This window comes from Vigna unguiculata, chromosome 5 (assembly GCF_004118075.2).
Source record: "Vigna unguiculata cultivar IT97K-499-35 chromosome 5, ASM411807v1, whole genome shotgun sequence".
Taxonomy (NCBI): domain Eukaryota; kingdom Viridiplantae; phylum Streptophyta; class Magnoliopsida; order Fabales; family Fabaceae; genus Vigna; species Vigna unguiculata.
Window position 1 is genome coordinate 7975453 of NC_040283.1, and position 55952 is coordinate 8031404.

The 55952-nt window shown below is 31.8% G+C and overlaps 5 protein-coding genes and 1 long non-coding RNA gene across 8 annotated transcripts; 4 read left to right on the plus strand and 2 right to left on the minus strand.

Annotated features, from left to right (window-relative positions):
• Positions 1-7427: 7427 nt before the first annotated feature.
• LOC114184081 lies at positions 7428-8995 on the plus strand. Its single transcript, XR_003604545.1, has 3 exons — positions 7428-7820; positions 7885-8034; positions 8612-8995. It is a non-coding gene; the product is annotated as an uncharacterized LOC114184081 (long non-coding RNA).
• A 2624-nt stretch (positions 8996-11619) lies between these two features.
• On the minus strand, positions 11620-13344 carry LOC114186096 (protein RICE FLOWERING LOCUS T 1-like). The gene is made up of 4 exons (XM_028074116.1): positions 13127-13344; positions 12979-13040; positions 12780-12820; positions 11620-12210 (listed from the first exon to the last, which is right to left on the minus strand). Exons 1-4 carry the CDS (start codon positions 13319-13321, stop codon positions 11990-11992), a joined length of 519 nt encoding a protein of 172 aa, XP_027929917.1. The 5' UTR covers positions 13322-13344; the 3' UTR covers positions 11620-11989.
• An 11393-nt stretch (positions 13345-24737) lies between these two features.
• On the plus strand, positions 24738-27795 carry LOC114184216 (probable inactive receptor kinase At5g58300). Of its 2 annotated transcripts, none has more exons than XM_028071497.1 (3): positions 24738-24816; positions 25508-26846; positions 26943-27795. In XM_028071497.1, the coding sequence occupies exons 2-3, from the start codon at positions 25592-25594 to the stop codon at positions 27509-27511; spliced, it is 1824 nt and encodes a 607-aa protein (XP_027927298.1). In that variant the 5' UTR covers positions 24738-24816; positions 25508-25591; the 3' UTR covers positions 27512-27795. The 2 variants fall into 2 exon arrangements, with proteins under 2 accessions (XP_027927298.1, XP_027927296.1); XM_028071495.1 differs by lacking the exon at positions 24738-24816 and adding an exon at positions 24829-25145.
• Positions 27796-27994: 199 nt separating this feature from the next.
• On the minus strand, positions 27995-35804 carry LOC114184953 (WEB family protein At4g27595, chloroplastic). Its single transcript, XM_028072377.1, has 18 exons — positions 35560-35804; positions 34766-35222; positions 34027-34089; positions 33880-33942; positions 33582-33644; positions 33438-33500; positions 33282-33344; positions 32899-32961; positions 32729-32791; positions 32598-32639; positions 32402-32464; positions 32106-32168; positions 31957-32019; positions 31750-31812; positions 30975-31031; positions 29348-29488; positions 28934-29032; positions 27995-28777 (listed from the first exon to the last, which is right to left on the minus strand). The coding sequence occupies exons 2-18, from the start codon at positions 35180-35182 to the stop codon at positions 28313-28315; spliced, it is 1914 nt and encodes a 637-aa protein (XP_027928178.1). The 5' UTR covers positions 35183-35222; positions 35560-35804; the 3' UTR covers positions 27995-28312.
• Positions 35805-40276: 4472 nt separating this feature from the next.
• LOC114184105 (ubiquitin-conjugating enzyme E2 28) lies at positions 40277-43668 on the plus strand. The gene is made up of 5 exons (XM_028071348.1): positions 40277-40464; positions 40555-40648; positions 41075-41202; positions 41287-41391; positions 43245-43668. The coding sequence occupies exons 2-5, from the start codon at positions 40579-40581 to the stop codon at positions 43386-43388; spliced, it is 447 nt and encodes a 148-aa protein (XP_027927149.1). The 5' UTR covers positions 40277-40464; positions 40555-40578; the 3' UTR covers positions 43389-43668.
• Positions 43669-48067: 4399 nt separating this feature from the next.
• LOC114183691 (thioredoxin H9) lies at positions 48068-52062 on the plus strand. 2 transcript variants are annotated; one of them, XM_028070803.1, is made up of 5 exons: positions 48068-48412; positions 49179-49246; positions 49815-49937; positions 50820-50942; positions 51627-52062. In XM_028070803.1, exons 2-5 carry the CDS (start codon positions 49226-49228, stop codon positions 51777-51779), a joined length of 420 nt encoding a protein of 139 aa, XP_027926604.1. In that variant the 5' UTR covers positions 48068-48412; positions 49179-49225; the 3' UTR covers positions 51780-52062. The 2 variants fall into 2 exon arrangements, with proteins under 2 accessions (XP_027926604.1, XP_027926605.1); XM_028070804.1 differs by lacking the exon at positions 48068-48412 and adding an exon at positions 48515-48915.
• Positions 52063-55952: the final 3890 nt, after the last annotated feature.

Here is a 55952-nt window from a genome sequence, read left to right on the forward strand (position 1 = left end):
GCTGAAAGGGGCCAAAAGGTGGATATCAAAGAACAATTTGTCCATTTTGATCATTTCTTTCTACACTACAATAATCTTGTCTGCATCCTTTTAAATCTTAAATTTCAGATTTATCTTTATCTTGTGTTTGGACGAGGGATTTTAATAATTTTAAGAAATTGAATATCTAATAATTGAATTACTTGCAATAGATTCTCTTTATTTCTTAAATAACTAGTTTGGATGAAGTAATTGAAATATTTTAAATTTCAATTATTTTTGTTTTGGTAAAACAATTTAATTTTTATTTGACAGATAACTTAACTTTACCTTTCGGTCTAATTTAACTTGACCTTCGACTTGAATTGACTCGACTCAACCTTCGGTTTGGATTGGATCGGTTCGAATTTTGGCCCGGAACTGTCCAACTCGACTTTCGAAAAGGGATGGCGTTGGTCAACCTTTGGCCTAATTCGACTCGGCTCGACCTTCGGTTCAGGTTAGTTTGGGCCAGCTTGGCTCGACCTTCGACCTGACCTAGGTTGGCCCGAGACAACTAGGCTTAACCTTCAGCTCGGGTTGGCCTTGCTCAACTTTCTGCCAACCTTGCTCGACCTCCTGATCGATCCGGTTTGACCTTCAGCTCAGACCGAACTGCATTAACCTTCAATGGGTCGACCTGTCTCGACCTTTAGCCCCTCCAGGCCCGACTCGACCTGGCTTGACCTTTGACACAGATCGACCTAGCTCGACCTTCGGCCTAGTTCAACCTTCAACCTGGGTCGACCTTCGCGTTTTAGGTACTTAATATGATACGATTTCATTGACGTTACTATTGTACCACACGTTTTAGGTACTTAATATGAGTAATAAATAACATCCCTTTCAGTTAAATTAAGGGTTTAATTAGTCGGATGGTACCCACTTTCGATATATCAGTTTGGTACCCACTTTTAAAAATGTGTCAATTGCGTCCCAAATTTGAAAAAGTGACATAATTAGGTCCCTTTTAAAAAATATATTAACGTTGTTAACCGCATGCCACGTGTCAATATATGATTTTCTTAATTATTTTTATTTTTTAGAATTCTTTTTTATAGTTTTTTAAAAAAAATTATTTTTATTTTGAATTTTTTAGTTGTCACATGTTAGGTCCCTAGTGTGACACGTGGCACTGTCAATGCCACGTATTACCATGTGTCCATGTCATTACCAAATGTTATTATCTTGATTTCAATTTAGTCCCCATATATGTCTATTTGTTTCAATTTAATCCCCACATATGCCCTTTTGATTCAATTCAATCTCAATTTTTTTTTTCAAAATAGAGAAATATTGTTTCTCTTAAAACGAAATTTATTATTCATATAAAAGTTATATTGATATTTATATTAAAAAAATGACTTAAAAAATTAAGTATTGATATTTATATTAAAATTTAGTGGTAAAAGCCATGAATAACAAAACATAGGTTAACAATTAAAAAAATGTAATATGTTAAATTAAAAATATGAGCATTATTGCAAATGTTATACCATATATATTTTTTAGAATGACGTTATAACATATTACATTTTTTTAGTTGTTAATCCATGTTTTGTTATTCATTAATTTTACCACCAAATTTTAATATAAATATCAATAATTAATTTTGTAAGTTATTTTTAATAACAAATATCAATATAACATTTGTATAAATAATAAATTTATTCTTAAGGAAGAGAAATATTTCTCTATTTTGAAAAAAAAAATTGGGACTAAATTGAAACAAATAGACATATGTGGGGATTAAATTGAAACAAATATACATATGTGACGACTAAATTGATATCAAGACAATGGTACTTGGTAGTGACATTGACACGTGACAGCACCTTGCCACGTGGTATTGACAGTGCCACATGTCACCAGGGTCCTAACACGTGTAACAAAAAGAGTAAAAATAAAATTCAAAAAGAATAAAAAAATAAAAAAATGAAAAACACCATAGACTGACACGTGACACACCGTTAACTACATTAATAATTTTTTTTCTGAAAGGGACCTAATTGAGACACTTTTTCAAAAGTTGGGACACAATTGACATCTTTTTAAAAATGGTACCAAATTGACACATCTAAACGAAAGTGGGTACTATACAACTAAAAAAACCTAAATTAACAATAAATTGGAAAAGTTGGATAATTTTAGATTAAACAAGATGAAAAAGCTTAAGTTGCCCTTGGTTATCAAGAACAAGTAAATAAACTGGGGTAAATTAGATTGTGTAACTATAACTGAGGTAAGGGTCAATTCTTTGGAAAATGGGAAATGGAAGGAAATCCATTCCTTTTCATCGAGATCTACAAGTTAAAATAGTATCATAAGTTCCATTCAATAGTTCAAATATTAATTTAAACTCTATAAAAATAGTCTTTGATCCTGTGTATTGAGTTTCTGCAACAAAAATAACAACGAATAATACTTTTTAGATATCGTGGTTATCCTGTGTTCATAATTGGAAAAAGGATTGAGTAGTGGTTGTTAGTATTATGGTGCTTAATTTAATCCCACATTGCTTAGTATTGTGAGATGTGGTTCTCTATTTTGCTATATAAGCAACCCTATGTAAAGCTTGAGATATACACGAAAATAAAATACTTCCTAGTGTAGTTGTGAATGTAAGCGTATACATTGTATGCTAAACCACATTAAATTCTTTTGTTGTTTATCTTTCTCTCATTTATTCTTTCTTTTATTGTCTTGTTCCTAACAATTGTTATCAATAGCCACTTTTTCTTAGTATGCTCTGTGGTTGCAGCATTGTTTGATCTTCCACGTTAGAAAGAATTTTGTTTCTTTTTATTCTTAGGAATCTCAGTCTAGAGAAGTAGTGGGAGCTTTCTTTAAAAGCTGCAGAAACAATGACATTGAAAGAAGGAAAGGTGAGGATTGAGAAGTTTGATGGTAGTGACTTCGGGTTCCGGATTTTGGAAGATGCAGATAGAGGACTACCTATATTAGAAGAAGTTGTATCTACCTTTAACATGACATAAGCCAAAAGACATGGAGCAGTCAACATGGTAGTTGTTAGATCGATAAACACTCGGTGTGATTCAATTGACATTAGCAAAAAATGTTGCATTTAACACATGAACGAGAAAACAATCGTAGATTTGATGTAGGCGTTGTCAAATTTGTATGAGAAGCCATTTGTACCCAATAAACTGTATTTGATTCTTAGGCTAGTAAACCTTAAAATAGGTGAAGATAACTCGGTTACTAATCATATTAGTGAATTTAATACAATTATTGCGCAATTGACATTAGTGCAGATAATATTTGATGATGAGGTGAAAACATTAATTTTATTATCATCTCTTCCAGAAAGTTGGAGTGCAACTATTACTGCAGTTAGTAATTTTACAAGTAATTGCAAGTTGAAGCTTGATAACATCCGCGACTTGATCTTAAGCAAAGATGTTCGCAAGAAAAGTTTAGGGGAATCTTCCAGTTCTAATTATAATTCAACATTAAGTACTGAAACTAGAGGAAGAAGTAGCCAAAAATGTCATAATCAATGCCGAGGCAGATCAATGTCTAGAGGAAGATCACAAACAAAAGTCCGGAATGATATCACTTGTTGGAATTGTCAAAAAAAGGGTCACTTTACAAGTTAATGTAAGGCTCCAAGGAAGCACAATAACAAAAGAAGCAAGATGATGATGATCAATTAACAAATGCAACAATTGATGAAATTGAAGATGAACTATTATGTAGTTTAGATAGTTCTATTGACTAATGGATTATGGAATCAGGTCCCGTCATTTCATACTACACCTTCCTTAGAATTATTATCTAACTATGTTTCGGGAAAGTTTGAGAATATCTACCTTGCAAATGAAAAATCTCTTGATATTATAGGAAGAGGTGATATTAATATCAAAACCTCTAATGGAAGCATGTGGACTTTGAATAATGTCAGACATATTTCTGCCTTAAAGAGAAACTTAATATCTATAAGGCAATTGGATGATGAGGGACATCACACCAGTTTTGGAGATGGACATTGGAAGGTAATTAAAGGTAATCTTCTTGTTGCTCGTGGAAAGGAGCAATAATCTCTTTAAATGATTGTAGATGAGGATATGATATCAGTTGTGGAAGTTGACAACAGTTCCTCCTTGTGGCATCGAAGACTTGGGCATATGAGTGAGAAAGGAATGAAGCTCATGATCTCAAAATGTAAAATACCTAACTTGAAGCATGTTGATATTGGACCTTGTGAACATGTATCTTTGGAAAGCAGAAAAAGGTTAGCTTCTCCAAAATAAGTAAGACGTCTAAAGTTGAAAGACTACAACTAGTACATTCAAATGTTTGGGGTCCAGCTCCAGTGAAATCCCTTGGAGGTTCACAGTATTATGTAACCTTCATTGATGACTCCACAAGAAAGGTATGGGTCTATTTTCTTAGAAATAAATCTGATGTTTTTTCTGTGTTTAAAAGGTGAAAAAAGGAGGTTGAGACTCAAACAAGTTCAAAGGTTAAATGTTTGAAGTTTGATAATGGTGGAGAATAAGACAATAGTCAATCAAGGAGTTTTGTTCAGAAAATGGGATCAGAATGATCAAGACAGTTCCAAGAACACCAGAGCAAAATAGTGTGGCAGAAAGAATGAACAAAACCTTAAATTAGAGAGCAAGATGTATGAGAATCCAGTCAGGACTACCCAAGGTATTTTGGGCAGACACAATAAGCACAACAACCTATCTCATAAAGAGAGGACCATCAGTTCCTTTAGACTATTAGTTACCTGAAGAAGTATGGTTTGGAAATGAGGTAAATCTTTCACATCTGAAAGTTTTTTGTTGTGCTTCGTAAATTTTGTTAGACTCTAATAGTAGAGATAAATTGGATCCTATGGCAAAGTGATGTTATTTTATTGGTTATGGATTTGAAATGTATGGCTATAGGTTTTGGGATGACCAAAACAAGAAAATTATTAGATGTAGAAATGTTACTTTTAATGAAAATATGTCCTATAAAGACAAAACCGCAAAATCTGCAAATGAAAATAAACAGTCAAAGCAAGTTTCATTAGAAGAAATTTCAAAAAGTGGTGTGGTCAATAGAAGGCAAAATTTAAAAGTAGAGCCTGAGTCAGAACCTAAACAAATAGCAGAGTCAATAAATCATGAAGTCTTGATTAGAAGATCTAGTAGAACAATTGTAGCACCACAAATGTATTTTCCTTAATTAAATTACTTGTTGTTGATGTCGGTGAGCTAGAGCATTTTGTTAAGTCTATGCAGGGAGATGAATCTATTAATTGGGAGCTAGCAATGGAAGATGAAATGAAGTCTCTTCAGAAAAATAAAACATGGTGTTTAACCAAGCTACTAGAAGGAAAGAAGGTTTTGCAAAATATATGGATCTATAGGTTAAAAGAAGAACCCAATGGCAACAAAAGATATAAGGCTAGATTCGTAATGAAAGGGTTCCAACAGAAACAAGGAATTGACTTCACATATACTTTCTCAGAGTTATCTTGAGTATAGCAACTTTAGAAAATATTCATCTAGAGCAGTGTTAGATATCAAAACTGCATTCCTACATGGGGATCTTGAGGAAGAAATCTTTATGACACAACCAAAAGGTTTTGAAGTACAAGACAAAGAGAATCTTGTATGCAAGCTTCATAAAAATTTGTATGGTTTAAAACAAGCACAAAGACAATAGTACAAGAAGTTTAATGAGTTTATGAGAAACTCAAGATTTCACAGATGTAGAGATCATTGTTGTTACGTGAATAAATATGTTGACAACTATACCATTCTTGCCTTGTATGTTGACGACATGTTGATTGTTGGTGCTAATATGACATAAATTGACAAGTTGAAGAAACAAATTGGCCCAACAAGGTAAATTCTTCTGAGAATCTCTAGGAATAGATCTGAAGGTATTCTAAATTTATCTCAAGAAAAATATATAGAAAAATTGCTTAACAAATTTAATTTTGGAAATGCTAAAACCGAGAATACACTTTTGGGAACTCACTTAAGTTTTCAAAAAGACAATCTTCTTAGACAAAGGAAGAAGAAAGTCACATGTCTAAAGTGCCATATGCATCTGCAGTAGGGAGCTTGATGTATGCTATGGTTTGCACAGATCCTGACATAACACATGCAATGGGAGTTGTGAGTAAGTTTCTATCAAATTCTGGAAAGGAGCATTGGGAAGACATGAAATGGATATTGAGATATTTGAAGGGCACTTCAAAGATGCATTTGTCTTTTAGAAGAAGTAATTTCACTTTAGAGGGGTTTTCTTATGCAAACTTGAGGGGTGATTTGGATGGTAGAAAGAGCACAACATGTTACATTTTTATATTGGGTGGTACAACTATCAGTTGAAATTCTAAACTTGAAGGAAGAGTCTCCCTCTCAACCACTCAAACTGAGTATGTAGCTATCTTAGAAGAAGCGAATAAGATGATATGGTTGAAGAACCTTCTAAAAGGTTTAGGACAAGAGCAAGATGACTCTCTCCATTGTTCAGTGACAGACAAAGTGCTATTTGTCTTGCTAAAAATCTAATTCTTCATTCTAGATGCAAGCACATTGAATTGAAATATCATTTTATCATAAACTTAATAAATGATGGAGACTTGTTTTTGTTAAAGATTCCAAGTGCAGAGAATCCAGCTCATATGTTGACCAAGACTGTTACAACAAATAAGTTGAGGCTTTGCATTGTCTCAACTGGCCTTCAAGAAAATTGATGATGAAGGCACTACACTAGGTGGTGGTAATGTAAATCAAACTCCATGTGGGAGAATTGTTAGTATTATGGTACTTGATTTAGTCCATATTGCTTATAGTATTGTGATATGTGGTTTTCTAGTTTTCTATATAAAAAACCCTATGTAAAGCTTGAGATACACACAAATAAAATACTTCTTAGTATAATCATAGACTTAAATAATAACATTGTACGCTAAACCACATTAAATTCTTGTGTTATTTATTTTTTGTCTCCATTATTCTTTCTTTGTTTTGTTCCTAACGGTGATTAAACACATTATATTTATACATTACAGAAATAATTTATTCAGCAAAAAATATGGTGTTTGACTCGTCCAACTTATCATATCAAGACAAAAAAAAACAAGAGGAGAATGATTGCAAGCATTTCACAAGGTTACATGCACAAAAACTAAAATTTTTAATTCATAACTTCAACAGTACGGTGAATCATATTTAGATTAAATTATTGTATTGGTCCCCTGGTAATTAAATTGGTTTAGAGTATGTATATATACTATATTATTACCATATGTATTACCACTATACTTTGCAGATTTGGCGTAATGAGAAAGAAGGCTTGAAGTTGAAGCTGAGACTTGAACGTTGCCATATTATGAAGAGAAAAACTAAAAGTAAAATCTAAAGTTATATGTATGTTGCCATATGATAGTTATAGTATGCTGCTATAATGCTTTGAATATGCTTCTCTTTCTCTATGTATTTCTGGTTTTGTGTGTGTGGATTCTGGCGTGTTCCTGAAGCTATGCCGTTAAAGCTTGTCTTTGCTTCCTCTTGGCCGTTAGTACCACCGTTTACCAAGACCACATTGCTTTAAAATTTTCATTTTTATATAACTTAAAAAGAATTTTTCTAAAAAATAAAGTAAAATCAAATACCAATTTTACATTTGACCTTTAGTTGAAAAAACGAGTACGGAAAATCTTAAATCTGCATCCGAACGTTGCCAACTCTCTATGCACACTCCGTGACAAGGTTTTAACGCAATTGAAGATTGAAGCAGAAGATTGAAGGAGAAGGAAACGTTAGTTACAGGTATTTTTCAACACTTTTGGGTTTTGTCGTTGACGATGGTTTCATTGTTTTGGTTCTTGTTTAGGGTTTATGCGTTGACGCTCAAAGGGTTGATGAGCGAAAACGGAGATGACAAAAAAGAGTGACCAGCGGAAGATTGGGTTCAGCGGCGGCGATCGTTGGGTAACGTCGGCGGAAGATTGACGTGTGCGCCGTTTGGCTCATAGCTAATTCGGTATTCATTTCCTGATTCATTAATTATTTTTTCCTTTAACATTTTAGATTGAGCTCCTGAACCCCTTAGAACTGAGAAACTGGCAGGTGAAACTAAATGTTCAAATATAATTATCTATGATTAATTATATCTTCCCCCAGAGTCATTAAATAAGATATTCTATTTTGTTTTATGTTTGTTCTCTCATTTTAGGCTGAATTTCAAAATGTAATCGAGTCAATGTCTGCATTTGGAAAAGGCTACATGCCTCTCTACATCCATATCTTGAAATCTGCAAAAGGGTGAAAGCGAGGCATCAGATCTTAATTCCTCCAACGTAACTCAAATCTAGAATGTTGCCCTGTTGTGTTTTATTGATTTCAATTGTGTTATCTAAACTGTTCCCTGATATAATTATTGCATTCTAGAATTTTCTCTCCACTTGCCTGAACTGTGATAACCTTGCAATAGATGCAAGCTGTGAGCCTGTGACAATAGGGAAGAGTTCAATATTTCAACATAAAAATATGTCTTTGGCTTTTGATGTTTTTTCCCACAGGTATGGGAATTTGATGAGGTTCATAAAAAATGATTTCAGGTTGCAGAATTGGCAGTGCCTGAAGACAAGGGTGGTCAGGTTTATGTTGTTGCTGTAGCAAAAGATGGCTAAGAACACTATCAAAACAGTTTCGTAAGGTATGGTTGAGTACTGTCACGAAGGATTTATCAAGGTTGTGCAAGAGAGTAACAGAAGAGAGGTAGTGTATCTGTGTTTTTGAAGCAAACTTAACCTACTCAATCACACATTCCTAAAGGTACGGATAAATATTACGTGAAAAGAGGAGGTTCTACTGGTACGAGGAATTTTGTTGTTCTACTAGGTTTTGACTATGGTTGTCTACCACCATTGTCTTTGGGTTGTCAAAAGAAATGTGAAAGAACCTGCTCTGTTATATATTTAAATGCATATGTTAGCAACTGGTATGATTCTTTTGTTAGTTCTTTCCGTTTCCCTGCTCTAAAAACATATCAGAAAATGTTTAATTTGTATTGGAGAACCAAACTTAGTCAAAATTATAGGTGAACTAATATAAAACTAAAGTATTCACTCTCTTGTTATATCTCTTGTGTACTATTTCTTTTAGCCATCATATAAAACGTTTTAAGAAAATTGTTGTGAATATGTTTATTAAACATCTATAAAATCTCCTTCAACTGTCTAATTGGGTGTTTTCTAAAGGGTTAAATATGTTTTTTCTCTCTTAACTTTCAGTGAATTTTAAAATTAGACCATTTTGAAATTTTAGACCAGTTTAGTCCTTCATATTTCGAAATACGTGAATTTAGTCCTTTTAATCAAATGTTGGTAGGTTTATTTGATGTTTCGTATGCATTTCATGATTGTATTTGAGTTGTTTATACTATTTGACACATTTTTGCTTTAATGGTAAGTCAAATACTATTATGAAACGCGCTTGAAATGTCAAATAAACTTAATAAAATTTGATTAAAAATGACTAAATCCATGCATTTTGAAAGGATGAAGGACTAAATTAGTCCAAAATTTCAAAAATGATTAATTCCAAGATTCACTAAAAATTAAGAGATCAAAAATATATTTAATTCTTTTCTAAAAACTAATATTTAAACTCTATATTGACCAAAAGAATAAGGGACAGCTTGTAATGCTTCAAAGCTTATAAAGTTTCAAATGACATTTCTAAAGGGGCATGTTTGGTTGTGAAAAAAAAAAAAAAGAGACTAATTTCAAGATCTTTATCAGATGGCAAAGTAACCTCTAAACTTATGGTGTTCATATATCCCCATGTTTGAGCTCTACTAATTATGAGCACATTGGACATTTTAAGGAAATTTAATAAATTTTAATGTTTTAAAATTATAAACTAATATTTTAAATATATTCAGCACTTCGAATGTTATTTATTAAAAATTTTAATTATTTATAAATTAGTTCACAATTCTCTCTTTTTAAGTTAATGCAACTTATATTTCATTCACTTCTTCAAAAAAAATAAAATTACAAAATTTTCTTTTATCTCTAGAATATCTTTTTAAACATCATTTTAGCATATTTTCTTTTTATTATACTTTGAAACTACTTTTACACGTATTCTATACTTTTAACAATAACGACTATATCTATTTTTCAGTTTAAATTTCTATGAACTTCAGACCTCATTTGTTCTTCAATCTTCGCTGAGTTGAACTATCTATTAAATATTTCAAACCACTATCTCAATTTTTAATAATATACCGATAGAATAATTAACAAAAAAATAATAAAAAAATAATACCTTTTCAAAATAATTACAAATCTCTATTTTAAATATCAATACATCTCCTATCTAGGAAATGTTCACAAGATAACTTTTAACTCTTGATTAAATCATATTGTATATTTTCATAATATAAATTTATTTTCGAAGTCTTATAACATACCTTACTCTTATTGTACTGGGAAAACATTTTGATCCTGAAAGTACAAGGCAATGAATGTAACATTAGCCCTTGAAAAAACTAGATAAACTTTTAGTTATTTTCTTCAACTGTCTGAGATTAAATAATACCATTTATATGTTGTGTTTGGAAACTTGTTTAATTTTTTCATAGTTTGAATCCTTCATGGTTAAATTCGGTTTTACTTTGATTGTATATCAATGGAAATTAAATTCATATGTGTTCGTATTTTATTACATTGATAGAAGTCGATTGAAGAGAATATTGGTTTTTAATGTTTAAATTAGTTTTGCACATAATATTACAAAATTTAAGTTCTTAATCTATTCATTCGAAGAGAATTTACCTATGATGCGTATATACGATACGTGTATCGGAGACGACACATATCCGATATGTTGATATGTTTAATTTTAAAATAATAGGATACGATACGTGATATATGAATAATGAAAAATATACAATAATTCTTACAAACATAATAAATATATGATTGTTAATGTGTGAATCCAAATTTTCTAATTAGAAACAAATTATTTTAATAGTCAAAACCTTGTAGTTAATGTTAGTGACCAATTTAAAAATCAATTCATCATTGAAACTATTTTAATTATCAATTCAGAAACCGATTATAATTTTTTTGAACTATTTTAGTTGTCAATTTGGTCACTATATAGTGACTAATTATTTTTTATCGTTAAAATTGGTCACTATTTAAAGATTTTATTATAGTGTACTACTACTTTATAAATTAAATACTTCATTGATAAGTATCGTTAAAGTATCCTAAAATATCGGACACGATACGTGTCGGATACAGATACATGACCCAAGTTGAAGTATCGGTGCATCATAGGAATTTACCTATAACTATACCCAACTTAAAATTGCGTACACAGTTGTTAAATATATATTTTTTTTAAAATTAAAAAAAAAAAAAAAAAAACAAAGCAAACGTCCAAATGAGAAGATAGTTGTAAGAAACATCTTACCTGAAAATTGTATGTAGTTCGTAACAAAATAAAGATTTAGAATTTTTTTTTTTTCATACATAAGGATAACTAAAAACGAAAATATATATCATAAAATTGAAAAGTAAAATGGTAGTATAATAACATGTGTAATTTATTGAAGCAAGCCTTATTCAAAATAAATGACTGTTCATATACATTATAATATTACTGGATGAAGTCTGAGTAGGTACGAGCCATGCATCATCTTCTTCTTTTTTCCGTTTCAGCCATTGAAGTATCTGAATGACATGCTCTAGTATCGAAGATAACCTTCTGTAATTCTTTAAAAAGAAGAGAGATTTTATTTATTTAATTCTAACTTATAATAATAATAACTTGTTATTTTTCTCTCATCAACTGATACTGATAGTGGTGTGCTAACTATTGCTCTAAAACACCTATTATTTTTCTTTATTTAACATCATATATCATATTAATTACTTAACATATATATCTCTTTCTCTGATCCAAAATCCTTGTTGAAGTTAATATCTCCTTCCACCACAACCTCGCTCTCTTTGGCAGTTGACATAAGCTGCTGCAACAGGTGTGAGGTTATTGTTTTCAGCAAAGTTTCTGGAATTGAAATTATGACGCAGTTGTGGGCTGATCACAGTGTCTCTGCCCAATTGCTGGAACAACACAAACACAAGTCGATGAATCCCTGCAGAAGGTTGTGGACTCTCATAAACCACAACCTCCCTACCTGCATAATATTGCATAAGGGTAACTGTTACATGTGATTACAAGAACCTGCCATATCAGTTTTGTTTAATATTCATTTTCTTGGTAAACTTTTTAAAACGAGTCCAGATTCTCTACTGTATTTTGTGTGTTGTTTTCTGCTGAACATTAAAAATACACTGTGTTGGTATTTTAAATATCGTTTTGATATATTTTAAAACGTCAAAATTAATGATAATCGGTGTATTATGAAAACACAGTAGAGGAACAACATAAACATATCCGACAGAGAATCCAAATTCTTTTAAAACTTTGGGTTTTTTCGCTTTGCCTCAAATTAATCTAATTAATTAGAAATTAAACTTATTAAAATAAGATCAAAGAAAAAAAATTAACAGATTATATTTTTAAAAAGTTTTGAAGATATCTCTAGCAACAGGCTTTCATCCAGACGGAATTAAATTATTATAAACTAAAGTTCATGAATGGAACTGGGTTTAAAATGAATAACTTTAACTAACAACCCTAGCTAGCTTCATCATCAATTGATGAATGAAATTCAAATTGATAACTAGATCCCATTTTACTTACCAAAGCTTGCATTTGTGGTTGCTGGAATATCTGTCACCATCCTGCCATTGTTAAACAGAAAAAAAAAAATTTACAATAAGTCACAATCTTTTCTTTATAACATCAGTTGAGCATACTCTACTGATACATAAACTTTATTATTATTTTTTTTTCTTTCACTTGTTGGGTAGAAATTGGATAAAAAAGCAAAAGAACTAACCAGTGCAGGTATTCCCTCAAGACTGGGTTACTAGGGCTAGGTGCATCTGCATCTACGAGAACCTGAGAAAAGATGGAGGTAGGTGTTAATAAGATAATTAATTAAGAGTTTGTAGGGTTTAATTAGGTAGTTAATTAGCAGAACTGACCAGAGTGTAGAAGATCCTTAGGTCTTGACCACCTACAGTAACTCTAGGGCGGTTAACAAGATGAGAGGGCCTGAGTTCATAGCCATTGCTAATCGCTCTGTTGTTGATGGAAACTGTGAGAGAAACTGAGCTTGTAAAAGGGTTCAGAACATCCCCTATCACACCCCCAATAGCAAGAGGATCCTCTCGAGCCATGATTTACAAATATATGCTTCTTTTTGCTGTTCTGCTTAATATATAATGCATACATGATCATATCGCTATATATATTTTCCTCCTTAGCATCTGCTTTTGTTTCTGTCCCATCAATAGAATCTTCATCTTTTCATCACTTGTCCCCGCTCTGGATTCTCTCGTACGATGATGTTTCCTCTCATAAACTCAACAGGTGCTCTTCCAACTTTTATTTGTCTACTAACTAGCATTATAACGCTAATTTGATGACTTTCTTAATTTTAGTAATGTCTTGTTAATATAATTTTGTCATGCTCGTTTTTTAGTCGAAGAATTTGAAATTCATATTTTTCATCAGTCGAGTTCATTAGGGCAATGAAGCGTTTTGACATTAATTCTTTTCGATTTCGTATTTTATTTTCATATACGAAATATATCCAAACAAAGTAAAAAAGAGGGTAAAAAAAGGAGGGGAGGGTTGGCTTCGGTTTGGAACCAAAGCCTATACTTACCGAATAGGTTTCGATTGTCTTCAAAACCAAAACCTAATACAATTAAGAAAAGATTTAAAATTAAAGGAATAGGGTTCGTGGTTTTAACCAAGCCTTATTCTCTTTTAATTTAAAAAATAATACAAATTTAATTAAATCTAAAGAGGATAATATATTTTGATTTTGGTAGAAACAAAAGCTTATTCCACAATATGCTTCGGTTCCTTAGACAACCAAAACCTATGATTTGCAGTTGTTTAAAATAATTTAAAATTATTTAAAATGTGAATTGCATAGAAAACCACTAGAAACAACTAGACATAAACCAGATACAACAATATGTAGATAAAACTTTTGAATTAAAGCAATTTAAATAATGTATAAAATATATGCTACACATAATTATTACACATCATTGTACATTGTTACTATATATTTAGAACAGGCTTTCTTTACATATTGCATTGAACTCTCGTTCATTGATGAGGAATGTCGAATTTTGCACAAAGGATAATAATTTCAATTTGTACATAAAAAGACAAAATTGCAAAGTATTTCAATCAATTAAAAATTATTATAGTTTGTCAATCACTTATAATACGAGAACGAATAATGGTTGTTATCTATTGCATAACATAATAACCAAACTCATATGAGTCAGTTTGTTTATGACACTACAAGATATCAACACAATTATAAATAATTGAGGAAGAAAAGGAATCAAGCAATTATAATTGAACCAAAATAGCAAACCTGGAGGGACAAACATGGTAGCTTTTTAGTTATAGCAGTTGATTTGCCTAATATCATGTCCAACAAATGCATTATGAAAAGGGGAATTATTTAGGATTCACTTATATAAGAAAGAAAATTCCTCAGATTGAGGTTCTTGGGGGGAGACTTGTGGAACGAGCAAAAGCATTCATCAATGTTATCCTTGAGGGAAACTACAACCAATGACTCCTGATTTGAAAATATAATCATTGGTACACCCTAAAAGGGTGGATTATAAGTGCAATACAACAAACTACACTTACTCATGTATATATAAGGGATTAAATATATTTGTTTCCCTTGCTGAAAACAAGTAGTGATGTATGTTTGGGTGCCAACCATCTTATTGTATGTATGAATGAGTTGGGGTTCCATAAACCCATACACATAACTCAACCCCGCATTCTTACTGACTCCAAACATATACCAAACACAAAACATTTATTTACTATAAGTAACTAGATATAATAATTAAATATAAAGAATGGTTAAGGAGACTTACATCATCCAAAAACTAACTAATTGTAAAATTCAATTTTTTGTCCCTCATCGCAAGTTCTAACACATCGGTCTTGTGCAAGTACAATGGGATCTCACAGTTCTCCCAAATACATCAGAATCCCAAGGAACCATCATTGACTCCTCGCATATGATGTTAGTAACTATACGTAATGACCAATAAGATCATCCACGGGTAGAGAATGCTTCTTTGTGGATTTAGGACTTTCCTTTCGATGCAACTATGGTTACATGGAAAACAATTTAAGTCAATCTGAACTTAAAAAAAAGGAAACCTAAAAATATAGTAGAAAGTTCGTACCAGGGGGTCAGAAATAGAAACAACCAAATATTTAGGCAAGGTGAGGAAAGATTAAAGTGCTTATGTCGTAGTATATACCTCATATGTTGGTATAGGAACTAAAGCATGTGTTATGATAACTTCCTCCTCGTGACCTTAACAATATTGGATGATAGCTGCATAACATGCAAAAATGTGGCTCCTTCAAATACCTTTCCATGGGCCACCAGTGTCCTCCTTTGACCATCCTTAACATAGAGCTAACATTTGCTTGTGGTATCAATGTCATCCCATGATAGGGTGGAACTGAACAAGTCCTTTTTCTACTTCTACCTGTCAGAGCCATTGTTAATGTTATTTTATTAAAGAACTATTATTCAATTCATAACTTAGCATAAAATGATTGTTAATATTACCTCGGAGGCACAAAAGCTTCTAGTGTAGGAAATACTTACGGACGAAGCCCATAATTGTCAAACTACTGTTGGAATTATCTCATAAGCCTCTTAGTGTCTTACTTAGTAACTTCCTATGTGATTTGCTCTTTGACCCTTTGAGTGGTTAGCTTCATCATCCTTTCCATACTCCCACTTGGTGTGCTAGAATAGTGGTGGTAAGAGCCTCCAAAATATTGGTTAATGTTGACTCTTGATCCTGCAGCACACACACGTTCAGGGTGCTCAACTCATCCAATTGTAGCTGCAAGTATGTCATGACGACCATCATCTGTGAAAGTACCTTGGGAGCTTTGCCCAACCAAGTTGTTGAGATTTCTAATTTATATAAAATCATAATATTATTTAAAGAAAAGTTATATCTTACAATTCTTTCCAATATTTCTCGTGCGATGTCAAATGTGTAGGAACTCATTGATCCTATATGAGCTAGCTTCCAATTTTCATGACGAGATGGTGGTGAAAGGCAGAATAACATTATTCTCATAGGATGGAGGCCTTGATTTCTCCTTTGCTTCATGATCTTTTCTTCAAGTTTTCTATACCCATCACGAGAGAATATATGTGGGTTTTGATTTTGAGCGTTAATCCCTTGGGCTTTTGTCAAACACCCAGTAACGTATAAAATCTATTTTTTGAATTAATTCAACTTACACATAATTATTAATTAGGAAAGAAATGATTTAAAGTAAACTAACCTATCATCCTTGAGATAAACAAATCTCATCAAACTAACGCTATATTTTCTTCGTCAATTACCTTGTATTTGGCATAAGGATTTTCATCATTTTTAAGTCCAAACACAGTATTTAGACATCAATTTTGTCTTAAACTGACCAAGTTTGAGGCCGGTCGAAGAAAGACAATTATTGTTTTAGCATTGCTACATTTGAAATATCAAACATTATCTATAATAAAAAAAGGTGCACATTACTTTTATTTAGGAAAAATCAATATAATCAAACTATAACAATAATAACATTAATTAAGTTACCAATAAATATTGTCAAATCATGTTTCAATCAACCTTAAATACATGATCCTAGGATGGAGTAATGTCACGTGCCAATACTCCTAAGTAGCTATTGAACACATCCGCATATGGATTTGAAGCCACATCAGTGTTAAAGCCAATATCCATAGGTATCTTCTCACCACTAGCTCGTCTAATTAAGAGTTGTCTTAATTTGGTGGCTCCTTTGGTAAGTCTCCTAGAAGATCCTTCATCCCCTGGTGAATTTTGATTATCAGTCATATATCTGTGAAAAGAAAAAAGCGAAAAAAATTAATAACAAACATAGAAAATAACATATTATTTAACAAAATGCTTAAATTTATATAGCAATATGAAATTCATGCACAATTTATGCATTGGTCAAATGTATATTCCCTCGATTTGATCTTCTTGAATTTCATGTGCATTGTCAATTAAAGGGTCTTCATCAAAATTCATCATTGTTTTAAATTGATGGATGTCAGTAATATGAAGATTACCCAAATTCTCTTCATTAACATCAATTTTTTTTTTTGTCATGAAAGACAACAGACCAATGTTCAAACGCAAGATATTTTACATATAAAATCTGAAATGCTTGTTGTGCCATAATAAAGGGTTTGTCTCAATATCCCACCTTCCGGAAATCAACTAGAATCATACCTGATTAATCCATTCTAATGTCACTCTTATTGTTAACTCACTTACATTTGAACACTAGAAATATAGTATAATCAACCTCCCAAATCTCTTTTATTATGCCATACTACGTCATTGATCCAAATATGAGATTTTGATGTTTGGATGTGGAAAATTGTAGTGACTTACTATCAAGACTGACTACACTATTTTGTATTGTATTTTTATCATCCAAAGACTTTGTATAGAATGTGCAATTGTTAATTTCATAACTTGTACAACATAGTACATCAAGCCTCAATCCATTTGCTAGCCACATCAAAGTCTCAAAAGATTTTGAATCGTAAAACACCTTAGCTTTAAACCAAGGCATGAATGTTCTGTTATGCTCCATCAACAATCATTTCTCTTATTGTCTTAAGTTAGTATCCTTCACAATGACTTCGTGTTCAGATAATTAAGGGATCACTTCATTTATATTGTTCAGTATGTATACATGTGCTTGCAACACTTCTTTGCGAGATTTGGTTACCACTTTATATCTCAGGTGCATTTACTTATAGAACAATAGTTCAACCATGATTTGGGTCAAACTCCTATGAAATTTTCTTTGCTCATGTACTCTGAACAAAACTCAATACTTTCTTCAACAATATACCTTTTAATCATTGAAGCTTCTGAATGATATTGATTTTTCAAGTAGTCTTTCAAAATTTTCATATAATGTTCAATAGGATACATCCAGCTTAGGTATACTAGTCCACCAAACTTGATTTCTCTTACCAAATGATCAAGTAAATGACCGTGATATTAAAAAAGGATGGAGGAAAAAACATCTCCAACTTACACAAGATGATAACAATCTTGCCTTGAAATTCATCGAACTTAACATGATCAATGACTTTACTACAAATCGAAGAGAAAAACGAACACATATGAGTTATAGTTTGTCTAACATTTTTGGGTAAAATTCCATGAATAGACACTAACAACAATTGTTGCATTAACATGTGCCAGTCGTAAGACTTCAAGCCAACAAGCTTAAGTCTTGCATCAACACTAAGCTCTTAATATTTGAAGAGTATCCTTGTGGTACATTAACACTCTTTAGACATTAGCAAAAACATATATTCTCTTGTCTGGACATAGTGTAACATGCGGGGGGCAAAAATGTATGCTTACCACCCTCCCTTGGCACTTTCTTTTGTTTTTTCCTTAATGTTAAGAAGTGTACCAATTAAGCTATCACACATTCTTCTCTACATGCATTACATCTATGCAATGTCTAAAATCTAACTTCAACCAATATGGTAGATTAGAGAAGATTGATTTTTCTTCCAAGGGCTTGTTATAGATGACTTATTTGACGTTTTCCCAAAGACATGATGTAACTTATTAACCTTTTCATAAATTTAAAGGTCAGTCAATGAAATAGGTGCATCGTCACTCTCTTGATATCCATTAAATGTTTTTTAACCTTCAATAAGGTTGATTAGATTATAAAAATCTACAATGGTGCAAATATATTGTCTTCCTTCCGTGTTTTAATTGATGAGTTGCAATATTTTCTTCACATATAGGACATGCTTTATGACTCTTAACATTGAACCCTGACAAATTATTGTAAACTGGGAAGTCATTGATGGTGCAAAATAATAGCATGCATCATGAAAGTTTCAGAAGTAAAAATATCAAATATTTCAACTCCTCAACCCACAACTACTTCAAGACTTCAACTAGTGGAATATAAACATCTATATCATTTCCAAACTATCTTGAACCAGATATCATCATAAACAAGATCATGTACTTTCTCTTCATGAATAGTTCAGGAGATAAGTTATAAATGAAAAATATAATGGGTCAAAAATTGTGGTTGGTACTTAAATTACCAAATGGATTCAGTCCATTGGTAGCTAAATCAAACCGAAGATTTATAAATCAAGTCAAAAACTATGGTTGGTACTAAATTATCAAATAGTACAGACAACTCAAATGCTAACATGAAACATGTTTGACACCGATGCCGAAGCTTATACTCATCAGGTCAAAGTATAGACTTCAATTCTAACCGAAGCCTATAGTTGTATAAATATTTTCAAAAATGTCATTGCGTTTTTATAGATTTCATTTTCTGTTTTAACCGAAACTTATTAGACGAAGTTAAATAATCTTTTTGCACGAGTGGTTCAAATAAAATTTGGATTATTTTAACTTTGAAACAAATATGTCTTCAAGTTAATGTGTTGAAAAAATAAAAACATCTCTTTTTTAGAGAATGAAAACATTCCAATTTTGTGGGAGATTACATTAACAACACTCCATCTCAAGATATTCCAGTTCTAAATTGTAAAAAAGAATATCATTTTGGACCTGACTCATATATTAAGGTATAGAAAATTCTAGCCATATATTTTTTATTTTAATTAAAAATTATTGTGGTCTTCATTGGATTGTTCGAAAAGTATTGCTTTATTCAGAAAACAAAAACTGCTTCTGTGTGGTCATTTTACAACGAGCAATCAAATGTTGATATTTCCATTTGATAATCTTTTATACTCACCTATCACATTTATGCTAAATAGAACAAAGTCTTATTCAGCTCGAATGTGTTAGGGATATGACTTTTCACAACTTGGGTACGAAGTATCAATCAAGAAATGATGCAAGCAAAAAAATAGAAGATATACAATAAAGAGTAGAGAGAAGGAGAAGAAAGATGTGGCTAATAGTTCCTGAAAGAAATAATTAAAACCAAACAGAGAAAAATGTTCCTCTTAAAACATTGACTCCAATATTCCACAGAAAAGAAAGAATTTATGAACTTTTTCATTTTTCTTCCTCCTATAGAATACCTTTTCAAATGTGAATTGAGCTGCAAATCGCCATTGGATGGAATCTCATTCTCCTCTTTATGCTTAAGCAAACATTCTAATCCTTAAATGTAAGCTGTATTTGGTGGTATATACATTAATATCCTTCAAAATGTGGCCCATACGATTGATATTGAATATCTGAAGTTAATGAACCATTATGTAAAGTGGAAGAAAAGGTGGGAATTTCCTGAAAATGAATATTTATAATATGCCCACTCATATATAATGCCCTAGCTTTATTATATACTAGAAGATATGTGCGATTTTATGTGAAGGGAAACTCATGTAGCTTAAACGCTCAAGACGATCAGTTTGTTGCTATTCTCTTATTACATGTCGCAATTTTGATCGTGATGGGTATATATATTTATATCATGGTCCAAATGATACAGCATTCCTTGCATTTCGTGCCATGATTCATCATTATTCACCTTGTTGTAATTTATGAATTGGACTCTTTCTTTTTGTAGTTTTTGTCACGATAGTTCATTTATCTTTGAGCAAAGTTATGCTATTAGGCAAAGGTTCTCCTCCTTAATAGCACCTAGAGAAGAAAATAAGGAGGTAAACTGCATAAGTTAAAATCAAGTTGTGAATCTTAGATTTAGTAGAAATTAAATGAGAAGGGCTATATAAAAGATAGGATAATGAGGGAAATAGAGGTAAGATAATAGGAGAAATGGAAGAAGGTGGCTGATTTGGTTGAAAAGATGTATGAAGAAAAGAGAAGAAAGTAGGGGGTGGTTCCCACCACAAACTTTCCACTAAGAAATGAAAAGAAATGCATGGAAGTTGGCCATGTAGGGCAGCATAATTCATCATGTTGCCTGTGCTGCTAATTAAAATGTAGGAGATTGAAGTGTTTTTCATTTCTCTTATGTTCTTTTTTTTCCAGACCCACCCTTTATATCTTTCATTTGTATCAAACACAGCACAAAAGTAGTACTGGTGGAGAAAGTTATCCACACAAGACCACAATCATAAGCGTTTACTTTGTTGCTGGAGCTTTGTTTGAGTAGATGCATACTTCAGTCAAGTTTGTTATATCAACTGAAACCTGATTTTTCCATGTGTTTTCCATTTAACAGGATATAAGGAACGGGTCAGGAAATATCCGTTCATTATCAAACACCACACTCTTCCCTCAGAGTATTAGGACTTCCACTCCTAGGAGCCAGTCTCATCGAGTATCTAGTGCTCCAGCATCTGTAGACATGAACAATGGACCCAATTTTGATATGGAAAATGGTATGAGTAATAGGAGTATGATGAAAGCTAGAGAGGTAGATGAAAGACAATATTCTGCAAAAGTGAGTGAAGTAGACATCTATGAGAGTTCTCGTTATGATGCACTCTTGTTCAAAGAAGATTTGAAGAACACAAACTGGCTGCATGGTGCTGATGATAAGTGTGATCAAATCTCCATATTTGATAACGAATTTGAGCACCTGCCAGAACCTTTTGGCCTCTTATAGCATCATGTCTAAAGAGGTTGTTCTTCCTAGTGCATTTGTAACATGCTGTTTTATGTTCTAATTTATTATCTCAATTTTTTTAAAGAATGGGATGTTTCAAATTATATAGCTCAAAGGTGGAGAACAAGTGAAGATGCATTCATATGTTTTCTGCAATCTGCAGAGGAATCAGTGGATTTAACTTTGATATCAAACTTATACAAACAATGCAGGAAAAAGAATTGCATGAAAGATGTTCAATTTTCTTTGGGAAAATTAGAGTTTTCAGAAATGAGGAATGCTGTCTGCATACCATGCATGTGTTAGTGAAAAGACAAATCTAGTACTGTGAGTACATAGAGATGGAATGTGATGTTTTCATGCAAACACTATAGAGATGAACAAAGTAGTTGAGTTGCACTTCTACATTTTAGTGCCTTTTTATTAACAAAAAAGTACATTAATAAATTTTTTGGAACTACAATAAGTATCTAAATAGTTTTTACAATATAGTAAAATAAATATTATCAAAATAGTCATTATTACTAGCAACATGGATGAAAACCGCTATTCTACCACTTTTTTTCACACTCCTTCCCTTCCTCTCACTAGACACTATTTTGTGAATAAAAAATTAGAGAGTAAAAGAGGAAAAAGGAGGATGAGAATCTCATGGACCATGAGTTTCTTAGCAGGCTGAAAGAGGCCCAAAGGTGGATATCAGAGAACAATTTGTCCATTTTGATAATTTCTTTCTACACCACAATAATCTTGTCTGCATCCCTTTTAAATTCCAGATTTATCAGATTTACCTTTATGTAATGAAAGAGAACACCTTCCAGAAATTTCAGATAAGGTAACTTGAGAATGAAACATTCTCCATAACAGAAAAGGATAATGATAATTCTTCATTCCAAACCTTGTGTCAAATGAAAGAGATTCTTAATTTATCAACCTATGCACCTTTCTCATCCAATATAAATCACATTTATCAGATTTTCTTAATGTACCAGTTTGATTCTACTGATGAAGTTAGACTGAAAAAATTGTTCTGCCACAAACTTTTTTCGAGTTCATTGAATCAGATATAAATTTCACCCACGATTTTTTTTCCATTATAAACAAACTCCTCCGCATTACCCTTCCACTTGTACTTCATCCTCAAAGAACAACATATGAGGACACTCATACAGATGAAGTTTTAATGTTACTTCAAATACTAAATTTCAGTGTAGTAAATTATTATTCCTTTATCTGTATATTCAATAAAATTTTATCTCAATATTGAACAGCAATTTCGATGCTTCTTTTGAGTTCACTTTTAGATGAATTCAAACTTACAATAACGTAAGGGTAAATAAACCTTTTTTTCTAACGGACACAAAGGGAGATTGGACCCACAAAAATTTGAAACACAAGGTTTGCAGGCTCACTCACCATACTTTAGTTGTGGTCCTTTGGTCCTCCACATTCCACACATCATTTTCACTTCAAGAATGCAATGCCACACACCATTTCAACACCAATGATTCTGTTTCTGCATGAGTGCCCCTTGTCACAAACACAATGCCATATTACCATTTCCATTCCCATGCACAACCCCTTCCAACCCTTCAGTTAATGCAAAGTTGGAATCCAAAGAGAAAGATTTCTATTCAGAGTCAAAACAGAAAGAATAAATTAAGTCTTTAGATATCAGCAAATTGTTACTCTGAATGATAAAAGATTCAGTTTTCTTACACAAGTTCTCCAGTTTGAGTATTGTGAATGAAAAACTATAATTGAAAGAGAAAATCCTACAAAAGGGTACTCAGTGAATTTCTTCCACAGAAATCAATCATGTGTTGTATGTTTAACCCTTTTTAACGATTTTGTAAAATCCACCGAAACTTTCTTAATCCTCTCAAAAACACTATATTCACATCCCCAATATAATTTACATGCATGTATGTAGCAATGTAGCATCACTATTCAAATTAAACCACTTTAACAGTTTTACCTTGTTTGAATAGAAAAAACGGTGTGAATAGTATTCCTAAATTGTTGTGTACCGTTTGGTGTGTATCTAAAGCTCTTTTCTTAACTGTTTGCTCCATATATTTCACGATCAAGATGAAGTGAATCATTGACGCTACTATTGTACCACGCGTTTTTTAGGTACTTAATATGAGTAATAGATAATATCCCTTTCAGTTAAATTAAACAATGAATTGGAAAAGTTAAATAATTTTAGATTAAACAAGATGAAAAAGCTTAAACTTATCATGCTTAGTTGCCCTTGGTGATCAAGAACAAGTAAATAAACTGAGGTAAATTAAATTGTGTAACTGTAACTGAGGTAAGGGTCAATTCTTTGGAAAATGGGAAATGAAAGGAAATCCATTCCTTTTCATCGAGATCTACAAGTTAAAATAGTATCATAAGTTCCATTCAATAGTTCAAATATTAATTTATTCTCTGTAAAAAGAGTCTTTGATCCTATTCATAATACCTTCCAAATAAATAGTTGAACAGTAGAAAATTTTACCCTTAAGTCTGTTTTTTTTTTTTTTACAAACATGGTTTATTGAGTTTCTGCCGCAGAAATAACAGCGAATAAGACTTTTTTAGATACCATGGTTATCCTGTGTTCATAGTTGGAAAAAGGGTTGAGTAGTGATTAAACACATTGTATTTGTACATTACAGAAATAATTTATTTAGCAAGAAATCTGGTGTTTGACTCATACGAAACTTGTCCAACGTATAATATCAAGACAAAAAGCGAGAGGAGAATCATCACGAGTATTTCACAAAGTTACATGCACAAAAACTAAAATTTTTAATTCATAACTTCAACGGTACGGTGAATCAGATTTAGATTAAATTATTGTATTGGTCCCCGAGTAATTAAATTGGTTTAGGGTGAGTATATATACTATATTATTACCATGTGTATTACCACTATACTTTGCAGATTTGGCTTAATCTGGAAGAAGGCTTGAAGTTGAAGCTGAGACTTGAACGTTGCCATATCATAAAGTGGAAAACTAAAAGTAAAATCTAAACACAGTACTGTAGCATTGTATGATAGTTATAGTATGCTGCTATAATGCTTTGAATATGCTTCTCTTTCTCTATGTATTTCTGGTTTTGTGTGTTTGTGTGTGGATTCTGGCGTGTTCCTGAAGCTATGCCGTTAAAGCTTGTCTTTGCTTCCTCTTGGCCGTTAGTACCACCATTTACCAAGATCACATTGCTTTAACAAAGACTTTTTCTTTCTCAAAACCACATTTATACATTTTTTCAGCATTTAATACTCTGCTCAACACTCCCTACTGTGGATTCCTCTTCCAGCTTGCTTTCCCTTTCTCCTGGTGTCAAGGTTTTCTCTTCATTTTACTTTTTATTGAGTTCATGTTCTTTCAGCATCGCATTGTTGTTGTTTGTGTGCTCAAAGTGAGTAGAATGTTGATCAAGCAAAGCGAAAGGGCATGAAAACTCTAAGGGTACAACTGGTTTGATTTTATGGTGAATCCAAGGAGAATATTCTTTTAGTGAATAAAGTGCTTCTGAAATTGATTTTAGCCAATTTTGTGGACTTCTGTTATTATATGTAACGATGTTCTTGTCTTGAAAAAATGAGAAATTTTTTTGTGCAGCTTAACTAAGAACTCATTGCACTGCATGTATGTTACAGTTGCCCCTTTTGATCAGTGTGTAATACTTTGAAATCTCAATTGTTAGGGAAACAAGTTGACTACTGAAACCAGGTTACCAGTTCCATTTCAGTCTCTGATCTCAGGCACCTCCATTCAACAAGTAAATTTGATGATGCTACAGTCCTACTTTTCAACAATTCCAATTTTCCTCCTCCTACTTGTGTTTCCTCAAACTAAAGCTGATCTACACTCAGAAAAGCGAGCTCTTCTTGATTTTTCTTCTGCACTTCATCATGGCCCAAGAGTGAATTGGAACTCTAGTACCTCAATCTGCACTTCATGGGTGGGAGTTACATGTAGTCATGATGGGTCCCATGTGCTTTCTGTGAGGCTTCCCGGTGTGGGACTTCGAGGTTCTATCCCACCAAACACACTTGGTAAGCTTAATGGCCTCATTAGTCTCAGCCTTAGGTCCAACACCTTGAAGGGGAACCTTCCAAGTGACCTACTTTCCCTTCCTTCTTTGCGCTTTGTATATCTCCAACACAACAACTTATCAGGTCCTATTCCTGATTCACTGCCACCACGGCTTATCTTTCTTGATCTGTCCTATAACTCTTTCACAGGACAAATTCCAGACTCAATCCAAAACTTGACACATCTAATAGGACTCAACCTCCAAAACAACTCTCTCACAGGATCCATTCCTGATGTTAACCTTCCTAGCCTTAAGAATTTGGATTTGAGCTTCAACTACTTGAATGGTTCTATTCCTTCATGTTTTCAGAAGTTTCCTGGCTCCTCATTTAGAGGGAATATGATGCTATGTGGAGCACCTTTGAAACAATGTTCTTCGGTTTCAACTTCTACCACATTGTCTCCATCGTCAGTCTCTCAAAGACCAAGTGATCCATCAACCAGGAAAATTGGCAAGGGAGCAAAAATAGCAATTATTTTGGGGGTTGTCACATTGCTGTTTCTTCCAGGTCTTATAGTAGTGTTTTGCTGTTTCAAGAAAAAAGTTGGTGAACAAAATGTTGCTCCTACAGAGAAAGGTCAGAAGCTTAAGGAGGACTTTGGTAGTGGTGTGCAAGAGCCTGAGAGAAACAAGCTTGTATTCTTTGAAGGTTGTTCTTATAATTTTGATCTGGAGGACTTGTTAAGAGCTTCAGCTGAAGTGCTTGGGAAGGGAAGTTGCGGAACGACATATAAAGCCATCTTGGAGGATGGAACAACAGTGGTTGTGAAGAGGTTAAAAGAGGTGGCTATGGGGAAAAAAGAATTTGAACAGCAAATGGAGATTGTTCAAAGACTTGATCATCACCCAAATGTGATTCCCCTCCGTGCTTACTACTATTCTAAAGATGAAAAACTAATGGTTTACGACTACTCCACAGCCGGAAGTTTTTCCAAGTTACTGCATGGTAATTACTCTTACTTTGAACTTTTCCCTGATTACAAAAGGTTCTAGGTTGATCTTTCTCATAACTTTTTCATAATATTATGAAACATGGTGACAGGAACCAGGGAAACTGGACGAGCTCCACTAGATTGGGATTCAAGATTGAAGATTGTGGTTGGAGCTGCAAGGGGTGTTTGTCATATTCACTCAGCTAATGGAAGGAAACTTGTCCATGGCAACATAAAATCATCTAATGTGATTCTCACAATAGATCTTCAAGGCTGTATATCAGATTTTGGCCTAACTCCCCTGACAAATTTCTGTGCCTCCTCTAGAAGTCCAGGCTATGGAGCACCTGAAGTTATTGAAACAAGAAAGTCCACTCAAAAATCTGATGTGTACAGCTTTGGTGTTCTCCTTCTTGAGATGCTGACTGGCAAAACACCAGTTCAGTATTCAGGGCATGATGAAGAGATTGATCTTCCAAAGTGGGTCCAATCTGTTGTTAGAGAGGAATGGACTGCTGAAGTGTTTGATCTTGAGTTAATGAGGTATCCAAACATTGAAGATGAACTTGTGCAGATGCTGCAACTGGCAATGGCATGTGTAGCAGTGATGCCTGACTCAAGACCCTCCATGGTGGAAGTTGTTAGAACAATAGAAGAAATTAGAGCTTGCATTTATTAAAACCAGCCATCAGTGTGTGAGGACAGGTTCAAAGGATCCTATGATTTCACTCTATACAACTAAATGGATGCCCATGGCAGCAAACTGCAAGATCAATATACATCCATTGCCAACATGCATAGTCAAAATTCGTTTGAGGCCTTAGCATCAAAAGAAAAATACTTGTATTTTTAAGCATCTTGCCACCTTTTTATCTTTTCATGATTGTTTTTTCTTGGTGTTTAAAACCACACTGAAATAACAGGTCAAAATTCGGTCAATATAAAAACATATCGATTTATTTAGCTTCTGGTGCCTTGCAAGTTTTCCCAATGTGATGTACTCAATAAGTAAATATGTATAAATTTCCTTTTTGGGAAAAAAAAATTACAGAATCGCACCATGCTAGTAATCCAGGAGAATAGTTAGTAACTCGTGAAATCAATTTAGAAATGGGCTATTTTGCAATTTATCCAAAAATAATCATCACAAGGCTCGGGGCAATACATCACTCGCCAAAATGAAAGAATTTATCACGAACATGGGAAGCTGGTCACCAACTATTGCATTCATATTCATGATGCCATCTTTTAAAGGTATCATTTCCAACTGTGAAGGCAATATGAAGAACACACATTTTAAAATTAAACGATATACTTTTCCCCGGTAAAATATTTCCTAGTATCCAAAGAATTGACGTACAAACATTAAAATGGCCCAATTTAGGCCAAACTATATTGGTATTCTGCCTAATGTAAGTAAGGTTATTGTATGTTGAAAGACATGCCAAGAAGGGGGCAATCAAGAATCCAGTATAAGAAGTCAACGAGCGGTGTTTGAAGATGTTTGCTCAACCAAGTCAGCACCACTGACGTACTTAGCAACAAATGATATCAAGCGAAATGGAGCTCCAATAAGGGGAGCATCTGTGATTGGTACATCATTTTCCACATTACTGTCATCATCATGGGAATCTGAATCTTGTACTTCGTTATCATCCAACGGAATTTGCACAATCTCTCCGGTATCATCAGATACCAAAGACGAGTTCGACATTACCCTGACAACACGCTTGGCATCAATTGATTTACCACTATCCTTCACTGATGTATCTTCTTCAGACGAGTTAAACTCTGGAGCTGATCCAGATGCAGTCTCAGTAGATTCAGGTACAGGAATGTTAAGACCAACAGGTTTAGTGAATTCATTGATCCCACCAGGCTCCGTAACTCCAGAATGTTCAACTTTCGCACTTCGTTGTTCCAGCTGAACACATAACTCGGTCACCTGAGGATAAAAATGGATTAAGCATGCATAACGCTATCTATACAAACTATAACCTGACTGATCTAAATCTACGAAAACTAAATTATCAAATCATTTACTAGGTCATTACTCATCAATCTGTGATAACCAAAAAAGTCACAGAACCTGGCATATTACCTTCTCAACAAGTTCCGCATTTTCTGACATCAATTTCTCCACCAACGTAAAGGTGGCATCAATTTGAGACTTCAAGTCCTCATTTTCCGAAGCAAGATTCTACCCACCATAAAGTGAAAAATTATAATAGGCAACATAAGAAGGCAAGCACTGGCACTGAAGAATCTTCTTTCTTATTACTACTTCACACATTTGACAGCCTCATTTATGGAAATTAAGATATGACAACATAAAATGCAATATCAACAGCCATGGACTGCTACAATGCGGCATCACATTATAAGATCATTGTCTAGAGCCAAATAAATACCAATTATCCTTTCCTTCTTTCAAAAGTAAATATCAACAAAACTAATTTTCCTAAGAATGAATATGTATTGTGGATTTTAACCATGTAGGGTAACAAAGGAAAACCTGTTGAGATGTGTCCCGTGAATGGGAAGAAGAGTTGTTGTTCTCAAGATTCTGGACTATTGACTGAAGACTTGACACTTTTTCCCTCAATTGCTGGTTTTCTAGCAAAAGATTACTGCTAGACTCCTCCAACTCTGCCACCTGCCCAACTTTGATTTTAATTTCCATATCAGAATTAACAGAGGTTTGTTATGAAATGGACATAACCAGATAACATGTGAGTTAGGATCCAATTGCAAGGTATGAAACTTGAGTGCCACATTAAAAGCATGGGATTGTAGTGTGGTGTTTATAAGGCTTTGGGTTCTCCAAGTATAATAGTTAGCTTTTGTAGTTTAGTTCTCTAAAGGTTCTATCAATTCGTATCAAAACTTTCAACCTGTCCATCAGGTAAAAACGGGAGGCACAGCTGGTGAGACCAGCCATGCTTTCCCATAACACGAGTAACCAGACTTCCAAGCATGGTCAGATGTTAGAATCTAATTGCAACATATGGAACTCCAGTCCCACACCGGAAGTATGTCAGGAATTCTAGTCAAGTGGTTTGTAAGCCCTTGGACTCTCTAACTACAATGTCAAGCTTTTTGAGGTGTGGTTCTCTGAAGTTCTTATCAATGAGAAGAGGGTTATTCATCAAATCAATGTTTAAAACTAATGGCAGTAAAAGGGAAGAATACTTAAATTAATGGAACAGCGTGTGTATCAGAAGGTAATCTCAAACATTGCCAAAAGAACATAAGCCTAAATGGAGGCATCTTAAAAGAATTAGATAATGGATCAGAATTCAGTCCAGAAAAAAAGCCAGAAACATGTAAAGAAAAAAAAAAAGAGTGAAAACAGCAAAAAATTCGATGGTCAGAATGTCTAAGCAAGAAAAGTTAAGGAAATAATTATACAGGTAATTTTATCAACACAGACTTGTTCTTTAGCAAATAAAACTACTCCAACCAATTTTTTGTATAAGCTTCAATAGCATTCACTATAAACCATTAAGAGGATACAAACTTGCAAAATAACATTCCATGGCATGGTTCATGAAATAAATTGCCATATATTATAGCAATAGCCAGATTGAAAAGACAGAACTTTCAGAAAACAGGTTACTCTTCAATGGCATTCACTATTAACCAGCAATAGGATACAAACTTGCAAGATAACATTACTTGGCATAGTACATGAAAAAAATTGTCATATATTACTGCAATTTGCAATAGCTAGGTTGACGAGACACTGAACTTCCAAAAGACATGTCACTCTTATAGCCTTAAAGATGTCAGGAAAACAACATGCACTTGACTGATGAGTGAGACAAATATTGCTGTCCAAGTAAACATTAAAGAACTTGATAAAGTTTATTTTCTTAATTTCACATATACAGCTAAACACTTGGATAGATTGCAACAAGTGTTTTCGATGAATCATAAGGCTCACTTTAAATGGTTGCAAAGTACTATAAATTATTCCAAAACTGAACTCTACAAGACAATGTTTCACACGAATTACAAGTTCATAACTCCTAAAAGATAATGACAAGGAAATTACAGATAATGATATAAAAAACTAATAATCTATAAAACTTTCCTAGGTTTTCGAGAAAAATATAGTTGTATAAACATGAGTTACATACCTGCGCTTTTAGCATGGCAATGTCTCCATTCAAGTTTGTAGTTTCTTCAGTTGAGTTCTGTAAATAAAAAACATGATATTCCTCTGATAAGGGACAGATTTAGAACTAAAAATCTTATCATGACTAAAAATTGTAGCTTGCAATCGGATGGATAAGCTCATGATATTCTAAGAGGCTCATGTGATGGACGAGTTCATGAGGCAGTGCAGTGGTGTGCATTAGAGCCACAAAGGGTATCAAATGGGGGGAAAGGCTAGCCTGGTGGAGTCTAGAATGGGATGCAGAGATACCTGAACTCCTCAACACCCTTTTATACGTTGTTTTCTCTTTTGTTTTGCTCCCAAGGTATACAGTTCTTTTCCAGCCAAGGGTCGCCTCTTATACTACCACTAAACTCCTCTTGATCATCTCATATTTGAAAACAACCATTTATGTCTTTAAGGTTCAATCAATCAATATTTGTTATTTTCCAATCAAATCTCTAATTATCATCAACAAAAAGGTGTCTTAAACCTATACAATTAAACTAGACACTATAAGAGAGTATTGGACACCAAAATGAATTAGAGGGGATTTCATTTTAATAATGGACTAGAAATTTCTTTTAATTTATTTTTTAAAGAACTTCTATATTATTATGTGCTATGTTTGTTTATTTTTGGTGTCAAAAATAGAAACTAACAATAGTTAATATACTATGTGAAATTTAAGGTCACTAATTAAGGGGAAATAATATATAAAAGAACAGAGTCATTAGACAAGTTAAAGTTATTACCGCCTTCTCAGCAAAAGAACTGAACTCATTCTCCAGCACATATATCTTTTGTTCTAGACTCTCCTGTGGAACAATGCATATTGGATTTAAATACCAATAAAAGATATCAAACTATAACACAGCACGAGAGAAGAGAGGGGAAGGGGAATTAGCAAATGCTAAAAACAGTGAATGTCATAATAACAAATTCAGTGAAGCAAATCTTACTCCTTTCAAGCTCAAAACTGCCTTTTCATTCAGCAACTGATTTATTTTATCTTCCAACGTAGCCTGCATATGATGTACTTTTAAATATTAAATATCTTGGTAAATCATTTGCTCCTATATATTTTAAAAGGGAAAAACGTATTAGGTACCCCTTGTTGAAGTAAGGAATTATTTTCACTCTGCAACTGTGCTACTCTTATTTCCAGTCCAACCTGCAAATAATCAAGTTAAATATAAGCATACAGATAATACCTAAGATCCATTCATACATTCATCCAATTGTTCAACTAAAATTCAGTTATGTATTTTTTTTTATTAAAACTAAAATGTTTACCCAGTCAAAAGACAGTGTTAATAGCTAATCCACAACATGAGATAGTTAAGTTTGTCAATTAAGCAAGCAACATATATGTAAAAAAAAATGAAATAATAGACAAGTTATTACCTCTTTCTCTCTAGAAGAACTCAAATCATTCTCTAGAAGATTTATTTTTTGCTCTAAACTCCCCTGTTGAATGATGTACATACTTAGAATGTCAGCCCAACTTTTATTAACATAAATCACTAAATAAGGAATGGTTAAATATGTAATCAACAAAAGATGATGAAGAAATTCTTATACATTCCAGGTTCAAAATTACCTTTTCATCCAGCAACTGTTTAGTTTTTTCCACCAATTCAACCTACATATGATATCAAATTAAACACATGCGTTAAATTTATCAAAATCAATGATCCTTAATCTTTTAAAAGGGAAAAAATAATCACTCACCTCTTTTTGAACTAAGGAATTATTCTCAATTTGCAATTGTCCAATTCTAATTTCCAGACTAGTCTGCAGATAATTCAATAAAATATAACAGTTAACAATTAAAATTAGATAAGAATAACAAGGTTCCTATAACAAAAAAATCCATCCACACATTCATCAAACTACATTACTTGTTCATGTGTATGCAGTTCATTGTCAGTCCGGAGATTGTTGATGATCTCTTCCAAGGCAACCTGTAAAAGATAGGCAAAACAAATGGTAGAGATGAAAAATCTACAGTAAAAGATGTTACGAACAGGTTAATCATTCTTCTTGAATGCCAGTCCAGAAAGAAAATATATAGTTGAAATATAAGCAGTTAATAGATATCCCTCAGATAATTGATAAAGCTTGCAGTATATATATTATCATTTTCTTCTTTGAATTTTCTAATTGTCTCCTTTGATGTGGCCTGTAGAAAGATAAGTTATATGCATTCATACTAAACAATATTTGTGATCTAAGTGATTAAATAACTAATATGAATCTGAGACGAAGTTTATAGTAAAATTACCGCTTTCTGAACTTGCAATTTATTTTCTTCTTTCAATTTTCTTATTGTCTCCAGTGCTAGGGCCTGTTTTAAGATTTGCTAAACGTGTAATGAGAAAAATGCTGCATAAACATTAAATTAGACATATCATATAGAATTTAAAATCTTTCATGTCACCTCCTTCTGAATGTGAATGTCATTCTCTCCTTTCAAATTTCTAATTGTATCTTCTGATGTGACCTGTAGAAAAATGTACTCGACATAAAAACAACGAAACATAAGAGCTCAAACAAATCAAGATATTTCCAACAAAAATATTACCTCTTTCTGAACATGCATATCATTCTTTTCTTCCAATTTTCTGATAGTCTCTTCTGATGCAATCTGTGGACAGATAGCCCATATTAGTTAAAAGAAAATTGAATGATAAAACATAAGGAAAAATGTCATTCAGATAAAATTTAAGCTCTTATTACTTTATTCCGCATATGCATGTCATTTGGTTCTGTTAGTTTTCCTATTGCCTCTTCCATTATAGACTTACAAATAGTGGGATATATACATATACATAATGAGACAATTGCTAAAACAAAGAACAGGTTCTTGGATATAATATTACCTCCTTCTGAATGTGCATATCTTTTTCCGCCTTTAATTTCCTGATTGTCTCTTTTGATAAGGTCTGTGGGGTGATAAACCATACATATTATAAAAAAATTGAAACATAATAAATCAAATAACAAACACTTCTCAGATGAAATATTACCTCATTCTGAATTAACATATCATTTTCTTCTTTTAATTTCTTGATCGTCTCTTCTGATGTGGTCTACGGAGTGATAGGATTTGCAAGGTATAAAAACATTGAAATACTTGCTTTAAAACAAAGTGCAGAAATTACTTGAAAAAAATGAAAGTGTATGGCACGGCACATAAGTTAGCTTTTAGCTAATTTGACTAACTTCAAAGTTTGTTAGACCAAAATAGGTTTGTCATTTTTGTTACCAAAATAGATATCTCAATAGCTAAAAAATTTTTAACAATGGCATGTCATGTAACTGCAGAGGTTATAAGCTCCTAGCCTTTTTTTGTGTGTGCAATTACAGCAACAAGGTTTGAACCAACGTCCTCATGCAAACTACACCACCACTAAGCTCATAGCTATCATCACTTTTATCCTCACTATTTTATTATAATTCCTCTTTTAGTCCTGTTTATACTTGACAAGTGGTAATTTCACTTAGTTTAGCAAACCACTGGTTTCCATAACCGCTCAACTCAAACAAATTTGATAGTATATCAGAAAAGGACAATAAGAAGCCTATACCATTTTTTGGTAAACTGTTCAGAAACAATGAGAAATTAAAACTAAATTATCAGAGTTCCAATGAAAAAGGGTAACTAATAACATTATCGAGGAGAAATATCCAAAATACAGCACTTCAGTCGTTAGCATAAACCTTGAAACATAAGTGAAAATCTACATTGGTTGAAGACAAACTTACACATTCTTTACCGTTTGGCAGATGACCATTCAAACCCATACCAATATTCTGCGCATCTGCATACTCCAATGTAGGAATATTCTCATCCTTTCCACTTTTCACTAGATTCTGATCAGTATTGGGGGCTTCAACAACCCCATTCCGAACTTCATTCACACTTTGCTCATTGGTGACTCCCGAAAGACGAGCATGCTCATCCTTACCCTTATTTACCATATTCTCATTCCCAATTGATGTCTCTCCAACCCCATTCGAGTTTTTCTCATTAGCAGTCTCTGAAAGAATAGAATGCTCATCTTTTCCATTACTCTCCAGATTGTGATCCCTATTGGCAATTTCTCCTACCCCATTCTCCGAATTCTTACTTTGTTTGTTCCTCTTCTTCTTGTTCTTCTTCTTCCTCTTGTCATCCTCCATCCACCCAGCTCCAATTCTCTATTCCAACTTCTAAACGGCACTGCTCACACACAAAAAGAAAAAAGAAAAAGAACTTTCAGGTTGACAATTTAAACCTGACACTACAGAACACCAACCCAATGTATAGTCAACTCACACCCCAAAATGCAATCCTATGCCAACTTCAGGATCCAAGACCCAGATTCACATCAAATCACAATTCACATAATGCGACTCAGAACACACAGACATACATGCATGAATCTTACAATTATCAGTTACAAACGCTACGCCTCTTGGAATCTTAAATCTTGAATCAAAAAAAAAAAAAGCAAAAATTTGACAATAAAATTAAAAGAAATTGACATCAAATTGAAAGCATTGATAAAAATACTCACAGGTAGAATCCGGAAAAAGGCAATGAATGGAATGAAAAAGTTATGTTAGCGTTATACGTGAAATTAAGGTTGTGCGAAATGAATCTGGGAATGCAAAGTAAAGGGGGTTGCGTTCAGTGAGTAAGAAAGAAGCAATTGAAGGGTAGGGCGTGTGTTGTTCTGCTGTGTGGTGCCATGTCCGTGCTCGTCTTTAGCATTGATTTGATTTGATGCCACTTTTCGTACCAGAAATCCAACGGCTTCTACTCCCTCTTTGTAGTGTTCTTTGTGGACTTGTCTCCACTTGATTTATTTTCCTATTTAACGTTTTATTTATGTCCAAACTCAGTTTTGTTGTTTTCATCTTCTCGAGAAAATCAAATAATTATTGTGAAGCTTACGGGTTAATTTACATTTGTCCCTTTCCAAAAGTAACAAATTATATTTTTTTATACTCAAATGAGATTTGTGTATTATCTTTGTCATGGCTATATTTATAACTATTATTATACATCTAAATATTTATTAAATAACTTTTCTTAAAACGCTAACATATAAAAAGAATATAATATTGCTAAGACATTAATTTTAAAAATATATAAAAAATGGCGTTAATATAGTAAGAGTTTAATTTTAAGAATATAATAGTAAAAAAAATTAAAAGTGTTTAATAATTTAAAATAACGGTAAATGTAAAAATGAAGATTAAAATGTATTATATCTTTATTTATCTTTATACCCAATCTAAGAAGTTGAATGTTCTCCTCCGTCAATGTACTAATCTATTTGTTACATTTAATTATTATTGTTGTTGTTATTATAATATTTGTCTCATGCTAATTACAGTTTTGATAATTTTTTAACAAATTAGAAATAACGGTAGAGTTACTATTTTTTTAATAGTTTTACTTTCTTGAAAAATATATATTAAAGAGTGCTTGATTTAAAAATAAAATAAGACTAAAAATATTAATGTTTCATTGAAAATGTTAATGAGTTTGAAATTTAAAAAAAAAAATTATTTAAGAGGAGAAATAATTTTCTAACTCTTTTATGTAGTCTTCATTATTGCAAGTTGATTTACTTTCTTCTACTCGGTTCCACGTAAAAATGGGTTGACTTGTAATCTAGTTTATATTCAAGAAGTAGGTAGATAGGTTAGATTCAATTACTTTTCTAACACCTTTGTGTAGTTGTTATTGTAAGTTTAGTTAACTTCTTCTAATTTGATTACATATTAAAATCACTTGATGTAATCTGGTTCGTATTCAACGACTAAAAATGGGTTAGATGAAATTCAATTGTTTAATTTTAGATTGAAAGTATTAATTCCACCTAACTCTAATTAATTAGGGGTTCGATTAAATTTCTACAAATATTAAAAATTGGACCAGAAATAATTATAAAGGTTATATTGAGTCAAACTATAGAAGTTGGACATTTTCTTCCTACACTTTTTAACGTTATGATTTCTTTAGTCATTCTTGAGAAGCCTATGGTGACATTAGAAAATGCTTTGATTGAAATAAAAGGAAGAAGAAATTGTAATATTTAAAAAAAAAATGTTTGATTATTCTTTGGGTCTTAATTTTGGTTGTTCTGTTTTTTTTTCTTTCAACATTTTTTTCAATTAAGTTTGATTTTGTGTTAGATCGATTCAATTTAGGTTTTTTTTTTCTAGATATGTATGACGATAAATTAATGTTGACATTGTCTTTATAAATGTTATGTATTATTTCGTAATTTTTTTTTTAATTTTTTATGTGATAGGGTCAATGTTGTACTTATGGAATTGTTAATGCAACATATGATTATCAAATTCGCAAGTTGATTCATAAAATTGTATGAGGAGTTTGGTTCCTTACATGGGTTGATTAGTTCGTAAAATCATTTTTAGTAAGATCGGAGTAGACTCGCTTAGACTCAATTTACTCGAAGTAGACTCGTGAGGGAGATCAAGTCACCGAGTCCATATTGGGCACAAAAACGATAAGAAAAATTGTCGTTACAATCTATCCTTTGGAAAACCAAATCAAAATTCCAACTCAAAGATTCAAAATAAAAACTAAAAACCCCTAATTGACAACCTCAAATGTGAACATGACCTTTATATTTACGTTTCGTCTTCGTCTTCATCACGTTGTGCCTCGACCTCGCATCACCTGGTTGTCACTATGCCTCGCCGTTTGCTTGGGGTCGCATCCCATCATCTCGTTTTCCTTCCATTCTTCTTTTGTTTTATCGAGTAAGGTTTCAAATTGGGTTTAAGTTAATAACTTTTTTATCACTTTAAGCATTAATATTTTGTTTATGAACTTGTTTATTTTAATATTATATAATTGATATCATTAATATTTATTTATTTGTTAAATTTTGATACAATAGAAAATAAGTAGAGATAAAAACACTAATTTAATTCGGGTTTCAAAGAAAAAAAGGAAAAACAAATCAAGTGGATACAATGACAAATTTTAAGAAGAGGGTCATGATCCATAAAAAAAAATAGGCTTGATCTTTCATAAGGAAATGGTCTTGTCCAAAAAGGAAGAAATAAATCATTAATCAATCCTACGAGGATGGTCCTCTTATGAGACAACTTTTTTTTTATTTGAAATTTTAGTTATGAAAAAAAATGAACTAGATCAATCCCGATGAGGGGGTCTATATTCAAAGATATGACAATCATTATTGAGTAGAAGACCTCAATTTGAAAACATTATCGTTTTGAATTTTTGATTTTCTTAAAACGGATTAGACCAATCTTGAGAAGTGAGTTATGATTCAAAGGATTCAGCGACTATTACCAAGTAAATGATCCCAATCGAAAAATATTTCTTTCTTAAAAACGGATACGACCACTCTTAAGAAAAGGGTCTTGATCCAAAAGATTTGGTAGCTATTATCAAGTAGAAGATCATGATAAAAAAAAGTTTTATTTTCTTATAAAAATGGATTAGACCAATCTAGAGGGTGCCAATCCAAAAACTTCCCTTTGAGAATCACAAGCTTAATTTTTATGTAGGTAAACATATTTTTGAGTTGATTTTCAATGCTATTCATGAAGTATGATGATATGATGGAGGAATGCATTGATGCATAAATGGAATCTATGTAAAACCCATATTTTTCACTTTCCTCTTTTTCCTTCCTATTTTTGTTTTTTGTTTTTTTACCTCTTTCCCTTTTTTCCCTTTTCTTTTATTTAATTACTCATGTTCTAATCAATTGTAAACATAATCATCAAATTCAATACATATTCGAAGCATGTTCCCTTTTTTTATTGCCTCTCGGTTCAAAACATGTTCCTTCTTCTTCATCTTCAACAATACCACCATCAGCCGCATTGCCTTCTTCTTATTCCCTTACCTTTTCCTTCACTACCTCTTCTTCCCTTATATATTCCTCCCCTACCTCTTATTTTTCCGTCTCTTCACTCACCACTTCATCCAATCCCCTAATACAGTTAATTATTTTTGCCTGACTAGGCATATGTTGAAGATACATATCAACATCTTCTTCATTAAGCTTTGTGTAGTTAGCTAGGTTAGTTGATTCCCTATCATCACTCAATAGTCTAAGATTATTGTATAGGTTTTCTTTTGAACCATACCACCAAAGTTTAACATTACCACCATATTTGAAATCTTTAGCCTAACCCAATGCTCTTAAGTACGATCAAGATTAATTCCTTTAACTAGATGTACTTCCTCACCAACATATTTCATCCCCTTCTTTTTTGAATTTACCATCTCATGAAAAACCACATTGAACCCAATTTCAAACCCTACATTGTAAATCAACATTGAATTAAAACAAACCAATGGTAACCCTAAACACACTTAACAAACAAGCCGACATTGCAAAAAACAAAAATTACAAATTAACCTCACTTTCAAAATTATAAATTCGTTCCTATATTTAAACGCGTTCTTTGTTTTCGAAAATCCTCTTCACCACTTTTGTTAAATTTTCAATTGAAAAATCCTTTTCGTCAAAAGTGTATTTTTTTTGGTCAAATTTTCATCCACACTTTCAATTAATTTCCACAAAACGCATTTCGTTCTCAAAATTGCCCTAATTTCCACCACTATTTTTCAATTCATAAGAAAAAACGTCTCATTGTTTATTTTTCACGTGACAAGTGTAATATAATAGTAATCATGTCTTAAAACGAAATGTGATGTAAAAAAAAACATTAACGTCTAGACGATAAAGTCTAATAAATTTTAAAATGAAAGAAACCTAAATAAATTAAACTCTTAAAGAAAGAGTAAAACTAAAATTACTTAATAATTCAGAGACAATAAACACAGTTAAATAAATATATAAAACAAATCTAATTCATTATTTCAAATCAACTTTTTTTCTTTTTAATATGTAAATATTGAGCAACATATTTTTTAAAATATTTTTTATTAACTACAGAAAAAGTGAGAAATTATTCATTTTTGCATACTCTCTTTCCATCCCTACGTATTCTTGAACTTGGAATGCAACTTTGCTTGAGTCAAAACATCTCACTATAAAAGTCACCTCTGCCTCTGCTAGTCTATGGTGTAGTTGCTAGTTTTGAATGAAACCCCACAATATATATCTTTCAAAGAAACATTATGATAATTCTGGATTTTTCTACGTTATTAGTATTCATGAAAAGGGTTATGTTATGTTGAAAACATGGGACAAAGGGTGGAATAAAGAAAAAGGAAATGGACATAGATGTCATTTGGTGTGAGTATATATCCATCTAAAAAGGGCCATTTTGTGGGTATTGGCGTGTGAGAGAGAGAAGGGTTTCAGAGAGAGAGAGAGAGAGAGAGGGTTTGGGATTGGGAAGGCGAGGGATTGACGCTGCGTCTCTTCCTCTTCCATTTTGATCTGTCCCTCATTCCTGATCATCCAACCACCTCAGCCTCACACCAACACCATGTCTCTCTCTCTCTTTTCTCTATCTATTTCCCTCTTCACTTTTTTACTCACATTTCTAGGGTTTCTTTCTCACCCCTCTTTCTCTTTCAGATCTGAACGTGTATCGTCCCACCCATGGCTTCCAAGCGCATCCTCAAGGAGCTCAAGGACTTGCAGAAAGACCCACCAACTTCTTGCAGCGCTGGTATCTCTTTTTCTTCTTCATTTCACACCCCCACCACCATATATTTGTCTCCTCTAACTGTGCTGTAAAAAAAGTGGTTTTTTTTTTTTCTGGGTTTGTGTTTGTTCAGGGGTTGAATGATTTTTTTTTTATGTAAAGCTAAAAAAATTGTTGTTTCTGCCGCTTTTTGTAAACCTTGAGCGCGTGGACTGTTACTAACCATGGTAGAGTAAAGTAAAATTATGTAAATAAAGAATAGGATAAATCATGAACATGCATCGGTTTTAAATTAAGGCTGTGGTAGCGTTCCTTTTCATTGCAGGAAATTGCGCACTAATTGATGTTGCAACCAAAATTGCAGTTGAAGAGTGTTTTCTGAAACTGTGTTATGTTTTTGAGTTTCAAGTTTTTTTCTAGTATTTGCAAATGCAAGTGTTTATTTTTCAGGTCCAGTAGCTGAGGACATGTTCCATTGGCAAGCAACAATTATGGGTCCTGCGGATAGTCCTTATGCTGGAGGTGTATTCCTAGTCACTATCCATTTTCCTCCGGATTATCCTTTCAAGCCCCCTAAGGTAATGTGTGAAGTCTGCATGTGGGTTTTTAGGGGCTTTGTTTTTTAACTGTGTTCTAAATTTCTCACATTTTGGCCTGGCCAGGTTGCATTTAGGACCAAGGTCTTTCACCCGAACATCAATAGTAATGGTAGCATTTGTCTTGATATCCTGAAAGAGCAGTGGAGTCCCGCACTCACTATCTCCAAGGTTCAGTATGCTTTTCTTTAGTTTCAAAATATGTGGGTATATGGATATTTGAATTGCATGGCTCAAATCGAGTTTTGAGGGAAAATTACGAAGAGGCAACCACTGAATAATATTTGCAGTTTTGTACAGAGTCACTACAATTTACTTCTTTGTTTTCATTAATTAAACTACTCTCAAATTAGATTGGATCAACATTGATAAGTTTTTTATGTATTACTGACTGTCATGTATGGCTATGGTGTGCTTGGTAACTTTTATATGACTTTAAAATTATACATGTATGACTTCTCATTAAAATATAATGTAAAATCTTTACTCTGATGGGGCGTGATAGTCAAACACTGTTGTGAACTAGGTCATAGTTATCTGTACTGTACAAATTGTGTTATGATTCATATGATACAATTCTCACTGCTGCCTACTGAGTCATTTAGCATTTCTCATGTTTGTGCATTCTGAATTACAAGAATCGTGATTTGCTACAGAAACACATATTTCTTGTGAAACTGGGTTTTCTCCAAAACTGGGTTGAGTTGTGTGTAACCAATGTGTGTAGATTTACCCCCATTGAGATCCAGTGTGGCCCATTTGCTGGTTTTCATGTTTCTGCATCTTCGCTCACTCTTCTTTCCCTTTTTCATGTTCTACAGTTTCTTTTGCATTTACAATTTCTTTTCTTTCCTCTCTTACACTTTTTTGGGCCCTTGTTGTCTCCTGACTATGTCTGATGCTGGTCCTATCTCCCAAAAATTTTAGTGGTGGTTGGTTACTACTATTGTGATTGTTATTGTCTGTGTATGAGCAGCCACTTTATTTTAGGGCTTTGTCTGTTATTATATGTATATTTGTTTTGAAGCTTATACGTCTCTCTATTACATCTCTCTATTAAAGCTATTATACTTTAAAATGCTCACACACACACACACACACACACATATATATATATATATATATATATATATATATATATATATATATATATATATGGATCGGTCCCAATTCAAGTACTGTGAACTTATTATGTTACTAATTACTTCACATTTTCATATGTTACTGTTTCCTCACTCTTCATGTTTATAACCTCTTTACCATACTTCTCTTTCTGCAACCTTTCTCTGTGAACACTGGGTGTACTCTGCATATCATACGATAACTGGCATGGCTTCCAAAGTTTCACTATATTTTTATTCAGTCCTTCATTCCTTGAATTGTCCATTTTAAATTAGCTTGATTTCAAATCTGTGATGAGCTTTACTCTGTTGGGATACTAGTCTTGATCCACCACCACTGCCACTTTTTATGGGATTTCATAGATCATTGCCATGGGTAGTTTCTGGCAAAAAAATTAAGAATAAAGGGCCAAGGACTGAGTAGTGTTTTATAGGTTCATGAAGAGAGTTTTTTGAATTATTCGTAGTTTTCTAACAAGCATTGGAGGAGAGGTTTCTCTTAATTTACTCCTTGAAAAATTCTTCTCTATGCTTTTCTCCATTTTTAGTTGTATTCTAATTCATAATCAATAGTTGATAATCTCCCATTCTACTCGTTGTAATTGTAACTTTGTACCGTCCATGGGTAGATTGATTTTTAGTTGTGGCTGGTTATTTAGCATTCTGGCAACATAATTAGGGAGTGTTTTTTTTTTATCATCTTAAATTCTATGTGATAAAATATGGCCACTATAGCGTGGTGTTTATAGTTTTCAACCCTATCAAGAAGGGACGCTTTTTGTATAATTGATTACTAGGAATGTTATATAATCATTTGTTGCATGTGAATCTGATTAGTGATGTTGAGAGGAATGTAAGGTATGATGGGTTTTGTAATTATTATGTTTTGGTTGTGACCCCCAGGTACTGCTTTCTATATGCTCATTGCTGACTGATCCAAATCCTGATGACCCACTTGTTCCGGAAATTGCTCATATGTACAAAACTGACCGGGCCAAGTATGAGGCCACTGCTCGCAGCTGGACCCAGAAGTATGCCATGGGCTGATTTGTGTTTAGATATTGTATATTGAAGAATGGCTGGCATCTATCAATACTTTTGTGGGTTTGCTTTTCTCTTCCTGTTTTCCGGGGTGAGATTATGTTTCTGTTATGAGGGATAGGGAAGGGCGGTGTCTTAATTTGATAAAAAAAAATAACTATGATGTTTTATCATGATGCAAACGCATGAACAGGATGTTATTTGTGTCATGGTTGTGTTGTAACTTTCTCTATCCAGTAATGTAGAAATAGTGATATGTGGCACAAGTTTCTGTTTATGTTCTCAACACCGTTTTCAACTAAACATGTTTTTGAAAGTCATCGAATTTTTTCTTCAAACTAAGATTAATTCGATGGCACTATCTGCAAATATTAAGATTATGTTAGATACTCTCCAATAGGCACTACTTAGGACTGTCGAAGCTTAGGTTGTGGTGGTAGAAGCATTAGCTTAATATAGACATAGAAAATCCCTTAAAAATGATTGTGTTTCCTGTCAAAAAGAAAAGTTCTTTAATATAATAATTTACACATTACATGGCCATCACCATTATTAATAATAATAATAATAATAATAGAAAGAGCATTGGATTTATTCCCCATGTGAGCGATGATTGTATTTAGAGATTTGGTTTGCGTGGTTATTAAGGTCCGAGTTTGGTTTGACAGAAATTGGTGCTTTTGTTATTTAGCTTTGCAGAACTGTCTGTGTTGTACGTCAAATTATTACACTCCACACAACAAAAAAGAGTAGTTTGTGATTCTTTTTGTGGGACTCACTCCAGCTTGCCAAAATTTATTGTCTCATCTTTTTGTATCCTAAATTTTTCATTTCACTCTCAAATAATCTTACAAATTATTAGAGCTACATTTTTCTTTTCTCATAACAAAATATGTTTTCTCTTTCATACATATAATTGGTATCCAGCTGTGGAAACCATTTTTATTTTTTAAATTTTTATGTATTCAAACAGATACGAAAGTATAGTGAGTTTAAATTTATATATATGAATGCCTACTTTTATATTATTCAAGAAGATTTTTAGTGGTATGATAAATTTAGTTTAACCACCTTCAAGATTTTTGTTTGTGTTATGCTTTATTGGTGGAAAAGTTTAATGTAATAACATTAGTATATCTTTGTTAACATCCCATTTTTTTTATTAGCTTGATTTTCATAATAAATGCTATTAAAATTAGAAAAAACAATACATTATCAAAAATAAAGATAATGAGAGATGCTTCGTTATAATGAATGCTCCATTACATTAATTAATAATAAACTAAAGAAATATACTTCTAAATTTAACGGATAAACTAAACAAGTCCACTTCATTATTTATTGATATGATAAGTCATGATTTAGTCAAAGATACATTGAGATTCTACTAATTTTAAAATTTGTTTTCTCTAAAAAGTTATAATTAGTTTTAAGAATAAATATTTTAAGAATAATTTATATTAAGGAGATAAATATTTTAAGAATAATTTATAAATGAAAAATTAATTTCTTAATAGGTATAAAGTCACTGTGCATAATGAAAATAACATCTCTAAAACTACTTCTGTTTAAGAAAGAAGACTTAGATTTGTAATATAGTGATAACTTGTTAGTACTTCTTTATTTTACTTTAAAACCTTTAGATTTATTAACTTACTTTTGTATATTGATAAGAGTAAACATTTACATGAAGTCCAACTACATTAGCCTTTTAAAGTAGTTAATAAATTAATATTTCGAAGATACATAAATAGTTATTAAATACCCTTTTATGTCAGATTTATTGAAATTTTAAATCTTTTAAAAAACTAATGTATAAACTTGCTCAGCTAATTTTTGGCTCGTATAAAAGAAAAAAAAAAAAAATCTCTTTGAGAGACATTTTTATAATTACTTACTACTATTCAAATGTTTGTTTGTTCTACTAAATATAAAGAGAAAAGTGCCATTTAAACATTTTTCATTGAAAGAAAGAAAATGTAGTTTATTAAGAAAAAAAATCCTATAAGAATCAAAGACATATGGGTCCAAATTTCTATGAGAATCGAGGATAAAGAAAACTAAACTACTAAATTAATTCTCTAATATTAAAAAATATTTATCAGATTTTTATAAAAAATAATTTATGTCGGCAAAAGTCCAGCATATGAATTTCTTCTTGAAGATGTTTTTTTTTTTGTCAAATTTACTTTAAATCTCACTCATTATTTTGATGTACTTGAATTTTTCATGGAACACATGATGTCAAGTTATTTTAATTTAATTATTTTTAAATATGAGTGTTGAATATATAATTACATCAAGAAAAACTTGGTATTTATATAATAGTTTCCAATTAGTCAATTGAATAAATACCTAAAATATGTAATAAAATTCCAAAGTACAGTTCAACACTGATACTTGAGATCAGAAAACGTGTGATGGCTGATCACTACCCAATAACAACGACAATTATTTGGGTAGGTTTGGATTTAAAATTAAATACTTAAAATAAGCCTCAATTTTCATTAAACAAAATACTAAAAAATTTTGTAATTTAAAAAAAAAATTAAAATAAACTTTATTACAAATTTATTTAATTATGAATATAAATCCCACATTAAATAAAAAATTAAACATATTATTTAAGATTTTACATTAAAACTAACACCAATCTCTTATATAAATTATGATTGAGTTTTGATCGATATTATATCTTTCCGTAAATCCATGCTTGAAAGATGGATCAAAATTCTAATTAACTATAATAATTTTCTTTTAATTTTAGTTAAATTCAATTTAACTTGATTTCTTAGACTGAAGTTTCAATGGCCACAGTCACGAAGCACTTATTTTCTTTCTAAAATTCTTTCTGACAAACGTGAAAAGCACTTTCTATGCTTTAATAATACCACGTGACACCCATTGATACGTATATGCCAGACTCTCACCATTTCTATTTCTTTTTTTCTTCTTATTTTTTCTGTCACAATCTGATATATTCTGTTAAATGTTTAAAAATCCAAGATTCTAGATAGCTATTCTGATATTCCAAATTAATATTCTGTTTAATTAATTAATTAATTAATCAAGACTTTTTTGAAAGAATATTAGGTACATTAGGTCTTTCTGGCAATGATAGGGTTTTATTTAACATTATCCATTACAAATTACAGAGTAATTTTTTCTTTTACTTTATCATAATAGGAACTTCACAGGTTTATAATTATATTGCAGGAATATATACATGCAAGACACGTAATTATGATATTTTTTTAAAGGATTAAAATTTAAATAACTTATAAATTTGAGTATTGTTTTTAGTTTAGCTTTACTAAAATAATCTCTTTTTTTTTTTAATTTTATGTAAGTATATTATTAATTAATTTATTAATTTTAATAAATTAATTAAGAAACACTTTATTTTTTTAAATAAATATGTATGAAAAAGCAATAAGATTAAATTAAAATTTAAAATATAAGCTAAGCTAAATCCATTTAAGATGTAGGAGAAAAAAATTATGTTGGCTAGACGTGAACCATTTTATACATTTTTTTAATCTATCTTTCACAGTAAATTTAAATTAACAGCTTTAATATAAATATAAATCTTAGATTTTGGTGGGATTCTCTATTTTTTTAATTAACTTTTAACAAGTTAGTTTGAATTAAAGAGTAGTATTTTAAAGTGAGTTATAAATTATTATCTCTATTTAGAAATATGTAATAAGAATGAGATTTTAAAATGAAAAAACAGAAAAAAAAAACATATAAAAGTCACTCCCAATTAAATTAGTCAAAAGGTACCAAAACTCAGTGCCAGTGAACTTCTCAACAGAAAAACCGGCCGAAGAAAAATAGAAACGAACCATAAAGGCTCAATAAAATCTTTAAAATAATTTCAAAATTCACCAGTATAAATGTGCAATAAATAATGCAAAACTTTGACACCCAAAATGATGCAAGACTAAAAGAAAAAAATTAATTTGTATACAACTTAAAAATAAAAAAAATGATGAATTATATTAGATAATTTCATAAATTAGTTTATAAGAAATTAACTTTAATTCATAAAAAAGTAAAATTAAATTCGTAGTACATTTGCAGTGAAGGACTTGATCTGTCAAAATCAGATTGAGAGAAAAGGTTCCTCCAGTACTTTTTGGTGATTATCACAATCATTTTCCCTTTTTTTTTTTCAATTATTATAAATATATTGACTCATCTGAAGCAGCTGAAGAAAGCAAAATTGGTTTGTGAAGTTTGAAGAGTTACAAAAAGGAATTCATTGAACCTTGACAGTCTTAAAGTTCAAGCTTAGGCTCATTATCTTTCATTTGAGTTTATGTTTCTCATGAAAAAAGTATTGTTACATTATTTTTTTTTTAAGATTTTTTAGGAATGACACGGGAAAAATTTGACAGCAATAAATATTGAACAAGTAGTCTGTATATAAAAGGCAAAACATTATTTTTAACTTATATCTTATTTGGTGAACAATTCTTAATAATAATTCTAATGGTATGAAAATAGTGACAATTAGAATAGTGATAACAGTTATATTAACAGTTATATTTATGAAATTAAAGGAACCTCAAACTTTGAAGCTGAAATTAGTAATTAAATAAGCATAATCCATGGCAGTTGAGACAACCGTTTTAGGAGTATCTATTGTGAGTGAAACTGTGGTTCGGAGTTTTTAAGGCTGAATGGTTACTTTATATATTCACCTTAGGTAGCTTCAAGGGATTAATGGTAATATATTAAACAAGTTTCTCCACTTTCCAAGTTGGAGGCTTTATGATTCATCACATCACGCATCCAAACCAAAATTATTTGTTTATGTATAATTTATAAATTATAAATAGCTTCTGTCTGAATTCTCTGTTTATTATTGTTACTATTCTGTGTTTAAACCAACACCAAAATCTTTGTTTTCCACGCTAACCGCGATAGCTCTTTCCTAATCTTCTCCGAATCCGAGGTGTAGCACTAGCACTTTGTGTTGTCTCACAATCACTTACTCGTTTCAGTTCAATTTCGCTATTTGGGTACGATTTGTCTCTCATCATTGAACTGACCCTTATCTCTTATTTAGCAATCTCGTCTTTCTGAGGTGTTGTAATTGTGACTTTTCATTGAATTATATATATACTTTTTTGCTTTTATTTTTGATGGGGTTGTTTTTGATGTATGGAAAATTATGGAAAGCTTGCAACTTTAACATGCCAGGTCTAGAAAATTTGCTTTTGACGCGATTCCTGAATTACTGTTTTGTGTTCTTTTGGGTTTTAACAAAAGCAATTTTCCTAGAAAGAGTCTAAATGTTGGGACTTGGGAGTTTGTTTACTTTGCTCTGCACTTCTGGGAGGTCCTGTTATGGCATTGTTGCTGGGAATGGATGAAACTGTTTGAGAAATAAACCATGTAAATGTCTCTTTGATGTCTCTTCATATTCTTCTCATTTTCCTACTGGCTTCTACTAAGCAAACTTTACTCTTCGTGTGATCGTGGAGGAGTGGAGGTTTTCTTGCTCTCTGCTTCAACTTGACGAGTAAAACAGTTTCCTTGCCCTGCTTATTTTTGCCTCTTCTGATTTATCTATTATCAGATTTCACCTTTTCTTGTCCTGTAATTGTGTGTGGGTTATGAAAATGTACGCTAGGAAGTGATTTCTGATATTTGGTTCGGTGAACATTTATAAAAGTGTATATTTTCTTATCCTGCTTAATTTTTGCTTTTACCTCTGACAAGGCTATTGTTTTGGTGGACTAAGAGAAGTTTTATCTGCTGACATGGTTGTCTTTTTCCTTTCAGGCTTCCATCCATTAAAGTTCACAAGTTTGAGGTTCTCAAACAGTTAAATGGGGAATTGTGTTGCTAAGGTGAGAATGTTTGATACATCAATCATCTTCTTTATTGGTATGCTTTGGCTTTTTTCCCGTTACCTCTGATAAATTTCTTTGTTCTACAGATAGCAGTCTCTTAAAGCAAAATAATTTTCCTGCAAAGTTTGTAGGGTGTTTTCTCATTGATAGTGTTTGTGATTTTGAACTGAGAGATTTTTACAGTGGCCTTGTGTCTGGACACCATTGTTCATGTGAATTGTGTTGTAATTTGTGTGTAAACGGTAGCAGATAGATTGGAGAGTAATGAAACAAGAATAGAAAAACGAATATTGCAGGATCTAACAACCTAATGAGAGTTATGGATCTAACGCTATTGTTAAGTCAGCATTATGTGATTGTACTCCATCTGTAACTTATGTTTCTTCTGTTAGCCTTAGCTTTTCTGTTTCTCCCAGCTAACCATAAAGAGCTTTTAAGTGTGAAATGTCTTAGCCATGTCAACCTTTTGCAGCCTCAATGCTTGTAGAAATTCATAATGTATGAGTCCACATTGTTCATTGATAAGAAAGTTGACTGAGAAGGTTCATGTTTCTAATGGTTGTAGTCTCAAGCTAAGGATAGTGATTCTGATCATGATGTGGAGTTTGCTGCTGGCAATGTGAAACTTATTACCACCAAAGAAGCTTGGGATCAATATTTGGAAGAAGCAAGGAGGGATGGCAAAATTGTAAGTTTTCCCTCCTTTTTTCTCTCTAGGACAGTAAAATTCAAGACCTGTTTCTATCTTGCTGTGTTGTTTGGATGAACACTTAATACTAATACCTCAGTCTCCCGTAAGAAAGTCGAATTTAAACCTAATTCAATCTCACAAAACTTATTTGAGTGAAAATAAAGAGGACCGATAACGGATTAGACCGAACAAATTTTGCTAAAATAGATCATATAGATCATTGATATGCTGCAATAATCTCTCAAGAAAGTAGATTTTTATTTTTTAAATAAAAGTTTCATGTTAGGCATCACTATGATCCTTGGTGTCTCAGCTGGGTTGGACGTCTATTATTTGCCATCATATGAAAATATCATTAAAAACAAAAAGAAAGATACAAAGAAGTCATGGAGGGACCCAACCGACACGCATGAACAAAAAACAGGCCAACTATAAAGCTATACACTAGCTAAGAAGCCCTCTACATAAGAAAAATAAACCTATTATGATAAAAGTCCAGACTTATAGAAGTTGACATAACCGTATACCATTTAAACACTTCTCTAAAAGACAGGCCTAAACTTGTCAACTTATCGGTACAATGATTTTCTTTTCGAAAAGTAGAATTTAGGTTTAATTGAATCATATAAAAGTAACCTGGTAAGATGAGATGAGATTTGTATCCATTATATTATAATTTGACCATATTACTTTGATATGAGATTTCTGTCAATTTGTGTGAAATGACTTTAATATTTATAATAAATGATATGTTTTCTTTTTGAATATAAAACTTTCCATTTTTGTTTCCTTAATCTATTTCCTTAAGACATGAGTTAGTATTTGTCTAGTTTGTTTGCTCTGGTACAATAAATAATACTATAAATCCATGTTCTACAGGTGATTGCGAATTTCAGTGCAACATGGTGTGGTCCTTGTAAGGTGATTGCGCCATATTACTGCGAGTTATCTGAGAAATACACATCCATGGTGTTCTTGTTAGTGGATGTGGATGAACTAACTGTAAGTACTCTAGTTGTATGTAGCATTATTTTACATGAACCAGTTACCAGTGTTCCTCTCCAAAAATATTAAACTCAAGTGCCACCTGAAGCAAACATATTCCTTCAACATGAACAAGTCCACAGTATCACACATATAAGATACAAATGAGTTTTTTTTTTTTTGTCTGATAAGAAACAAAGAACCAATTTCAAATGAATTTTTAATTGGTAAATTTCTTTTATAACTTGGGTTAAATAAGATTTTACTTCCTGAATCTTGAACTGAAATTGAAATTTGTCTATGTTCGAAATTTTGATATATTTTGGTCCCTAAACTTTAAAAATGAATGGATATAGTCCTTTTAACCTAATTATGTTAATTATTTTTCTTGATGTGCCAAACGTGCTAGCATTTGAGTTTACACCGTTTGGCACGTTTTTACTTCAATGTCAGCTAAGAAACGTGTTTGAGACATCAACAAAATTTAACGTAATTGGATTAAAAGGATTATACTCATTCATTTTTTAAATTTGAGGATTAAAATATATCAGTTTTGAACAAAAACAAATTTTAATTTCGTGTCAAAGTTCAATTGAGGAACTAAAAACATTCTTAACCCTAACTTTAGTTTCGTGTGAAGTGTTCTAGACATCTACCATTTCTTAGAAAAGTGAAGTTGTTGATTCACTGCATGTGTTGCAGGAGTTCAGCACTACATGGGACATCAAAGCCACACCAACTTTCTTTTTTCTGAAAGATGGACAACAACTTGACAAACTTGTAGGAGCCAACAAGCCAGAGCTGCAGAAGAAGATTATTGCCATCAATGATTCACTTCCCGAATGCAAGCAGTGATTGTTTTCTCATTCTTCTTGTTGTGCCCTTTGTCCTTTCACAAGTCACAACCATTGTTCTGCATGTTTTTTCTTTTTTTTTTTTTTCTGAGTGTAGTTGTACTTTTCCTCGGATGTAAATATGAAACATGTGTGTCACATGAATTACTCCAATTCAGAGTGATGATGTTGTTGTAGTTAGAATAAGCCTGTTCTGCAAATGTAACAATTTGTCGTGTTTTGTTGTTTAAGCAAATTCAATTTTGTATCATTGAGTCAAGGTGCTGTGACATTTGGTTATGATATCTCTGCCTACCTTGTCCCCTTCGTTTGTTTGTTGTGAATATGAAAAACATTTGCAAAATATAAATGCAAAGATAGATTAGCAATGACAACTATTCTGGTAAAACAACAACATATTGTCACATTAATCTTTGTTTTTTAAGAATTCTCACTTTTCTTTTTAAAATTAAGAATTTACTTTAAACGACTTTTCCGATTCTCTTTTACCTTCAAAGTTCTTCTCACTTCTAAATGCACAACAAAAAAAGTAACCATAAAATTTATACTTGTTATTTGAAGAGAATTTCCATACGCGAGTCTTATCATATTGAATATACATTTTTTATACATGAATACAGTTGAAAAAGATGTACAAATACCTTTAAATTACATAATAACATAAATAATGCAAAATATTTTAAGAAAAGTATTTAATATTTTTAAAATTTATAAAAATTCAAAACATATCTTTCTTTAAGTTGACTATAAATAGTATATTTGCACAATAAAAATGCAGAGTTTGTGTTAAAAAAATAATATATTTTTTTTCGACATAATGTGATATCAAACCAATATTTTCCCTTTCTTGTTATAATTATTTAATTCTATTCATCAGCATTTACAAGAAGATAAAATGGGTCGTTACAATTAAAGTTACCACAAGATTATTAAATATACTTTTAAGTTGTCTAAAAGTAACAAATGAAAACATAATATGGAAAAACTATTTTGAAATTCTTTTAAATGAGTCATTCCATGTGGATTTTCCCATTATGATGTATAAGAAATCAAGCAAAATTAAGACAAAAATATGAAGGTATATATGGTAATTTTATGGAAGTAAGTATAAATCTTTGGATGTTACCAAAGTTATCAATTTGACCTATGGTGCATGACCAACACCAATCAACTGTTAAAAGAAATCCCCTTTTATTGGCACACCAAATGAATGAGTTGAAAGAACCCCAACCCCAAAATCTTTATATAAAGTGGTTTAGAGTTACAGAAGTGGATTTAGTATAATTCGATATTTCTTACATGGACTTGACGAAGGCTAGTCTTGTTTTAGTCTAAATTGATATTGACATGATGTAAACATAATTCAACAAGAGCCTCATTTGACTTGATTGAAGTGATCTTGACTTAACCAAACATTGTCCAACTCGACCCAAATTCATATAGGCTTGACCCAATTTAGCTTGATGTGGACTCAACTGGACTCAACTTGACTTAACTTGAGGTGGACGCAACTTGATTGAGCTTGAGGTGGGCTCGAATCGACTCGACCTGAGGTGAGTTTGAAATGACTTAACCCGAGGTGAGTTTGAAATGATTGGACTTGAGAAGGGCTCAATTTGACTCGATCTAACATAGACCAAACTCGATTCAGATCGAAATGGGCCCGACTCGACTTAGTACGACATGAGACCAATTCGACCTAATCTAACATGAGCCAACTTGACTCAACCTAATGTGGGCTTGGTTTGACTCAAACTACACGAACTCAATCAACCTTAGTTGTACCTGAGTCTAACCTAACTTAATGTAATTGAGTTGGTTCAAACCCAATCTTGTCCATATTTCTTGGAACCAACTTGGACAAGGTCTTTATTCAACTTGACCTAGCCTAGGTGCAACCCAACTTTGCTTGCTAACGTGGGTCTATCCGACTTAGCCCGAAAGAGTTGCTTTTTCTCAGCCTAACATGTTCTACTCAAAATTGAACTTTATGGTTCAGGACTCAATTTGACGTAACTTGTCCAACTCGTGCTCGACCTAATTCGACATGACTTTGACTCTGTCTAACTTGGACTTGATCCGTTTCAACCTGATCTAAGCATATCTCAACCAACTTGAAATGTTGTCAACTTAACCTAATTTGATCTAAGTCTATTACGATTTTGAGTTTGAATTTGAATTGAATAAATGTATTAAAGATTTTTTTAAGAATTTTTGTTTTTATTTTTAAATAAGTTTTTTTTTTACTTTAAAAATTAGTCGTTGATCCTCCATGGAACTTTTGTTAGCATTTTGGTTTTATAAACTTTTTTATTTAAGATTTTTGTTTCCAATAAAAAAAGGCTTAAATATACATTTAGTCCTTATTTTTGTTGATTTTATTCAATTTGGTCCCTATTTTCGTTTTATGTTCAATTAGGTCCTTATTTTCATCAAATTGTGGTCAATTTGGTCCTTTTCACTAACAATGTTTAAATAGTTAACGTTTTTGAACTGTACATGTCACGTGTCAGCTCCTGTTTTTTTTTTATTATTATTTTTTTTAATTTCAAAAAAATGGTCCACGTGTCAAGTCACAATTGTGCCGTCAATGCTAGTGCCACGTGTCAGTTTGTGGTAGTATTATTTTTTTTGTTCAATTTAGTCCCTATATTCATTTTTTTTATTTAATTTAGTCCCAATTTTTGTTAAAATAAATCAATTTTATCCCTTTCAAATTGACACTAAATTTAATATATTTTATACAAATTATATTAATATCTTTTCTAAAATTGACACTAACTTTAATATCTTTTATTATTTTTTAAATTCAACTATAAATTATTAAATTTAATTATAAATTGAATAAATTCTTATATTTAATTTCTAAATAGAATATAATTATTTAAAATATTATAAGAATATAATTATTAATTTTTTTCTAATATTTATATTTTAAAATACTTTTAAAATTGATATATAAAAATATTTTAGAAAAATAAACTAATATTTGTAAAATTAACATTTACATATAAAATATTTTAGATTTTAATATCTAAAATGCAATAAAAATATTAAATATTTTAAATTTAAATGTGAATTTTACAAATATTAATATATATTTTTAAAATTTAAGTAATTATATTTTAATAATATTTAAATAATTATATTCTATTTAACAATTGAATCTAAGAATTATATTCAATTAATAATTAAATATTATAATTTATAATTGAATTTAAAAAATAACTAATAATAATGTCAATTTTAAAAATTAAATGGTTCTATTTTAACAAAATTTGGGACTAAATTAAACAAAAATAACGAATATAGGGACTGAATTGAACAAAAATAACCAATATCGGGACTAAATTGAACAAAAATAAATAATACAACTACAAACTGACACGTGGCACTAGCATTGACACGTGGCACAATTGTGACTTGACATATGGACACTTTTTTTGAAATTAAAACTTTTAAAAAAAATTAAAAAAAATTAGGAGCTGACACGTGACATGTACTGTTCAAAAATATTAACTATTTAAACGCCGTTAATGAAAAAGACCAAATTGACTATAATTTGACGAAAATGAAGATCTAATTGAATATAAAACAAAAATAGAAACCAAATTGAATAAAATTATCAAAAATAAGGAAACAAAGGCTTATTTAAGGAAAAAAAAAATACCATGTAAACAAAACCAAATTGACCGGTCATGATGTAGTTATGTAGATTGTCCAATTTGAGAATATACTAGAATAACTTTAGGCCTTAGATATTTTCCCCAAAAATTAGTTTTACTTGAACAAAAATTATAAAACATTATTCGTGTCAAATAATTAAAATAGAAAAATTCAACCGATTGTTTTTATGAGGTGAGAGAAGAGAGTATTTATGGACATCCTAACATGGCTTGTCTCTCTTTTGTCATTGATCATGTGAAATTGACTTCTGTTGGAGAACAGCAATGAAAGATACCTATCCAACACATCTGGCTTAAAAAATTTCCTATATTTCATTTGTTCACCCATTTTATTTTATCCGTTCATTTTAACAATTTTTTTATGCATTTCTATTATATTTTTCTATAAATATTTTTAATAAGTATTAAATGAAAAATGTATTTAATACTTTAGAAAAATGTACTTAATTTTTCTATTTAATAACTAAAAATACTTATAAAAATATTAT

Bases quoted from the DNA above. Each gene is read 5' to 3' on its own strand.
- LOC114186096 (XM_028074116.1), bottom strand. From the start codon at position 13,321: ATGGCTCGAGAGGATCCTCTTGCTATTGGGGGTGTGATAGGGGATGTT. The intron at 13,041-13,126 runs GTCAGTTCTGCT...ATCTTTTCTCAG, and splicing joins TAAGGATCTTCTACACTCTG to GTTCTCGTAGATGCAGATGC. The intron at 12,211-12,779 runs GTAAGTAAAATG...AATATTATGCAG, and splicing joins AACCACAAATGCAAGCTTTG to GTAGGGAGGTTGTGGTTTAT.
- LOC114184216 (XM_028071497.1), top strand. From the start codon at position 25,592: ATGATGCTACAGTCCTACTTTTCAACAATTCCAATTTTCCTCCTCCTA. The intron at 26,847-26,942 runs GTAATTACTCTT...ACATGGTGACAG, and splicing joins TTTTTCCAAGTTACTGCATG to GAACCAGGGAAACTGGACGA.
- LOC114184953 (XM_028072377.1), bottom strand. From the start codon at position 35,182: ATGGAGGATGACAAGAGGAAGAAGAAGAACAAGAAGAAGAGGAACAAA. The intron at 33,345-33,437 runs GTGACATGAAAG...ATCTTAAAACAG, and splicing joins ACATTCACATTCAGAAGGAG to GCCCTAGCACTGGAGACAAT. The intron at 29,489-30,974 runs GTATGTAACTCA...AAAGTTGGGCAG, and splicing joins TTGCCATGCTAAAAGCGCAG to GTGGCAGAGTTGGAGGAGTC.
- LOC114184105 (XM_028071348.1), top strand. From the start codon at position 40,579: ATGGCTTCCAAGCGCATCCTCAAGGAGCTCAAGGACTTGCAGAAAGAC. The intron at 40,649-41,074 runs GTATCTCTTTTT...TTTATTTTTCAG, and splicing joins ACCAACTTCTTGCAGCGCTG to GTCCAGTAGCTGAGGACATG. The intron at 41,392-43,244 runs GTTCAGTATGCT...TGTGACCCCCAG, and splicing joins CCGCACTCACTATCTCCAAG to GTACTGCTTTCTATATGCTC.
- LOC114183691 (XM_028070803.1), top strand. From the start codon at position 49,226: ATGGGGAATTGTGTTGCTAAG. The intron at 49,247-49,814 runs GTGAGAATGTTT...TAATGGTTGTAG, and splicing joins TGGGGAATTGTGTTGCTAAG to TCTCAAGCTAAGGATAGTGA. The intron at 49,938-50,819 runs GTAAGTTTTCCC...CATGTTCTACAG, and splicing joins CAAGGAGGGATGGCAAAATT to GTGATTGCGAATTTCAGTGC.